We start from the raw sequence: 72,089 nt of genomic DNA, 5'->3' as shown, positions 1-72,089 counted from the left end.
AGATTAATTATTTTTATAAAACGCCTATATACGCTTATGGACTCAACATGGGCAAAGAACGATAGCCCTAGAGGTGAAGAGTAAGGCCATGATCCCTTTATTAATCGTGCTGGCATTTCTCAGTATGCTTGTGAATGGCACTGTTATCAATGTGGAGATATTATCACTGAATGAGTCTCAGTATACCCTCCAGTGCCTAACTGGTAAAGTAGATAATAACAACAACAGTATTGTTTTGTAAATCAGAATACAATCAGAGTTAGTGATAATTTCACCAGTGAGTTACAGGATATTATTAATAAAACTGAATATGTTATAATAAGTACTAAAATTAACAGTACAGTGATTTTCATTGCTCCATCAAATGGTAGTAGATGTGAAGAAGATTTAGATGGTATTTCCAAGGGACTGTTTACAATCTTGATGGTGATAAGTGTCATTACTAGTCTGGTAGCCATCGCAACCATTACTTTACACCTGGTGTTCAAGGAGTTGTTTACAATGATGGGCGCATTGATCATGATATGTGACCGGGCCTGCAAAAACAGGGCATGTGGGCACAAACTACACCCCGTCATGTTACAGACCATATCTCAGTATTCGAATAGAATATTTGTATTCTGTAACTTGCAATATAAAGCCAATTAAATACATATTAAGAGATGAAAACTGCATTGCCATAGCATAATGGTACAAAATGTTATGAGTGATGAAACTTTGAAAAAGTAGGCAAATATCATGTGCCCACATGCCCTATTTTCGCAGGCCCAGTCACATATTGTGTAGCACCATGGTTGTGCTTACAATAGTTTCAATCATATCCCTCACTTATGGCTTTATCAGTGATGGTAGAGAGAATCCCACAGCTTGTGTAGTGTTAACCAGTATGAGATACTATGTAACACTAGTGTATCAGACAGTCAAACTTGTTATTCTGTTTCAGTTTGCTTATCTCATGTATAAAAGTTATAAGTTACAGTCACAGGATACAATAGGTAAAAAAGACGCTTGATGATCAAGTTTGTCATTTTTGCTTTGACATTGCCCATGCTGTGTTTCCTGTCAGCAATAATTATTGACTTAATCTTCACTGGAAAAATTTACAGCAATAGAGATTCGCTTTGCATTGGTAGGCAGTTTGATCTTGATGATGTTTCTGTAGTTCGTGTTGTAACCATTGCAGAATTAGCTCTATTTGTTATAATACAGCTCCTGGAGTTTTTGATAAGACTTACTTTATATGTTTTGGTTAACAAATCGTGTTGCAAAACAATATCAACTAATTTTCGAATCGTTGTTGCTTTAGCAGCTACAGTTGGAGTAAGCTTCATCCTATTGACTATCCTTCGTGGAACAGAAGTCTCAACTAATGATTCTCTTCCAGCTATTAGTGGTGGAGCATTGATTGAACAATTATTCTTATTTTTATTGTTTGTATCATCCAGTAAAGTTCGTAATAGTCTGAAGAAGATGTTTGTATACAAAAAGAGAAGTTCTACATCTCCAATTCAATCTATAGAGGAACACTGTGTTGAAGAAGTTTATAAAGAATTACATATACCCTTGGTATCTGTGTCGTGATTACAAGAGTGTTTTAAATGATGCATAATAATATAATAATTAATGTTGGAATGCAAACACTGTTTGCCATGTGGCACAAGTGGTTCCCTTTGAGTTGTGCAGGGTTCCACGACTCCACGTTCTCCTATCTTTTTTATTATAAAAAAAAACAGGACCATTTATATATATATATATATGTGATGGGGCATAGGAAAAGGGACCTATAGCAGTTGGTCATGGAATTTGAGTTATGTTAATCAAAGAATTCCACAACTTGCCAACTATTCATATTTCAAGTCAATACTCAATTGTTTCATAAATTTATGAAGGATTTAAATACAAGTGTAATTTCCTAATGTATGTAATTTACCATATTCACCAAACAATAAACGGAAATTTACTGAGTTTTACTCAAAAGTTTAAAGTCTATATAGGTCTCTTTTCCTATGCCACCTCACATAATTATATATATATATATAACCACAAATTGTGGCTCCCCTGATTGCATGAGACTTGGAGGACAAATACCTGGGGGTTCCCAACTTTGAAGTCACAGAGATTTCTAATAGTGCCATCCTACCAATCATAATGAAACACTGTATTACTACACTTAAAACTGACCTTGAGGTGGAGGCTACTCACAGAATGAGAGAAATTGGAGCATGAGTGTAATTCATGAGACTCACATGCGGGTGCATATCCTCCCCTAATCTAACATGTATCTTTTCAATATTTATTTAGCCTATGAATTTTTCTTTTAATTACTCATTTAGCTATTATTATAATTGCACTGCTTTTGCAGTATATGCACTAATTTTGAATGTAGTCTCCAAGGGGGTGGGATTTGGGTGGGCCGGTGGGGACAAACTTTTTCCAACTTTCCAAATGCTTCCCTACCTCATCTGTGCACTCTTTTCTGATGCATGCATTGGAGAGTCATCCTGATTAATGCTCACCGCTTCCAGCCTACTTTGCATCATGGAACAGTCCTGGTCAGGAACCCATTTACCCTTTTTTGTGTCGACATGGTCATCAAATACTAACTGTCAGTAAGTAGCATTATTAATATTATTTTAAATAATTATCATTCGTATTGGGTGTGACATACAATTTAGCTACCCTAACGTATATATAGCAAACATTACAATACCCATATCAAGCAGTGCACATTGCTGGCTGTGCCTCGTTGAAGTATGTACACATCAAATAAGCCGGTTTCCTTGTGATGATAGCTAACCACAATGATATTCATAATAGTACTCCCTTCACCACAAACATATACAATAGTCCATTTAGTATGCAGTGCTTTTATATTATGGCTTCACTGGGGTACTTTAGAGTTAACCATAAATGCCTGTTTTCTATATTATATATAGGCTCCTTAGTTGTTAATCCCATAATATTGTTGTAGATAATATATGGGCTTTCAGAAGTTTTTTGAACTTGATCTTGTTGGATACACTCTATTATGCAGCAATATTGGAAACTTTGTGGTTAAAGTAAAGAATCCCAAACTTTATTGCATGCCTTGGCTGAAAATTCATAATGAGAATTGTCTATAATATACAAGTAAATTAGGAATTTTTAAAAGTTCGATTAGGGATGATGGAAGAAAGTAGAGAAACAAGGGAGGTCGCCTACATCTTGTGTAGCAACTCTTCTTCATAGTGACATGATAAGGTTGGATCAAGAGTTAATAATATAGAGAGGTTGGATGCATAGTCTATCTATGCTGTTATCCTAGAAAGGATCTGAAACTTCTCACCATCTACAGTAGGTTAGGAGCATAAGAATTTTTATGTGTCATTCGCTCCATGGGATTCTCTCAATAGTACTAGAGCCATTTGTAGTACTTCTGCTGCCACACTGGTCACCTATTGTCATTTAGAATGATGATAAATGATCATGATGGTCAAATAATTTGATAGTGGTAGCAGTTGTGATTGAATAAGTGTACATAGTATTTCTTCACCAGCATAGTAACCTAGTTTATACTTTTGTAAATAAAATAAGCTTTTGTGGCACCCCACAGACCAATCCATAAACTATTATTTGGCTGTAAATACCTATATATATAGCATATGAACCATATTGACATTTACCATATACACTGTAACAGTTGTTAATGTTTATATACAGTAGGTCAAATCAGCTGAACTGGGTGTGTAGCAACTGTATGATAAATAATACTAAGGATACACTGCATGGTGTGGTGCTGTGGCTTCTTGGGCCACCTGACACAAGACACAATGCTGTGCATCTTGATATGTAGCTGTATTACGTACATATGGCCAGAGCTCAGTGAAAGCATAGGATTTAGCAATAACATTACAGATTTCACTTGCTACTTAAAATTTATGCAACTGATAGAAAAGCAGTTTAGTGTAGTGGCCTCGATTTGTGGTTGGCAGTAACTTTTGGTCTTGAACTGAGTTTTTCAAAAATTGCTGTAGTGACAGTGGTTAGTTCTACATTAAAATGTTGTGGGTATTGGAAATGAGTTGAATCGAAGCAGTGGTGGTGCATAGGTGTTTCCAGTGTAACTAAAATAATGGTGTAAACCTTTGTGCATAACACTGTAATTGTTATGGTGTACTTCATTCTGCACTCTACATCAACATCTGCATTACAAACAGTGTAATTTGCAAAACAATAGCAAGGGATTTGACTGATATGTGCACATGATGCCCAAGGGCATAATAGTGAAGGTGTATACATATTAGGTAATATCCAACTTCTTTCTACTACATACAGCTTACAATATTAGCAGACAGCTACAGCCAATTTTGTTTCTAATGTGGGATGCAAAACATGTGTGACCATACATGGGAATAAGGTGAATTATCAGTATAGTAAACTGGTAGTTATGTAGTTGTAAAATTAGTCATGTTATAGTATGTTCACGTTGAGCTGAATTCTGAAAAACAGCTAAAAATTATGTAAAAGTGGATTTTTTCTCAACATTTCAGCCAATCAGATGATTATTGGTATCAGCAAAAGTGTCAACAACAGACTGGCTCCGTTACAAGTTCGGGAAAGGGCTGTATTGGATACTGCATTTATATGGCTTATTGGATACTGTACTTATATGGCTTCACATAAGAAATGTATTGTGAAAATTTTGATTGGTTGTAAATATTATGTCTAACATTTGAAAAAAAAGAATTTGAAATATTTTTAGCAGGTCATGCAGTACTACAAATGAGCCAAATCTCAAGATCGTGTGCAATTGCATCCATGAGTTATTAAATGTTTTTGAGGATTCAGCTCAACGTGAACATACTGTAATTGTGGTATATAAAGTAACTGAATTGTATAATACTTAATTGCAAAAGTGTGTCTCTTGTAACGGGGCATGAAATCTTTGGTGTGTTCTAGAGCCTGTGGCCTAGTTCAAGCAGACAGGTTTTTAAAATAATGGAACGTGTGGCACATAGCTAGAAACCAGATGATTCTAAACAGGAATTACTAAGTTAGAGGTTGCAGCACAGTTTGTTATCAGACCTTCTGTGCTGGACACTGTAAAACATCAATAGCAATAATAACAATAATATTATTAATGAAGCAGTAGTTGTTTTAGTTTCTACATTGGTTCTATGTTTACTTCACTAGTACATAGATGTAGTGGAATGACTGGATGTTGAAGTTTGTTTAGAGAGTACAGGGTATAATACTATATACACGGATTGTACAACAATATTGTAAAGGTAAATAGTGTGTTATATTAGTGCATATGTGTTATGTAGGTTTGCACAGTTTTTTAATTGCATGTACATGTACTACACCTGTATACAATTGCAGCTCTACCATATTTTATATAAAACATGTTTAAAATATAGTGATGCAACTAGGCCTGATTTACATAATATTATGCTCAAAATTTTCTCAAAATGCTTTCAGAAATTTTCCTAAATTTCACTTATTATGCTCTTTGGTATTCTTGCATTATACTCCTAGGTTAACAACATTTCATACAATGACCTTGTGACATATATTTCAATCAGTGAATGCTTTATTAGAGTATTTCACTTCAAAGTGACTCTTCTCAGAGAGTATCAATCTAAGCAACAATGTACAGTGCTCTGTTGCAGTTTGCATTTTCCAGTGACTGCTCTGTTAGGAAGTATCAATCTATTTACAAGGAATCAAGCTCCATATCCATGGACATCACCTAAAATGCTAGCATTATGCTGGCAAATTTGTAGGCCCGAGTAAAATATGCTCAATTTTTTCTCTAAATGTTTTCAGGAATTCCCCTAAATATTTACCTATTGTGCTCTTCAGTCTTCCCATTATGCTTGCATTGTGCTCCTAACATTTCTTACAATTATCTAGGAGCATTTAAATCAGTGAATGCTCTGTTAGAGTATTTCATTACAAAGTGACTGTCCTATTAGAGAGTGTATCGATCTAAGGAGCTATGTACAATGCATTTGAGTAGTTGGCAGGCTATTAAAGTTTTCAATGACTGCTATATTAGGGAGTATCAATGTATTTCCATGGAATTAAGCTCCATACATTGAAATATTCACTCACCATTATGCGGCATAGCACTCCAGCCTATTGTGCTTTTTATTACAGTGGCATATTTGACGCAGTCCTTAATATTTGATGCAGGCCTCAATGCAACATGTTAGGTAAATTTCAAATGGTTCTGGCATTTCTAGCTGCAGTTTGATGAAGTAGTAGCATGACAATAAATGCTCGTCATGGGAAATCGTATTCTAGTATGGTAGTAATAACATGGCTGGCAAGGAAATTGGTGAGTATACAAGTCATTGAGTAGTTTACAGAATTTACCTTTGATTTCTTTAAATTAAAAGTGCTACATAACACATTAGTATAATATTATTATAATTAAACAGTAAACAAAAGCACAACTACTGTATGCTTAATTCTACTAGCTAATCACACATATTGAAATGACAAATTCAAACTCACACACTCTAAAAATACACTAATGTTTCACTAGCTATTAAGATGCAAAAGAAGTCAAATTTACTTTTGACGTATTCAAAGAAACAGGACTGCCAACAAAATGATGATGAGTAACCCAAATGCTTTCTGCATGCTCTCATCACCCTGTAGTGATAAAAAAAACATTATGTTGTCAAAGGTTATATTCAATAATATTATTAACACAATCAATCCATGTGGTCTTGTTAAGAAAAATACGAAGTAGCCTATCTATTTACCTTACCTTGTGCTTAGTAAGGTGGTTTTAGTTACTGGCTGTTAAGTTTGTGCACCGTAAGTGAGTAAGGTTTACTTTGAGATAAGTACTGCAGTGTATGATAGCTTTGATAGGAAAATGAAAACGATAATAGGCTGATGTCTGATTGTGTGCAAAGTTTACGTAAAGTGTAACCCATAGCTACTGGAGCATTCAAAGTATAGCTAGCATACACTGCTGTATACCCATGTACACCGCTATACACCCATGTACACTACTGTACCCATGTACACTGCTGTACACCCATGTACACTGCTATACACCCATGTACACTGCTGTACACTCATGTACACTGCTGTACCCATGTACACTGCTGTACACTCATGTACACTGCTGTACCCATGTACACTGCTGTACACCCATGTACACTACTGTACCCATGTACACTGCTGTACACCCATGTACACTGCTGTACACCCATGTACACTCTATACACTCAAGTTAACATGCTGTAATCCTTTATGTGTACACCAGTACACTGCAACAATACCATAAAGTTTTGGCTCACATGCACAAATGTGTACTTATGTTAATGATTAGTGTTCGTTGCACTATAAACTACAATCCATGTACACCATGTACACTGGTGTACTATAAAGGTTACAAAGAATCATGGTCTTATAATAAGCCTCATATGTTTACATTGCAGCAAAAGAAATGGCACAACCAAGATACAGAAAATTGTTGATGATATGGCTAAAAGGTAGCCTGCCATACCTGCATAACCAGGTTTTACTGTATGTCATATTAAACTTGCAATGCTCAATATATTTAGCTAGGCATTCAAATCAAGGGACACACACACATGTACACACTCACTCACACATGTGTACATGTATACACATTCGCTGTTTACACTCACATAAACCACAAAACTTACTGAACAGGTTCCAGGATTTTCAATTTGGCACCTTTCAATAACCTCAGTAATTGTTGTGCCAGTTCCAAAATCCTCACTAAATATAAAATACTTCTATAACTATTCACATACATGCATACCATTCATATGAAATGAATACATCAATGTACAAAGGACAATAATACAGACACCACCTCAATCATTAAGTACTACAATTAATTTTGACCAATATATGTAATACATACTTTAACTATGTCAAAACATTTAAGGTTATATCCTTGCATGACCATTTCTTTAGTGTGTATAGAGTAAATAAAATTAAAAAATTGTTATAATTATTTTCAACCAGAAAATTATCTTAGAGTTTAGTAGTACTGTATAGTAGAGTTCCCACAAAATGATACAATCACCCCCAACAATCTGCCATTGTAGAAACATCTTATGCAACCTATACAGAAGAGTCTTAGTATTATAAATGTCAGATATAGGATTAAAAAGGATAAAATACTTATAGAAAAATGAATACTGAATAAAACAAGACATTTTTAGCCTACCTGCCTCCTTGCCAGTCTGACCACATTCAAAAATTTAGAGGTTAAACAATGCATCATATCACCACCACTTTATGCCACAATAACAAGCTCATCACAGTAGCAAAATTAATGCCTTTTGGGTTTTTGACCAGTGTCTACCCTCTGCAGCTTCAGTGCCTTTCCTTTTATCTTCAATCGTACCAGTTGTCTTCTTGAAATGAAACCACGCCAAGGTGCTAATTTTCTGTATCAACACTTTCATATTAAATTTTAGATTCAGCAAATGTAAAGAATTAACATTACCACAGGAAATATTACTAGCTAGTAAATACCACCATTGTAGCTGCAAACTTAGGATTCACTATGCCCCCTTTACACCAATAATGATTGAGCACTGCAACATACACAATGAAGAGAGGAGGCATGGAAAAATCATTCCTCTTGAAAAATATTGTTTAGGCTAGTTATCTGAGGCATACTCAAGATACTCTAATGATGCAGTCACTCTAACACAACAGCCATGTTCAATATTCTAATAGAACAGTCACATGTGTACATCACAGCTACTGTATAATATTATGCTATAGCAAAAAAACCAATGTATAAATAAATAATTTAAAAATGAAGTGGGAATGCAAGTGATATTAACTAGATTGACTTATAACAATGCCCTATGGGAAAATCCCAACTGTGGCATTAAGCAAAACAATTGTAACATAGTTGTGACATGCCAATGTAGGTATTTTTTCACAGGGTTGCTAATACCATGATTCATATATCTTGATTCACAAGTTTTTTTTTGTTTGGATTACTACTTCATTTTTAAATGCAAGTTTTTAAATACACTACTGATGGCATGTATATCACATGTGTAATAGTTATACCATGGTTGTGAGGGATTTTGCAAATATATACACCCGATAGCCCAGGGGCTGCAGGAGTTTCATTTCGGGCAAACCTACCTGATAGGTGAAAGAACTAACGAGCACTCACCCTCTTTGTTTTATACTATACATTAATATCTGGTGATCATTAATGATTTTAATAGCATGAGATAACAATCCTCAGGACGTTATTCATGCATTGTTATGCTTTTACAAACAACGCCAGAAAAATTGCAACTGTGTGATCTAATGTTTAGTTTCACTTGACAAAAAAGGAGTACATACGTGTGTTATGCTAGCATTATGCTAAATGCTAATGGCAGTCTTTTATGTCAAAAACTTTGATGGCATTCCTAACCAGAATCATAACAGCCCAGTAAAACTGTTCAGCATTATTACACTGAAAGTAATAATTATGGCATTCTTTGGATGCCAAAAACTGTGTCATAGGATTAAAGTTGGTATGCATGTGGTCAGCAATGAGTGGCACAAGGTGAAAAGATCTATATATTGCTTATAGTACTTTGCAATTAGGTTATACTAACAAAAAAACTTACAAAAAGTTTCTGCCAACATCATGAAGACAACATCCATTTGCTGTTAAAGCTGCCTCCAGAAGCTGATCATAGAATTACAATAGAGAAGAGTTAAATATAAAATTGATGTTAAACTTTGCACATTCATGACAAATATTGCAATTTTAACCAATTCCAAACACTATACAATTGTGAAACCAAACTGTAGCACTTTTGTCAAGCATGTAAAGTACTGCCCAGAGGTAACGATATGCCTGCGAGCAGTTGACACTCGTGTAGCCCATTGTCGACCGCGACTTTCTTTGGCATGTGTGTGATAGCTAACTCACCACATGTAGCTATGACACATGAGCTCCCTCAGGTGGCTGCTCCAGTAACCATGTGCCTTTACACATGACGTTTTCCAGTTATGTGTCATGTCAAGACGTGGCCTGGATTTGAGCACTCACGAGGGATTGTAATGTTACCTCTGGGTGGCACTGTATGTGGCTAATAATTTATATAAACTATGCCGTTATGGTGAGAATTGCTAGAGTTAGTTCTTTGTCTTCCTGGCCACGGTTATAGGCTAAATAAACATGCAAATTTTGTGAAAATAATAAACCTACTCATGAAGTTTACCTTTTCTCTGTACTCCATATGTCTTTACCCTTCATCTCAAATTTTTATTTTCAACTTTCATGCAAAGAAACCATACCAATGCAATATGTTATTCCTTTTGATGGCTTTTTACAACCCCTGAAATGCTTACATACATATTTGTAGTCCTTATAATGAGGTTTACCATTGACTTCAGTCATTTAGTGCACATAACTGTTAAGCACATTTTGCTTGTTAAGTGCATAACATGGTATACTTGCACTGGACACCTATATTATTGTTAAGTGCATATAGTTGAGATCACAGCAGCAGTGCTGCAAGCTCATACTGCATAGAGTAGTAGCAAAAGTCCATTAGAACAAACGAGAAATGTCACAGAACACTTGATGCCTTGGCAGGCATTACTACCTGTAATAATGATATAATCTCATTTATAGCCTGTAGTTTCTCAGGGATGGCATTTATTATAAGCATTTATTATAAACATTCCCTCCGAAAAGAGGCACTTACAAATTTCTTTTATTGATAAGCGACACAGTCTGGGCCTACCATTAACAATGATAGCTGCATTCAACTACTCAGCATTGCTGTTTCCTCATCCAAATCAAACTGTTTCATTAAATGCTGGTATCCAAATAACTTAAGAAAAAGTGGCAGGCATGAATAAGGCTTGCCTATATGCATAGCACCAGCAAAATTGTTGCAGTCAATTGTTAATACATGTGCTTTGCAAACATTGCAAATTACGCAAACTCATTCCTATAAATGTTGTAAGCGCATGTCCCTAAAAACCAGAGTATACAATACTGTACTGTAAATTGAATATCATACACATACACATATATCATACCAGACTACAATTAGAAGAACAAGTACCACCACTCAGCAAAGGTGTACACACTCCACTGAGCTAGAAGATTGATATTAACATGATAAAAGCTCAAGATATTTATACCTATACATTTAACTTCCATGAACATATGCACACAATAATAATACTACACATGTAGAAAATCAGCACACTATGTGGCCTGAGGGCTGAGGGTGTGTACATATATCAGCAAATCCCAAGCTACTGTAGTATAAGTGATGACAGGGAATGTGGGCACAAACTACACCACATCACTAAACAGATCTTATCTCAGTACTGCTATACAGTGCTTTATTTGCAATCATTATAAAACCAATTGAATGATAAATAAGGGTTTGAAAACTTTTCATGGTGGCAGCGTAATGTCATAGAAAGTTATGAACAGTGAAAGTTTGAAAAAGTAGGCAAATTTTGTGTACCGACATGCCCTGTTTTTGCAGGCCCAGTCACATATTACAACAAAAAAAAACACTCAGGGTGTGCTCATTCAACAGGTGGGGGGTGGGAGGGTCACATGCCCCTGTTCCCCCCTCTGGATTCGCCACTGAAACATACATAGAATTATGCTTAGAAAAAAAGAACACAGTCAAAGTGACACTTACAAAAGCTTCTCCCAGTTCCTGAATTGTTGGTTCCAGCAAGTTTATTGCATAGCAACTCAATCCACTCACATCACTACGTTGACAAGCAAGTGTACTGATGTCATCAGATAACTGATTGAAGTCAGGATCAGCTGCCTACAATGCATTAGTATTCTTATGTGAGAATGACCATGTATATTCATATTATATGCTGTATATACAATGCTATCGATGAATCCATGACACTGTAATTATGTATGTGATGCTCTTGGGAAAAAGTTCATACCTTACACGTGGGATACATCATATAAATCAAGATATGAAGTGGTTGATTCACTCACTGCAATTGGCAAGGAAGGTATACTTTTTTTACTGAAACAAGTGTAATATATACAAGCTAGTTGGAATAAAAAGGAAAATCATCACCTTTCTTTAATTTCTAGTTTATAATAACTTTCATTTCACACCAACGTTAATAGTGCTTGGTATAGCAGTATAATCATCGAAAAGATAATCATAAGTAGTACATACAGTACTATAGATCAAAAATTATAAACAAAAATACGTGGCATTCAGTACATTGAGGTTTGGAGAAGAATATATGTGCTAAACCAATTACATGTACTTGCATGTACTGCCAAAGACTGTAGCATTAGCACATTTAAACATTATTGGCTAGTCCAATTGTGGTTTTAAATCTTGCATGCCTATTTAGTCCTATTCCTACTTAAGTTTACAATCTTTCTCCATGAGTTCTATGCCAAGGATGTGGTTAGATTGTGTACTTCTAAAAGATCACATGGTAAACAAAGTGCTGACTGACTGCATGCGGTTCTCAGCCTGTATCTGCTAAAACTATTGACAATGATGTAACTGATGCCAACTGATGGCCACCAGCACTTTTATAACGTCACAAATTCTGTACCCAAATGTATACTTTTGAAGAATATTAACTCCACCATTGCAGTAGCTCTGTCACAGGAAATCTCTATGATGTATTTATGGATGCATCACCTTTACTTAATTATTACAAGAATCCGGCTGTATGTTCAAATGCATAATTACGTGTTTGTTTTGGCTTAGCTGTTCAAGTTTGTATGAAGAAAGCTTAATTGTAATTATTTTTAAAAAGTTTAAACTAGATCAGTATTAAAATCAACAACTCACAATTTCTGTCTCGCATGCAGAGAAGTAGTTAAACATGTTACCGCGACAGCTTCCTTCACAAAGTGTTTTGAGATAGTCATCAAGTTGAGTTAGCGTCAAATCATCATCATCATTAGCTGATATAACATTATTGAGAGCAGTTGAACAAGCAGTGTTTGATTGTATTCTGTTTTGTGCTCTAGTACATGGATCAACTTGAGTGCTTCTTGGAAAGTCCTGGTCAGAAAATAAAGTACATGAATATACACTGTAGCATAAAATTCAGCAGAGATTTCTACATTTTAGTTAGAATGTGCTAAGGTTTCTATGCTGCAAAGTTTTGAGACCATTTTCTTACACTTTATAATTACTTTTTTGTATTAATCATCACTGGTAAACCAACACCACATCAAAGGAAAGAATAGTACTAAATGCATTTTTAGAAATATGGTTCTACTGAATGCATCCAAAATATTCATTACTGAAAGCTGAAGTTGACACTCTAATTTGTTTTCAGCTATGTTCCATCCATTATACAGTATTAAAAATGAAGAACAATATGAGAAGTGAATCTTCGTCATACTGTACAGCAGTGAAGTCATGAAGTATTACCGCCAATCAAAACATACACAGGGTGCACGTGGAGAAAAAAATGTTACACAAAGGAGGACAAAGGTAAGTGTATGATGCATGCATGCATGCACTAGGCATGTCTCAGACAGAAGCGACATTGAACAAGCCTTAATCATAGTTGAGTTAAGTTTTGTTGAATTAGTCATTCAGCAGAAAATTCAGTTAAATTAATTTCATAAAGTAGAAACTTGATTTAGAGTGATTCTGAAAACATTTACAGCCTTGGTGATATCTACAAATACTGCATGCTGTCATGAAAGAAAGGTGCGGCTGGTTTGCGGGGGATATTTAAAATACACAAACCTCCTACTATACTGTACGATACATTTCAGTATACAATGCTTTTGTGAGTAAGTTACATGTTGAAATGGTGCAGCTATAGGGCAATAAAAAGTCCTGCACATAGGACAGGTACCAGTCCTGTGTCATGCCCTGTTTTTGATGTTTTTGCAGGTAATCAAACATCAATAATGACATTTTTATTATTAATTCATGCTTACGTACATTGCATCTCATCCCGTTCACTCCACACAATGACAAGAATGCTTCAAAGGAATCTTCACCACTATATGTGTGGACATAACAACACAGCATGTTACTCATAATTATACTCATATAATAATAATGCTAATATAATATCACAAAACGTGACATGTTGCATTAATCAGTAAAAATGTACAATTAAGGACTTGTGACAAGCTCTAATAATTAACAGCACTGTAACACAACAATTCATTGTTGGGGTTGGAAACTTAGCATTAAGATTTTGTTGCAAACAGAATAATGTCCTGGTGAGTTTATCCTAAGATATCTTGTAGGCAATGCATTTCTCTCTTTGTTCTAACCATCCCATTAGAGAAGGCCTTTTTTAAGAGTTCATTACATTAAATTTTATGAGAGAGAGTTGAACTGTCAATGTAAATACACTGTAATACACTGTATAATATTCACTTTTGACTGAATTGGGACTTTTACTGGTAACAAAGAACTGTTGACAGAGTAGGTGTTGAATATGCGGAAATCTTTGCACAATAATTAAATAGAACAAACCAAGGTTTTATATCCCTCCTTACTCAGCATGCTTGCTGAGTATACTACCAGTCTGATGCTCTTCCTTACTATGCATGTACTTTATCTTATGAACTTTTGCTATTACCTACCCTACTTATATATGTCTTGCAGATATAAAATGTGACCGGGCCTGCGAAAACAGGGCATGTGGGAACAAACTACACCCTGTCACTTTACAGGTCATATCTCAGTGCTGGAATAGAATATTTGCATTCTTTTAACTTGCATCCTAAAGCCTACTAAATGCTGACTACGAGCTGAATATTGCATTGCCATATGGCGCAAAAAGTTATGAGTGATGAAAGTTTGAAAAAGTAGGCAAAAATCATGTGCCCACATGCCCTATTTTCACAGGTCCAGTCACAAATGCACATTTTTCACACCACCATTTTATTTAGTATGGCTAAACACTCATGGTTTACACTAAGGAAAAGGAACCCAGATGCATTATTTTTCTACGATAATAACAACTGGAGCTCTATGCGGATAGTTGCATACACGCATATACCTTACACGATGACAGCAGTGCTTCTGAGCCAAGTTTATCAATACTCAAATAAACCTATTCTTATACAGGCTGCTGCCAAAGTTTAGATGAAGCACAAGGTGGTCATAGTTAATGTATAGTATTTTTCATATTCCGGACATAATATAACAATGTCCATGTGATGGCGTCCTTAGAATTACCAGTTACTTTAGTGATGAGAATATATACTATATGTATATATACACATCCAGAAACTTCCAATTTGGAATCTTTGCTTACAAAAATGAAACATGCACACTGAAGCACATTTAACAAGTAAGCATTTTTATTGATTGCATACTTGAATCTGGTAGTTTCAAAAGTTACACTTTTAGTACATTAGCATTTAAACAGACCCAGGCATGTATTCTAAACTTTGGGATGAAGTGTGTACTATTCAATTCTTCTGTTTCATAACTAGTGATGCAGCGATCATGCATACATCATTTTACATAATACGTAGGTATCATATAGCATGATAGTACTGTATAGTAGGGACCACAAAGGAGTAGGCATGACCCACGAAAGAATAACACCCAAAAAACAGCCTCGATTCTCCCTGACGATGATGAGGCAGTATTGGTTAGGTAAAACTAAGCCCAATCAAGCTTTCAGATCGACCCGAAACATTTACAACAAGTTGCTATGGAATTTAAAAAAAAAATTTATTTAACGGAATTTTCTACTGACTAACTAAGTGACTGACTGACTGACTGACTGACTGACTGACTGACTGACTGACTGACTGACTGACTGATGCCTTCAGACAAGCATAACTTGATAACGGCTAAGGCTACGGGCTTGACTGGTCAATGTTGCTTTGTCCCGACAGGTGCCTTTTGGCATACTGCAGTATAATACAATGCATTCTTCATGGACTTAACAGTGTCCTCCTTTGTGTCCCATTCATCTTTGCTGACAGCTAAAAGTGTTGATTTGGTGATAGCATGTGATGGCTTCCCTTCTCATAATGAAAAAATGTCTGTATTTTTCATAGTGGCTATTTTGATAGCAGACAAACAGTTCTTGATTCTTACTGTTGTGTAATGGGTTGAACATAGCCTACAATGAAGCGTAATGGATACTTCACTTTTCAGACAATAATTGATATACTGTAACTGGGGCGTGTGGCACCTTTTCTTCTGGAATGCGTCTCAGTGTGCAGAGGTGCTTTTCGAACAGTTCTTGATCCAAAAATGCTGCGTAACGGGTTGAAAATAGCTGACAACAAAGCATAATGGATACTTCTCTTTTCAGATGATAATTAGGGCACACAGCACCATTTCAGATGCAGTATGCGTGGGTTCACCAGTCATAATAATTATTTACAACAAAAAGTTAACAAACAAGTACACAGAAAAATTTGGAATTTTCAACTAGAGTAGGGATCATAGCACATCGATAAAAAGTACTGAAACAAGCTGTAGTAGTGCACGATATTAAATCACAGTAAATAAGAAGTGTTATATCCCTACTGTGCTCAAGATACCATATATACAATGGAAATGCACAGTAGGGATATAATAACACTTCTTATTGCTTACTGTGATTTAATATCGTGCACTACTAAAGCTTGTTACAGTACTATTTATCGATGTGCTAAGGTCCTTAGTCTAGTTGAAAATTTCAAATTTTTCAGTGTACTTGTAAGAATTGGGAGTTATGCTCGAATTTTGAAGCAATTATAAAGCTTTACTGGTAAGAAACCACACAGTCTTGCAATTTTGATACTCTAATAGAGCAGTTAGAAATTCTAATAAAACAGTCCCACTGTTACATAATACCTCTCAGATAGAGTGCTAATATAACTATCAGCTTAAAGATATAGAAGAACATTTGAGGCTGAAACATTAATGTATGCAGTTGGTCTAATATGACATTGTTGGTGGCATACGTAAGTTTGGAAATAATGGTATCATTTCTCATAAAATACTTTATAGGTAAACAACATAATGCTAAAAATTTATTAGTTCATGTCTACTAGATAATTATATAACAAAGAATTGTTGCAAGAGCAAAATTTAAATGTGCATATTCAGGCTATAAGTATAATAACCAAACAGTAGCATGGAAAGCTTTAATCGTTAGTGCTCTCAAAGACAAAACTGCAACTGATTCCTACTGGATGACTTGTAGCATTTAATTAGGCATGTGCCAATTATGCTGGCATAATCTCGAGCATAATAGTCTGGCAAAAGCATCAAGCATTATCCTAACATATTATGATGAATCCAAGCATTTTTATTAATGCACAATGTGTACACAAAAATACAGCAAAATTTGAATACGCTATACCTGAACACTGCATTTCATATCACAAAAATGTGCAATTTTATTATTTTATTGTTCCTTGGCTGATTATTCACATTTTGTGGGAGTAAGATCAATATACTCTAATAGAGCAGTCACTTTATCTAATACAGCAGTTGGGAAATACCGATATACTATAAGAAAACAGCCAACTCTATAACATAATCTTGATTTTGAAAGCATGATTTTGAACATAATAGTCTGGATTTTTGAACACTGCTCAAAAGCATAATAGGTTATTTTCAAAGCACAATTGGCTCAAGTCTATTTTCAATACTGTATTAGCACTTCACCATTGAGTGGTCATTGAAAGATGTGTGCTTTATCCAAGCACAGAATGATCAAAATACATTATAACAATGCTCAAATACAACCACCACTACAAGAAAAGAAAATCAATTTGTACAGTGACAATACAGACAATAATCCGCAGGCATTAATTTTAATTAAGTGAATATAACCTAAGAATGAAATTTTGTATGAGATGTAACCTCTACCATCACATTAATGACATACAGGCAAATTCATTGCTACAATAGTGAGTTCTGGCTTACAAACCCTTTCTACAACCAATGTGAAGGTAATAAATTTGTGACAAATATGAGATTGACCAAATTGTCAAAGGTATTGCAAACTAATGCTTATATTTTCCATCTCCATGGGAACACCGATGCAAAATAAATAATTATTTTCAAACTCCATTTGCTTTGTAGACTACACTGATACAAAAAGGTTTAAGTCAATAGCACACTTCCTTCATTAAGATATTTATTGATTCTGTTTTATAATTTGTAAGTATTCCACGTATTGTGTTTAAGATATACATAGTTAGGATTGCACGCATATATGATGTCACACACACACACACACACACACACACACACACACACACACACACACACACACACACACACACACACACACACACACACACACACACACACACACACACACACACACACACACACACACACACACACACACACACACACACACACACACACACACACACACACACACACACACACACACACACACACAACACACACACACACACACACACACACACACACACAACACACACACACACACACACACTAGGGATCTGCAATACATATCAATACAGCAATATATTGATGCAGCAAATAAGTATCACGATACGATACTGTACTTAGAAAATATTGAACCCGAGTAAGAATATTTTAGCCACAACAGCAGCACTCAGCTAGATATACACACATATTTGTGTGGCTTCTCATAGTGTTGCACAGGTAGGCTTTCTATTTGAGTATGTAGATCACTGTTACAGTAATGGAGCAATCACTGACTGTTCTACTAGAAACTGTGATACACTTCTAAAAACAGTAGTTATTACACTTTAAGTATAAAGAACTGCACCACTGAGCAGTAAACAATCTGCTGTCAGTTGTATATACTATATAGTCATCTTGACAACTAATCAAAATGCGAAGTAATCCGGACAAGCCTTTATGGGAGCATGTGTTAAAATGTTTGTGGTAGCTAATTGTCTGGGTGGTGTAACAGAGGCAGGTATCCAGGTGGAGATGTGATTTTTAACAGCAACTCTGTTTTCCATACTAAAAATCATATCAGAACACACTAGCTATTTGTCACATCAGTATAATAGCTACTGTAGTTTATCAGCATTTACTGAATAATTTGTATACACAGTGATTGTAAAATCAGTATCGGCTATTTGAGGTACAGATAATATGACAGTTATAACTAGCCATGACCAATTCTTTCTAGTATCATGATACAGTATCATATCGAATAGTTTATTGATGGTGATACGTACGTGATATATACACAAAATGTACGGTATCGCAGGACACTAACACACACTCACACACACACACACACACATCAAAATTTAATCTGCTCATCTAAGCTTTACTGATTTACGGTAACTTACAAAAGTCCAGCACTATACTCAAGTAAACAGCATCCTAATCCATTGTAAGCATTTTGCACTACCTGTGTATATAGATAAAACATGCAATTACATGACATCTTGATGATACACAATACACACACAAACACAAGCACACACATACAGTACCTGACGACATTCACTTGGACAGTGATTATCTCTCATTACTGAAAGACAAACTCCGGTAAAGTTTTCGTGATCAGTAAGTATCCTGTGGATAATAAAAAATATGTAAAGCTATTTCAAGAAGGCAATATCCTTGTATTTATTATCAGTTTCATAGCAAAATGCACTTTTCGTGATGACATGTCGTACCCCCTGCTTAATACCAATAAAGTGTACTGAAAAGCAGAATGCAGTTAGGGTACTAGTAGCTATTAGCTAGTCTACTGGCAATCCCTAACAAAGTGCAACTACATTTGCAATGATGGGCTTTCAGAATTTGCTGTTGTGATAGTCAACTTATTTCTAGATCTGTCAGATTAAGAAGACTAATCTATAGCTAGCTAAGAAATAATGCCAGCACTATAACCCACAGCATGGGGTCATATCAGAAGGCAGATCTTAAATTCATATTAATATGCAGTGTTGGGGGTAACGCGTTACATAAGTAGCGCATTACGTAATAATTATTACTTTTGTGGTAACGAAGTAACATAACGAAATATGCTGTAAAAACAGATAATATAACTCAAGTTATTTTACTTGCAAATGTAATGCATTACTTCAGTAACGATGTACTGTAACAAGTCTAATATTACATAATATTATTACTGTATGTAACAATGTTACTAATCTTGTTAGTAATTCACTGAGTAATGCCTAGCCACTATGAAGTAACGAAGCCTATTGAATGAAGCTTATTCGCCAGCTTCTTGCTTATAACCAAGATTTGCACATTGTCCAACAACGTATCATGTCATGTAGTTTCGCACGTGACATGCAGCTTAAGGCTGTGGACACAAAGTAATATAATATGTATGTAATATTATTATAGTTACTTCGTTATATGATTAATATGTGAGTGTAACTAAATAGTTCAGTTGTAAATAATATGTACTATGTAACGAGTTACATTTTAAAAGTAACCGTCCCAACATTGTTAATATTATATATTCTTATGAGACTATAAATTACCAAAACACTACAGTTTGCTAAAAGGCTTAGTTGGTAGCTCAGTACATAATATACTGAAGCTGACAACTATAACCAATTAAACCAACTAACACCTTTTGAATCATATAATTGATTTTAAAATATAAAACTACACTAATCAGTTAGCCATAGGGGAAAACACTGCTAATTATCTGAATAAAACAAAACCCACAGATAACACTTTTGTAACTGGAGATGCAACCCACAATCAAAACCTATTCTTGGAAGAACTCTTGAGGAAAAGGAAGCTATACTCCAGAGTTGAACAATAGGTATAGTTACATAGACATTATATGCTGGTAGTGATGCATAATTCCTGAAATAGTTCTGCTTTTGATACACATAGAAGATTTAGGGTTTTATTGGCTAAGTACTAACTTCAAAAAAAAAGGGGCCTCGTAGCCCCCCCCACTAAATCTGCCCCTGGTTAACCAAAGAGACGTGGCACATTTCTAAAAAGTAGCTGCTCGCATCTTTGACGTATCACATTTCTTTGGTTAACAAATTATCCAGATAGTGTCAAGATGAGTGTGGGATTCGAACTGGACCAGACCCTTTTCTCCCTACCCAGTAACAAAGAGAAAAAAGAGGTCTGGCCATGCAAGACTACATATGTAACACTACGGTTAGTAGTTTATTATTATTTGGGGAAGTTTTCACACAGAGGAAGAAGCTCCTCATGTAAGTCAAGTTTATGGACAATTAGTATGAGACTGAATCTCAATGGACCTTAGATAAAAATTGACAGCAGGAGGTCAAAGAAGGGAATAAGGGAATTGTGGCAAACTGAAAGTGTATTATTACAGGTGTATCAATTACATCAAAATGACAGGATTATACAAAAGGACATGCCTGTAAATGTACTTCCCACACATAGAGTAGTACATTAACATTAAATTACAAAACAACACAATAACTATACAAAACAGCGCAAAAAAATCCTACAATATCAGAAAAGAAATTAAAATGGCAAAGGGCTGAGTAGAATAGACCATAAGAATGGCATATGGTATATATAGGGTTCCAAAGGAACAAGCTGAGCCGTGTATCAAGTTGGAAGGGAAAGCAATACGAATTAGATGTATATGCAGGGCCGGAGGAGGGAAAATTGAGTTGGTCAGGCCATTGACTATAATGTTGAAATTGCTACTATATACATGCCAATGAGAGAGGAGCTGTTGCACAGTGTGTGAAGCACACTCTGCGAAGTGCAAAGCATGAGCATTCTAGGGGGGTCTGGGGGCATACCCCCACAGGAAATTTTTAAAAATTAGACACTCATATATGCAATTTTAGTGACATTTCACTGCTAGCTAGCTATATAAATATGCTCAAGCCTATCTGTTGTTCTTCAGACTTTCTATACTATATGTAGACCTGACATACAGGGGACACAGCATGAAACTTGCTGTATGGTTCATTTAGTTATTACTAGCAATTAGAAGTTCAAGGGGGGCCTGGGGGTGCAACCCCCAGGAACTGCAGAATTTTTGCAATTTAAAGGTTTGAAATGCCTTAAAATTTAAAATTGATGCTAAATTTTAAAGTAAAACTAGCTAGCAACTTGCAACTTCCCCCCCCAAATTTCACAGGGAACCCATGCAGCATGTCCCCCTTTAGCTAGGATATAATTACTATACAGTGAATTCACACAGCTACAATAAAAAGCTACACCGCTACAAAAATACAGTATACTACTATACCGGTTTGTATGAAGTGAACGGATCATCACGTAAATATACTGGTGGACAGTCACGAGACTAATCAGTTTTCAAAAATGGCACGATGTGGGTGAGGAGAGTTTGCTCGGTATCTCGACAGGACGAGCGGGTAGTTGAAGAGGAGTGATTTCTACTCAACATCTCATCCAGATGGCCACCATGTAATGTATGGGTGTACAGCTTCTTGCCGCAGAATGAGTCGTCTGGTTTGTCACTGCCAGCCCTTTGCCCAGTAAAAGAAGCCAAGAGAGACAAGCCAAGGAATGCTAATGATTATTTTATGAAGATTGAATTGTGATATAAATGTGCTGGTTTAGAATCAAAGAAGGCACCTGCCTTACACGTGATAAATGCCAACTGTCAGCACACGTGATACTGTACGTATAGAACCCACAATCATTTCTGTACGAAACGATACGAATGCTACGCTGTACTGTAAGGTAATTTGAGATACTACTGATACGCGTAGTTCTGTGCTTTAGTTAGGGACCCGCCGATTATGCTGGCATAATAATGAGCATAATAGATGTCTGAAAGCATTGAGCTTAATGCTAGCATAATAGGAAGAAAACTTGTGCAATGCTATAAATTCTTGCTTATCAAAAATCATATCTGACAAGACGATCGATATACTCTAATAGAACAGTCAGTAACTCTAATAAAATTATCAGATAGCTGACTGTTCTATTAGAGTATATCGATCTTTTCTGTGACATGCATTTTGACAAGCAAGGATTTACACTCTGTGCTTCAACCACTTACTGCTTTTCCATAAAGTACAAAGTTATTAGAAAACATGGGAACTGAGGTAAAAATTTAGGTAAATATTGAGCATTAATTTAAGCATAATAGGGAAATTTTTGAGCAGTGCAGCATAGCGTAATAGGTAAAATAATGAGCATAATCGGCGGGTCCCTAGCTTTAGTTAGGCTGAGCAACTAGGTAACTACTCGTGTCATGCATTTTCAATAACAGCTGTAAAATGTACATAGCTACATGTAAATGTGATCGTCCAAAGATTGCATGAGAGTAATGTAGTTCGAGCTGGTCAGCTAGTTGGTTCAACTACAGATTATTGGTCCGGCTCAGGCCTGACCAACCGGACCGTCTCCTCCGGCCTTGATATGGCTGTATGGATAGAGGATGAGAACTAGGCTAGACTCAACTAGCTGATAAAGTTCATGAAACGGTTCATTATCATGTACATGGCAAAGGAAATATTTGTGGTGTTGCTTGATGGTAGGTCAATTAACTGTCTATGCTATGTTTGAAATTGAGATGGAACTCTGACTTATAAAAGTGAGAAATTACTTACATTGGAGTAAAAAGAACAATTCAATGTGTAAGCTAGGTCTATATATGCACAACTAACAACCAAAAGAATTAATTTGCTAGGTGACTATATGCCCTGCTGCAATATGTCATACCTGCTATTCTCATTATGCTGAAGTGTACTTGTACAATGAGTGTGATTGTTAATATAAAAGCATTGTATATAGTTGCATGCCAATTAGCTACTAAACACTGCATGTATATAAAAGAAAATACTACAAAAATAGATTGAGTGTATAACAGTACTAATAAATGGTGGGTGATTTGGCGAGAACCTTTGTTTTACTAGTTCATTCACCTTTCGAGAATGTGGTGTGCCACGTGACCTAAACCTGTTAAACCAGGTTGCAGATTATGTAATGCTTGAAACCATTAACATTACTGAGGTTGCTCTTAGGTTGTAGCGTACCCTTAGGTCATAGCATGTACTTAGGTCACAGCAATTATATTCCAACAACTGCAGCATATATACACGTTAAGTGGTAGTTTTAAACACCAGGTCTTACTGGTGATATAAAGTAGGATCTTCCATTTTGAGAACTGAAAACTGTCATTATAAAATATAACTTTTCATCTTAATAATACATGTAAAGGACTTTTCTTTTTTAAAATTTAAAGTTTTAGTAGTAATCAAAGTGATTTTGTCCCTTTCAAGCACCTAATTATACAGAAAATTCTTAAAGAATAATTCGTTAATTCGTTCGTTAATTTGAAGAATATTCGAATACCTAAAATTTAATATTCGTTTCACCCCTAGTATATACTATATAGTCATCTTGACAACTAATCAAAATGCAAAGTAATCCGGACAAGCCTTTGGGGGAGCATGTGTTAAAATGTTTGTGGTAGCTAATTGTCTGTGTGGTGTAATAGAGGCAGGTATCCAGGTGGAGATGTGATTTGTAACAGCAACTCTGTTTTCTATACTAAATATATATCATATCAGAACAAACTAACTATTTGTCACATCAGTATAATAGCTACTGTAGTTTATCAACATTCATTGAATAATTTGTATACACAGTGAATTTAAAATCAGTGTCGGCTATTTGAGGTACAGATAATATGACAGTCATAACTAGCCATGACCACTTCTTTCTAGTATCGTGATACAGTATCGTATTGAATAGTTTATTGATGGTGATACGTACGTGATATATACACAAAATGTATGGTATCGCAGAACACTAACACACACTCACACACACACACATCAAAATTTAATCTGCTCATCTAAGCTTTACTGACTTACGGTAACTTACAAAAGTCCAGCACTATACTCAAGTAAACAGCATCCTAATCCATTGTAAGCATTTTGCACTACCTGTGTATATAGATAAAGCATGCAATTACATGACATCTTGATTATACACAATACACACACAAACACAAGCACACACATACAGTACCTGACGACATTCACTTGGACAGTGATTATCTCTCATTACTGAAAGACAAACTCCGGTAAAGTTTTCGTGATCAGTAAGTATCCTGTGGATAATAAAAAATATGTAAAGCTATTTCAAGAAGGCAATATCCTTGTATTTATTATCAGTTTCATAGCAAAATGCACTTTTCGTGATGACATGTCGTACCCCCTGCTTAATACCAATAAAGTGTACTGAAAAGCAGAATGCAGTTAGGGTACTAGTAGCTATTAGCTAGTCTACTGGCAATCCCTAACAAAGTGCAACTACATTTGCAATGATGGGCTTTCAGAATTTGCTGTTGTGATAGTAAACTTATTTCTAGATCTGTCAGATTAAGAAGACTGATCTATAGCTAGCTAAGAAATAATGCCAGCACTATAACTCACAGCATGGGGTCATATCAGAAGGCAGATTTTAAATTCATATTAATATGCAGTGTTGGGGGTAACGCGTTACATAAGTAGCGCATTGCATAATAATTATTAATTTTGTGGAAAAGAAGTAATATAACGAAATATGCTGTAAAAACAGGTAATATAACTCAAGTTACTTTACTTGCAAATGTAATGCGATACTTCAGTAACGATGTTACTATAACGAGTCTAATATTATGTAATATTATTACTGTATGTAACAATGCTACTAATCTTGTTAGTAATTCACTGAGTAATGCCTAGCCACTATGAAGTAACGAAGCCTATTGAATGAAGCTTATTCGCCAGCTTCTTGCTTATAACTAAGATTTGCACATTGTCCAACAACGTATCATGTCATGTAGTTTCACACGTGACATGCAGCTTAAGGCTGTGGACACAAAGTAATATAATATGTATGTAATATTATTATAGTTACTTCGTTATATGATTAATTTGTAAGTGTAACTAAATATTTCAGTTGTAAATAATATGTAACGACTTACATTTAAAAAGTAACCGTCCCAACACTGATAATATATATTCTTATGAGACTATAAATTACCAAAACACTACAGTTTGCTAAAAGGCTTAGTTGGTAGCTCAGTACATAATATACTGAAGCTGATAACTATAACCAATTAAACCAACTAACACCTTTTGAATCATATAATTGATTTAAAATATAAAACTACACTAATCAGTTAGCCATAGGGGAAAACACTGCTAATTATCTGAATAAAACAAAACCCACAGATAAAACTTTTGTAACTGGAGATGCAACCCACAATCAAAACCTATTCTTGGAAGAACTCTTGAGGAAAAGGAAGCTATACTCTACTGGAACAAAATTTAACAATAGGTATAGTTACATAGACATTATATGCTGGTAGTGATGCATAGTTCCTGAAATAGTTCTGCTTTTGATACACATAGAAGATTAAGGGTTTTATTGGCTAAGCACTAACTTAAAAAGAAAAGGGGCCCCTTAGTCCACCCCCCACTAAATCTTCCCCTGCTTAACCAAAGAAACATGGCACATTTCTAAAAAGTAGCTGCTCGCATCTTTGACGTATCACATTTCTTTGGTTAACAAATTATACGGATAGTGTCAAGATGAGTGTGGGATTCAAACTGGACCAGACTCTTTTCTCCCTACCCAGTAACAAAGAGAAAAAAGAGGTCTGGCCATGCAAGACTACATATGTAACACTACGGTTAGTAGTTTATTATTATTGGGGAAGTTTTCACACAGAGGAAGAAGCTCCTCATGTAAGTCAAGTTTATGGACAATTAGTATGAGACTGAATCTCAATGGACCTTAGATAAAAATTGACAGCAGGAGGTCAAAGAAGGGAATAAGGGAATTGCGGCAAACTGAAAGTGTATTATTACAGGTGTATCAATTACATCAAAATGACAGGATTATACAAAAGGACATGCCTGTAAATGTACTTCCCACACATAGAGTAGTACATTAACATTAAATTACAAAACAACACAATAACTATACAAAACAGCGCAAAAAAATCCTACAATATCAGAAAAGAAATTAAAATGGCAAAGGGCTGAGTAGAATAGACCATAAGAATGGCATATGGTATATATAGGGTTCCAAAGGAACAAGCTGAGCCGTGTATCAAGTTGGAAGGAAAAGCAATATATACGAATTAGATGTATATGGCTGTATGGATAGAGGATGAGAACTAGGCTAGGCTCAACTAGCTGATAAAGTTCATGAAACGGTTCATTATCATGTACATGGCAAAGGAAATATTTGTGGTGTTGCTTGATGGTAGGTCAATTAACTGTCTATGCTATGTTTGAAACTGAGATGGAACTCTGACTTATAAAAGTGAGAAATTACTTACATTGGAGTAAAAAGAACAATTCAATGTGTAAGCTAGGTCTATATATGCACAACTAACAACCAAAAGAATTAATTTGCTAGGTGACTATATGCCCTGCTGCAATATGTCATACCTGCTATTCTCATTATGCTGAAGTGTACTTGTACAATGAGTGTGATTGTTAATATAAAAGCATTGTATATAGTTGCATGCCAATTAGCTACTAAACACTGCATGTATATAAAAAAATACTACAAAAATAGATTGAGTGTATAACAGTACTAATAAATGGTAGGTGATTTGGCGGGAACTTTTGTTTGACTAGTTCATTCACCTTTCGAGAATGTGGTGTGCCACGTGACATAAACCTGTTAAACCAGGTTGCAGATTATGTAATGCTTGAAACCATTAACATTACTACGTTCGCTCTTAGGTTGTAGCGTACCCTTAGGTCATAGCATGCACTTAGGTCACAGCAATTATATTCCTACAACTGCAGCATATATACATGTTAAGTGGTAGTTTTAAACACCAGGTCTTACTGGTGATATAAAGTAGGATCTCCCATTAATATTAATACAGGTCCAGCTAAAAGACAAAATTAATGTTTATAGTTTTTATTATTGGATTGCAGTCACATGAAGGCACAGCTAAGATTAATTCATTCCAGTACTGGAATGGTATTATTGCAACAGCTCAGATGTGGTTCAGTGATTGTGATTTTGATATAGTGTCAGAATCTGTGGTATTCACCAGAAGCACTTCTGCTTTCATGTAGTTGTCACTCTTTCTGACTTATGATTTGTCAGCATTCAACCAAGTGCACTGTTTGCAAGGTTTCTACCACATCAATGGGGATACACTGCCTTATGAAGTTCTTTATTAAAGTGTGTACAATATTTTTAGCAGCCATGAATCACCTAAAGTTCACATCTACTTTAGTTAATTACATTTCAGTTAAGAATCTAACTGAATGCATTATCTAATTTTCTATTAACAAAAGGCTTTAAAGCACAAGTGCTGAAGGCCTGGTCCCACAGTCTGTTTATGCACTCCTTTTAGTATTAATGTAAAAGATGCAGCATATTAGTAAACATTTCCAGTATAGCTACAGGGTAATAACTTCATGCATAATACATTCATAAGTATAGCCTACATAATAATATCCTCTCCATTACTATTTTACTCTTGTCTATAACTTGTTATAAATTTAACCATGGATTGCTTGTTAGACCACGGAATGAAATGAATTGTACTGTAGTGACTAATCCATATAATAATTTTTTTGTAATTGTACTGGATTGGATGACTTAAAAGGAGAAGTGTAGTTGCTTAACAACTTATATAGCAACTCTCCGTTTTACAATAATTATTATGTCATTTGCAGCAAATCATCATTAAATCCTTTCAATGTAGATAATCTATCACATCAAAGCTACAATGTAATTTTGTTTCTTCTTTTCGATGAATGAATTAGCTAGCTAGTTGAAGACACACTGTTTTTTATGGATGACAAAATGTTCGAGTATGTAAATACTGCATATACCGACTATCAGACTGAGAAGAGCAAAATGTATACAATAGGCAGTGACCATTTTAAATGAAATGTATGTCATTGCTATTAAATGGTGTTCATATACTTAAGAAATACACTCAGCAGTTTTGTTGGAACAAAAAGCAAACACGAGAGGCAATGTGACCTTTCACTTTTGACCTGCAAATGCCTCCCATGTAGGAGAGTATAAAGTCAAGTGTTAGGTAGTTATTGCACTGAAGTTATCTTTTTGGTAATTATTACATAGGTTGTACATCTGCCTTGGTTTTGTAATTGATTTATCTACAGGAATTCTGGTTTGCTAAAAGTGTTCCTCTTTGTTTAGTAGTACTTCATTGGCTTCAGTTTTGTTTGTGTTGTTTGTATAAAGTGAACACAGCTAAGCAGAAAGTAACAGTAGTTTTAACACGATGTTGAAAGTCGCTGTGCTGGTAGCAGCTTTAACAGCTATTAACAGTAGCGTAGCTGCAACGTTGCCGTGTGATTCCCATCTGAGGTTTGTACTACCGGATTTATTTAAGCATTGTGGAAACTGCAACTATAGTCCATGGAGCCATTGGAGATTTGTGGATAGAACAGCATCATCAAAGTGTTTCACAAAAATAGCATTTACAGAAACAAGAACTCGATATGACTACAACAAAGTCTGTGAGAACAAAACAGAAACTCGACACACTTGTAAGTTCCTATTATGCCTCAGTGTATAGTGTTATACGTAGTTATTGTAGTAAGGATAAAGGATAGGAATTTTTAAAATGTTTAAAAACTATTCATCTAGCTATATAGCCCAAACATTAAATTTGCCTTTCATGGAAAGGCTACTTTTAGCACTGTAGTTGTCAACTGTTATAATTTTTTTTTTTGTCTTAACAGGTGAACCAACCACACAACAGAAGGTAGAAATGTTTGTTACTACATTGAACATGGGACTATCTCACCTGACACAACCTCATCAAGAACAACCAAACCACCGGAACAAACAAGGAGATGGAACATCACATGTAAATCAAACAATTGGAAAAAGAACAACAAATAATTGTCCATCTGGAATGAAAATCTGCACTTATACACATAGTAAGTCTGTTGTCTAATATCAGTAGGATGTATAACTGATATAAATCACCACAAACATTTGTCCTATAGCTAGGATAATATTTAGAAGTAGTGCTAATTGATGAAATCCTAGAAGACACTTTGAAGTATGGATAGACTACAGAATGTGTAATTGTATAGGAAATTCATAAGACAAGTATATGTAAAGAGTTTTACAGTGAGAAAGTAGCTATAATAGCATATAGGTATGTAGTTGGAGTTTGCATACATGGCCCTTACATAAACAAGAAGACATTAGACTGCTATATGTACGGTCTGCTATAATTTACAGCATAGATTTATTATAACAGATGTCTATGTAGCATTGCAACTACTTCTTACTTGTACTTTTATAATGATTCACAGGGGGACGAAAAGACATCTCAGTATTACTTGAAAGATCTGCCACTAACAGCAAACTACATCCCTTAGATGAAGTCATAACTCCTAATCAATTTGATCTAGAAGATAAGCTGAATGCCTTGTGGCAGCATCAAATAAGAAGAAGATCTGCATGCAATGACCGATACCTGTTGTTTATTCTTGATACTTCTGGAAGTATAGGATCCACCACATTTACTAATATGGTCAACAAGCTTTCCACCCTTGTTCCACTATTCTGTGACAACACAAAAGTAGCAGCCATCACTTTTGGATCAAGTATATATCATGAATTTTGCTTTAACTGTTATGAAGGAAAACAGCTCAATACTGCACTATCCTCCATACCTTATCGTGGTGGATCAACTCACACAGGAAGAGCAGTAAAATGTGCTTGCGAAGAAATTCTTACTATCCCTTGTGGTCTGCCTAGCACAAATGAATACCAAAACTGTCCAGCTCCAATTGATGTGATCATTATTACTGATGGAAAATCTAATGGTCCATTAGATGTATGTAAAGAAGCCAAGTGCCTTCACCAACAATCTCTCTATGATGTCAACACATTTACCATTGGAGTAGGGAACTATAATCGTAAAGAACTAGACTGCATAGCTGACCAAGACAATCTGAATGTCAACCATATCTTCTACATGAAGGACTTTGATGAGCTAGAGAAATTTCTTCAAAAAGTAATCGTATATTTGCAAACACCAATTGACCCTCAGAGGCCAAATGACCCAAACAACTATCACAAGTGCTACAATAGAAGATACAAAAATCACAGAAAGTAGTACAGCAACACAGCAGCATTGATGCAGAATTTTTAGCAAGCAGTAGAATTAGGTAATGTAGCCAGCTAGCTAGGTTATTATGCATGCACACTGATGATTGTATGGTGAACACTAATACACATTATACATAATGAACATCCAAAACAATTTCATTGATACCAGGTCGGATCTAGGATTGTTTGAAAGGGGGGACTAAGCTGGACAGGGACATAGGTTACTAACCAGACATTAGAAGATACCAAGCCTTTTCACAAGGCCCCACAGTGGTGAGATTCGTGTAGTATTCATGGTCAAATTAGGTATTTGGAATAATGACTACAGTATTGCGTACACTAGCATGTGAAGCATGCCAATGTAGGAGGGGTCTGGGGGTATGCCCCCTAGGAAATTTTTGAAAATTCTGCTCTTTAAAGATGAATCTTAGGGTTTTTTAAGCAGTTTTTCACTAGAAAATAATAGAATTTCGGTTTATATCAATAAATTTTACTTTTCTTTTCTATCAAAACTGATTGCAATATACATTGAATAGCTAGCTATCATGCATGCACGATAATCTTTTTATTTGTTGCTACCAAGCATTAAGATATAGATAGCTATGTACCATAATACATCAGCTCCTCTTAGCCATGCTCTAATCAGTTAAATCTGTGAGGCAGAAACGTGTATAGCTAAGTAGTAGTAGTAGCAGTGTTGCACGTAAATTAGTAGGATGCATGCTATTTAGCCTAGTGATGCTGTGTCAGCTTTAACAACAAATAAAGTGTACTGAAAATTAGAAGAATGCAGTGATGCACAAAGCAGGGTACTAGTAGCCATTAGCTAATCCTTAGCAAAGTGCAACTACATTTGCATTTATGGGTTTCCTGAATTTGCTGTTGTGATACTCAACTTATTTCTAGATCTGCTGGGCTAAGAAGACTGATCTATAGCTAGCTACTGTAGCACCATAACCTACAGCATGGGGTCATATCAGAAGCAGAGATCTTTTACTATAGCTGCCTTATGAGACAGTAGATTACCAAAAGACTACAGTTTGCTAAATGGCTGAGTTGGTAGCTACGTACATATTATATTAAAACTGATACCTCTAACCAACTAACACTTTTTGAATCATATAATTCATTATAAAATATTGAAATCACACTAATCACCTCTTATGGCCATAGTGAAAAACACTGCTAATTATCTGAATAAACAAAACCCACAATTAAAACTTTTGTAACTGGATATTCAGCCCACAATTGAAACCTGTTTTTTGAAAGAACATTAATTTTTAAGAAAAGGAAGCTATACTCTCCTGGAACAGAGTTAAATAATAGGTATAATTACATAGACATTATTTGTGTTGGTAGTGATACATACTGTAGTTCCTAAATAAGTCTGCTTTTGATACACATAGAAGATTTAGGGTTTTATTGGCCAAGTACTAACTTAAAAAGGAAAGGGGGAGCTACAGCCCCTTTAGCCCTTTCCCCCTAAATCTGCCTCTGGTATATCTGATACCCCCTCCCATTCCAGACTAATTTTACCTAGCAGTGCACAGCTATCCACCAGCATGCCTGGTGATGTCATACCCCGCATGACCTGCTGTATCAATCCTTGGGTGTCTTCCCTAGTAAGTGGGGCAGTGGTATCATCACTCCTGAATTTGTAGTATGGAATCCTCTTGCTGGCTATGTGTGGCTTGTGCAATGACCTCTCGGCGGTTCTCTACTGTTACACTGGTGTCCTCTCAATGAGTTTGGGTGGCGTACTCCTGTAGTTCTGCGTCATGTAATTCTCTTCCTAAGTATGGATAATGGCCTCCTGGTGGCTCTGTATCGATGTGGTGTCGTTGCTGCTCCTCCTTGTCTGCTTAACTGTTGTTGACTGGCCCCTATAACTCACTCTGAAAGCTGTTTTCTTTCCTCTTGGCATGATCATCAGAATCTTATTGCAAGGATTCATATGATAAATAGATACATTTGCTACCTTCACAAATAACACTTGCAAGTGTTGTACTGCACATGGGTTAATCCTAAACAGCACACTCCTATTCCTATACTAATATTTCTGCCGTATGGGCGCCCGTGTACTCCATTAACTTGGTTTAATATTATACAACTTCATCTAGTTGGACTAACCGACTATGCAGTTGAATTCATTTCTACGTAAAATCCAAAGTTGAGAGCCTTTGGCAACACTCGTTGTGGCAAAAATATACCATAAATGTTCATCATCTATCAATATAACTAAGCATCATAGTATGGAATAGTATACATAGACTGCCAAAATCTAATCAAAATCATCCTCAGATTATCTTCATAGCAACTTGGCAGTACTAGATGGATACAATTAAACACGAACATATCTGAAAACACAAAGCCAAAAATATTTCCAATGAGTTAACACAAAACTTTGTTCTTCCTATGCAACAGGATTTTCTATACAGCTTGACTCACTCATTGACCAATAAACTAACCAATTACTTTAGACAGAGATAACTTTATATGCTTGATTTTCAAAGTTACATATAATACAGGAGATGCAGGTTTGTCCAGACACACGTCTCTTAGTAGCAGCCAGGAGGTATTATGGATTTGGTCCTTCTATGTCTCCCATTTAGGGACCAGTCTATTTTGCTTTTTTCCCACCTATTTTTCTTTCCAGCAATTCTTTTATTTTACACCTATTATGCTCCATATTTTGCTCAAGAATTATAAATTTTGCTCAGCATTGCTCTTTGTTAATTGAACGTTTCCAAGTGCAAAGCTACAGTTTCGCCTTAAAGTGACTGTTCTATTAGAGTATCTCGATCAGCACTTACTCTTAACATGTAAAGCAAGAAGCTAGCTAATATTGCTTAACATGTGTGACTGTTTTATTATGGTATCTCGATTGTCACTTGTTGCTCCTGTAACAATTAGCTATGCATTGTCGATATTTTAGCGCGTCTGACTGTTCTATTAGGGTATCTCGATCTTTTGTGCAATTTTATGTCCACTTCACAAAAATTGCACCTATTATGCCAGAATTTTGTTCATTGCTTTTACCCACCCATTATTCCAAAATTTTGCCCGCAAAATCGACGAATCCCTACTCCCATTTCTTCACCACAAAGGCATTGAATAATGAGTAATTCATCAAATGCTTCACAAGTGACCAGGATTAGGCTTTGGTCAATTTGCTATACGCATTTTGAACATAGGCTACTATGCTTCTCAAAATCAAGCTTTCTAACTAACTAACTGTTTATTCCAGTATAATTATCAGCACAACATTACCCTTGCATTATAGTAAACAACTGCTCTATTAGAGTGCCTTGATCTTTATTATTACTATCGGTAAAGTGTGAAGAAACAATCAATATAATAGTTTGATTACGATGATGGACATGTACAAGGGAGGCTTCCTGCACATGAAGACATGCTAGTAGACATTATATCTTCAGTCAAGGGAATCTGATTAAATGTTCACAAGTATATAATTATTTAGGTGTAGGCAACCTTTGTTTCTTTAATTGAAGTTAAACTTCTCTTTTGAAACATAATTATGATTGGTGAACACGTGCACACTGCATCAAAAGAAAGAATGTATTGTTTACATATGAATGTGTGTTACACAGAATTGCAAACGAAGAACAGTATGGGAAGTGTCGTCCAGTCATTATGGAAAATATGGACAACTTTTGTTACAAACGTACGGAAGTTGGATCATAAGTTCCCATAAATTGACAACTTGAGCTGTAAGCAACGAGAAAATATGGGACACTAAGGGGACAAAGAAAGTCTATGATACATGCATTGTATTTACTGTAGTACACCAAAAGCACCTGCATGTCAGGCTGAAGCAACATCAAACAATGAAAAAATCAAGTTCCTAGCTCTGCTGTTCTCAAATTACAGTAAGTCAGTCAGTCATTCAGTCAGTCAGGCAATAGGAAATTCCTATAAAAAAATGAAATTTGCAGCAAAATTTCCAAACATACTGCAGGCACTTTTGGGCTTTGTTAGCTATACCTAACCAAGGCACCATGAAGGCATTGTGTGGATGGTTTCCGGAAATTTTTGTGGGAAGTGCAAATTTTCATGATCCATAAACTACTATACTGTATGATACAATTTTTGATATAAATTTGTATAAATGTGTAGTGTGTTGATAGGTTCATGTATGCTTTTGGATGTGCATCACACACTCTAATTAAAAATCTTCCTATTGTATATGCTAGCATAGTGCTTGATGCTTTTACTAGCATATCAAGACACACGGTAGTGTGTTGTGCGGCCCAAGAAGCCGGCGTGCCACACCGTGAGAATATTGACAGGAAGAACGAAAACGTCATTTTCACACCTTTGTATCTCGGTGATCACATATCTGATTGGAACCAAATTTGCTACACAGTTGCCCGCCAGCCAAGGGAGTCTACATTCCAAATTGGAAGGAAATCGCTCCAGCCATTTCCGAGATACGAGCTGCCAAAGTTTCGTTTTTTTTCTTCGTTTTTTTTTCTTCTTCGTCTTTTCGCACACTTGCAAAAATTGCTGTAACAAGCAAACGCGTACTCCGATCGCCTTGAAATTTGGCACACAGAAGGGAGTCCAAAGGCGAATCCTAGCATCAAATTTGGTACAAATCCGATGAATGGTTCAGGAGTTATGACCGATTATTCGCATAAAACAAGATCGATTTGTTGTCACGCCTACAGGGTAAACCGCTTCATGGAATGAGTTGAAAATTGCTATGTAGATGGAGTAACCATCGTAGGAGTGCCTTTTGGTGGTTTGAAAGGAATCGAGATAAAGACCACGGAGATATGACACAAAACCCAACCTGTGTCACAATTACGCGATCGATTTTTATGAGATTTTTATGAATAAAAAAGTATTAGTTTTCACGCCTACTAGGCAAACCGCTTAGAGCAATGAGCTGAAAATCGGTGTATAGCTGGAATAATCTTCATTGAAAGTCCTTGCAGTAGTACAGAAGAATCGGATTACAAACCACTGAGTTATGATTCGAAAGCCAACTCCGTGTAGCAAATGCGAGATCGAGATACTCTAATAGAACAGTCACCCTAATAGAGCATTCGGCTAATTTATTTACTCCATTATAGAATTTTATTACATCACAAGTTATTCTGTAGGGAGTTCAGCTGCAAACAGTTAATCTTATAGACAGTTCAGCAAGAAGACAGTCACCATGTGGAGAGTTAAGCAAATATATCACTATAGAGATTCAGAACATTACAAGTCATACTGAAGAAAGTTCAGCTATAAACAAGTCATGCACTGTGTAGAGAATTCAGCTACAATTAAGTCACTCTCTAGAGAATTCAGTTACACAGAATTCAGCTACACACAAGTCACTGTGGAGAGAGTTCAGCTACAAACAAATTACCCTTTAGAGTGATCAGCTACAAACAAATTACCCTTTAGAGTGATCAGCTACAAACAAAACACTTTGCAGGGTGTTCAGCTGCAACAAATCAACCTTTAGAGCGATCAGCAATGAACAAATCAACACAAATCTACCTGTAGAGAGATAAGCTAGAAACAAATCACCCTGTAGAGAGTTCAGCTACAAAAAATCACCCTGTAGAGACATCAGCTAGAAACTAGACACAATGTAAGGAGTTCAGCTACAAGCAATCACCCTGTAGAGAGTTCAGCTAAAACAAATCAACCTGCAGTGAAATCAGCTACAGACAAATCACCTTATAGAGAGTTCCGCTACAAACAGATTACATGTAGAGAGATCGGCTACAAACAAATCAACCTGCAGAGAGATCAGCTACACACAAATCAACTTGTAGAGAGATCAGCTACAAACAAATCACCCTGTAGGGAGATCAGCTAGAAACTACACACAATGTAAGGAGTTCAGCTAAAAACAAATCACCCTGAAGAGAGGTCAGCTACAAAAAATCACCCTGTAGAGATATCAGCTAGAAAGAAATCACCCTGAAGAGAGGTCAGCTATAAAATAAAACCTTGTAGAGAAATCAACTACAAAAAAAACATTTTGCAGAGAGTTCAGCTACAAACAAATCAACCTTTAGAGCGATCAGCAACAAACAAATCAACCTGTAGAGAGATAAGCTAGAAACAAATCACCCTGTAGAGGGTTCAGCTAAAACAAATCAATCTGCAGAGAGATCAGCTACAAACAAATCACCTTTTAGACAGTTCAGCTACAAACAAATTACCCTATAGAGAGATCAGCTACAGACAAATCACCTTATAGAGAGTTCCGCTACAAACAGATTACATGTAGAGAGATCAGCTACACACAAATCAACTTGTAGAGAGTTCAGCTACAAACAAATTACCCTGTAGAGAGATCGGCTACAAACAAATCAGCCTGTAGAGAGTTCAGCTAAAACAAATCAACCTGCAGAAAGATCAACTACAAACAAATCACCTTATAGAGAGTTCAGCTACAAACAAATCACCCTGTAGAGAGATCAGCTAGAAACTACACACAATGTAAGGAGTTCAGCTACAAATAAATCACCCTGTAGAGAGTTCAGCTAAAACAAATCAACCTGCAGAGAGATTAGCTACAAACAAATCACCTTTTAGACAGTTCAGCTACAAACAAATTACCCTGTAGAGAGATCAGCCACAAACAAATCAACCTGCAGAGAGATCAGCTACACACAATTCAACTTGTAGAGAGATCAGCTACAAACAAATCACCCTGTAGAGAGATCAGCTAGAAACTAGACACAATGTAAGGAGTTCAGCTACAAGCAAATCACCCTGTAGAGAGTTCAGCTACAAACAAACCAACCTGTAGAGTGATCAGCTAGAAACAAATCACCCTGAAGAGAGGTCAGCTACAAAAAATCACCCTGTAGAGATATCAGCTAGAAACAAATCACCCTGAAGAGAGGTCAGCTACAAAAAAATCACCTTGTAGAGAGATCAACTACAAACAAACATTTTGCAGAGAGTTCAGCTACAAACAAATCAACCTTTAGAGCGATCAGCAACAAACAAATCAACCTGTAGAGAAACAAATCAACCTGCAGAGTTATCAGCTACAAACAAATCAGCTTGTAGAGAGATCAGTTACACACAAATCAACCTGTATAGAGATAAGCTAAAAACAAATCAGAGTTCAGCTAAAACAAATCAATCTGCAGAGAGATTAGCTACATACAAATCATCTTATAGATAGTTCAGCTACAAACAAATTACCTTGTAGAGAGATCGGCTACAAACAAATCACCCTGCAGAGAGATCAGCTACACACAAATCAACTTGTATAGAGATCAGCTACAAACAAATCACCCTGTAGAGAGATCAGCTAGAAACTACACACAATGTAAGGAGTTCAGCTACAAACAAATCACCCTGTAGAGAGATCAGCTACAAACTAGACACAAAGTAAGGAGTTCAGCTACAAGCAAGTTATCCTGTAGAGAGTTCATCTACAAGCAAATCAACCTACAGAGCAATCAGCTAGAAACAAATCACCCTGAAGAGAGGTCAGCTACAAAACATCACCCTGTAGAGAGATCAGCTAGAAACAAATCACCCTGAAGAGAGGTCAGCTACAAAAAAATCACCCTGTAGAGAGATCAGCTAGAAACAAATCACCCTGAAGAGAGGTCAGCTACAAACAAATCATCCTGTAGAGAGATCAGCTAGAAACTAGACACAATGTAAGGAGTTCAGCTACAAGCAAATCACCCTGTAGAGAGTTCAGCTACAAACAAACCAACCTGTAGAGTGATCAGCTAGAAACAAATCACCCTGAAGAGAGGTCAGCTACAAAAAATCACCCTGTAGAGATATCAGCTAGAAACAAATCACCCTGAAGAGAGGTCAGCTACAAAAAAATCACCTTGTAGAGAGATCAACTACAAACAAACATTTTGCAGAGAGTTCAGCTACAAACAAATCAACCTTTAGAGCGATCAGCAACAAACAAATCAACCTGTAGAGAAACAAATCAACCTGCAGAGTTATCAGCTACAAACAAATCAGCTTGTAGAGAGATCAGTTACACACAAATCAACCTGTATAGAGATAAGCTAAAAACAAATCAGAGTTCAGCTAAAACAAATCAATCTGCAGAGAGATTAGCTACATACAAATCATCTTATAGATAGTTCAGCTACAAACAAATTACCTTGTAGAGAGATCGGCTACAAACAAATCACCCTGCAGAGAGATCAGCTACACACAAATCAACTTGTATAGAGATCAGCTACAAACAAATCACCCTGTAGAGAGATCAGCTAGAAACTACACACAATGTAAGGAGTTCAGCTACAAACAAATCACCCTGTAGAGAGATCAGCTACAAACTAGACACAAAGTAAGGAGTTCAGCTACAAGCAAGTTATCCTGTAGAGAGTTCATCTACAAGCAAATCAACCTACAGAGCAATCAGCTAGAAACAAATCACCCTGAAGAGAGGTCAGCTACAAAACATCACCCTGTAGAGAGATCAGCTAGAAACAAATCACCCTGAAGAGAGGTCAGCTACAAAAAAATCACCCTGTAGAGAGATCAGCTAGAAACAAATCACCCTGAAGAGAGGTCAGCTACAAACAAAACACTTTGCAGAGAATTCAGCTACAAACAAATCAGCTTGTAGAGAGATCAGTTACACACAAATCAACCTGTAGAGAGATAAACTAGAAACAAATCACCCTGTAGAGAGTTCAGCTACAAGCAAAACACCCTGTAGAGAGTTCAGCAACAAAGAAACCACCTTGTAGAGAGTTCAGCTGCAAACAAATCACCTTATAGAGAGTTCAGCTACAAACAAATCACCCTGTAGAGAGATCAGCTAGAAACTAGACACAATGTAAGGAATTCAGCTACAAGCAAATTACCCTTTAGTGAGTTCAGCTACAAACAAATCAACCTGCAGTGAGATCACCTACAAAAAAGCACCTTGTACAGAGTTCAGCTACAAACAAATTACCCTGTAGAGAGATCGGCTACAAACAAATCAACCTGTAGAATGATCAACTACACACAAATCAACTTGTAGAGAGATCAGCTACAAACAAATCACCCTGTAGAGAGATCAGCTAGAAACTACACACAATGTAAGGAGTTCAGCTACAAAGAAACCATCATGTAGACAGTTCAGCTGCAAACAAATCACCCTGCTGAGAGTTCAGCTACAAAAAAATCACCCTGTAGAGAGTTCAGCTAGACGAAGTCACCTTATAGAGAGTTCAGCTACAAAGAAACCATCATGTAGAGAGTTCGGCTACAAAGACACCACCATGTAGAGAGTTTAGCTGCAAACAAATCACCTGTAGAGAGTTCAGCTAGAAACAAAATACCCTGTAGAGAGACCAGCTAGAAGAGGTTACCTTGTAGAGAGTTCAGCTACAAAGAAACCATCCTGTATACAGTTCAGCTACATTTCAAGTCACTCAGTAGAGAGATCAGCTGCAAAAAAATATCCTGTGGGCATAATGGGCATGTAATAAATATATGTATATAATTTGTATAATTACTAATAAAATCAAAAATAATTGAAATACTAAAATTCTTCTTTAAGTTCTTTTCTTCTTCCTGTAGTAAAGAAAGAAACACATGGGTTAAAAAAGCCCCAAAGCCAGCCTATGGCAGTATACAAATACAAAAAGAAGTGATATCTAATCAAAAACAGCCAAGCTGTAAAAAAAGGTGCGGCCTTCAAAAAGGCCATGGTGAAAAAAGATGTGAAATCCAAGGTGGCGGCCAAGAAATGGCTGTGATGGTAGGTTAATGGTTACATTTTAATAACGACAATTCAGGTGAATTTTGTGCCGCTTGGTCTTGGCAACAAATTCACCTGAATTGTTGTTATTAAAATGTAACCATTAACCTACCATCACAGCCATTTCTTGGCCGCCACCTTGGATTTCACATCTTTTTTCACCATGGCCTTTTTGGAGGCCGCACCTTTTTTTACAGCTTGGCTGTTTTTGATTAGATATATATATGTTGGCATGATTGGTGCAAGATTCTCGAATTATTATGAACACCATTGGTTAGACCTGGTTTTATCCTAGGTCTGATTTGGTTTATCTCCTTCACTGCTAAATTCCTGGGAGATTTCAATCTATATGCTTTAAGCCACAAACCATACAACATAGTCCCATAAAACTATGTATATATAATATTAATCACCATTAAACAGCATATCCTACTGTGGTAATTATGGTTTACTTAACTTATATGACCACAAAGTTAAACGATCAGCCAACAATGCTTAGCCTGCAAAATTAACACTCATAAACAGACTTACAGTGTTTATAACAGTAACAGTGAAAATCACCATTCCATGTATATCTGAAGTGATTCACTGGAAATCTGGTTTTCAGGCATTTGAACTACTACGTATGTCCATAAACTCATGAGGCTATTAATCCATGGAGTGAAAACTGTCCAGTAGAGCGTTAAAACGTGTCTAATCTATCTCCATACCATTTCCTTTCTTTTATAAGACCAGAATCACTTCGGAGTATCCAAAAGAATGGCAATTACACACTACAACAAATCCATCGATTATGTAACATTACATGCATTAGAGCACGAGGGATCCATTTATCCCTGTTCCCTTTTTGTAGGGGAATGGCCATCATAGAATAAGCACACTAACTGCTAGAAGACATGATGAAAGCCACAGAGTGCCTAAATACGTGCATTAACACTGGGAGCGTTTATAGAGCAAATGTGCTATATAGTGTCTACAGCGATAAATGGGGTATATATTATACAAGTACACGAAAAAATTTGTAATTTTCAACTAGAGTAGGGACCATAGCACATCAATAAAAAGTACTGAAACAAGTTGGAGTAGTCCATGATATTAAATCACAGTAAAACAATAAGAAATGTTATATCCTACCGTGATCAAGATACCATGATGGAAATGCACAGTAGGGATATAACACTTCCTTTTGTTTTACTGTGATTTAATATCATGGACTACTCAACTTGTTTCAGTACTTTTTATCGATGTGCTATGGTCCCTACTCTAGTTGCAAAATTTTTCATGTACTTGTTTGTTAACTTTTTTTGTAAATAAATTATGACTGGTGAACCCACACATATCGCAGCTGAAATGGCGCTGCACCCCCCAGCTATATCATCCAAAAAGTGAAGTATCCATTACGCTTCGCTGTCGGCTATGTTCAACCCGTTACACAGCAGTACGAATCAAGAACTGTTTGAAAAGCACCTCTGCAATCAAAATAGCCACTATGAAAAATACAGATGATTTCAGCGTCGGAGGGAAGTAATCACGTGCTCGCGCCATATCGACACCTTTCCCTGTCAGCAGATGAATAGTACACAAAAAAGGACACTGGTAAGTCAATGAAGAATGCATTGTACATACTGCAAAAGGCACCTGTCGGGCCGAAGCGACGTCGAACAGTAAAACAAATCAAGCCTGTAGCCTTAGCTGTTATCGAGTTACGCTTGTCTGAAGGCAGCAGTCAGTCAGTCAGCTACTTACCTACTCAGTCAGTTAGTAAAAATTCCATCAATTATTTTGTGGGCCACGCCTATTCCTTTGTGGTCCCTACTATACAGTTACTATCATACTATATGATAGTGGCATGTACTAAAACTTGCATCTCAGGCTGTTTGCATTATAACAAAGAGTGCTTGTAAGAACCAAAGATAATTTTTTAATTCTTGCTATACATTAATGTAACAGCATTTCTCTAAGAGAAATCATTTAAAACAAGTAAGGATTGAATGATTACCTGCTCCAGGTGTGCACTGAACAATCAAAGTGCTCTAATTGAACTAAATGAACAATCACAATGCTCAATTCAAAGCTGGGACAACAATAATCCATGATTTACTCTTACATCATTACTATCAAGCAAGTCAATATAATCAAAGCATGCAATTCATTTCAAACTCTGGTTAAGTAGTTTGTATAACCCTGGTTCTAAATAATTATGATCTGGAAGACTTATTATAATAATTGCGGACCCTCCGATTTTCCCCCAAGCTATGCTGTAACACCTCTTGTTTCACTACTTTTATTGCTTGGACCCCTACTTCACTTATAATTAATGATGTTTAATATACTAGTTTGGTTTTGTGTTGTACATAGCATATAGCTATATACGTTTGACTGTTCTATTAGGGTGACTACTGTATTAGAGTATCTCGAGTCAGTCTTTCATCTACTGCTCGGTATGTCACTATTTAATTTTTTCATTGTACTAGCATTATAAATTTAGCTAGACTTATAATAAGGGGTGTGGTCATCATGATCGCATAAGCTTTACTGCCTGAATAACAAAGAAGGAAGGCAGGGCAGGCAAATGAAAATTTGTGTTTCATTTTAAAGTATATATCCGGCTGCCTGTAAGTATTTTCTTGTTTTTAATGTTGTATTTGATATTAGATAGACTAATATTATTCTGTAAAGGTCATTTTCATCATGTGAATTTTCTCTAGGATTATTTTATAGGTGGAATTTTAGGTGGCGTGCATCAGTTTTGTGGGGGATTCCTTCCTAACAGTACTACGTATACTGTACTACTTGGTAGGAGATCCCTTGCTTATAACTATTACTGTATATATTATATTATACGTATATATATGCATATATGAAGTTTTCCAGTGACTTACAAATATTGCAGAAAGTTGTGAAACATATGAAGTAGTTAAGAGATTTGTTACACAACTGCCTTGACTATTCCCTTTACATGTAGTGTTGTACAAGATGGCTAACTGCCTTAAATCATCTTCAAAATTCTGTGGAAGATAAAGAATTATTCACATAACATTATTATGTAAATACATAGTTACAACAAACTGTTATACACACTTGTATGTTAGCCAATTGCTCCAGCTGTTTGAAATGCAAACTATGTTGAAAGGTTTAACATCCTATGTTTTGCATGTACCACCGCTACGTGGCATGAATTAGAGCAATGCATATTTGTGACCAGGCCTGCAAAAACAGGGCATGTGGGCACAAACTACACTCCGCACACTACAGGTCATATCTCAGTACTGAAACAAACTATTTACTTTCTGTAACTTGCATCATAAAGCCACACAAATGCTTACTCAGGGAAAAAATTTCATTGCCATAGCATAATGGTATGAAAAGTTCATAATGACATGAAAAGTTATAAGTCAAGGAAGTTTGAAAAAGTTGGCAAAAATCATGACCTGTTTTCGCAGGCTTGGTCACATTTTTAAAAGAATAAACGATGTTACTGTAGGTGCTAAATGCACCTACATTTGTCCCAGAGAGGAAGTTAGCTGCTAAAATTTCTATTGCTATAGCCAATCTTAAATCATATCAAGAAGCGGCCAGACTATGCCATGCCCCGGGTTCCCATAATGTGAAATAATGTATTTATACCAACTGTACTAAAACGCATGATTGCATTGGTTAAGTGGGGATGGATGCCAGTGATTAGTCAAGGGTGGGTGGGTGGGTGACTAAATTTGGCATTTTGTGGCAACTTCAATCTTTATGACTGAATTTAGTATGAGCAATTCCAAATAGCACTCCTTTGGCCATGAGTAGAGATCGCATGATCACCATTTGCACATGCAATGGTGTTCAGTATTAACAACTGTTGGTTCCCAGTTCTATTAATTGGGATTCAATACCAACTATACCCCAGGCTTCCTTGTTTGTTAACCTGATTAGGCCTGTGCCAATTATGCCAGCATAATTTGGAGCATAATAGGTAGCCAAAAGCATTGAGCATAATGGCCAACATAATAGGCACAATTTTTGTGCATTGGTCATCGGAGAAGCTAAAACTCTGTCTATTATGCATGATGCAGAATGGGATAGTGCACAAACTAGTTAAAAATCAGATTTACAGCTGCGTTAAGATTAGTTAAAGATCGATATACTCTAATAGAACAGTCACCACATATTGAAATATCCTAATAGAACATTCACAAATCCATTACATACTCTAATAAAAGCAGTCAAGTCACAATTTTATATGAGCATATTTGGAACATAATGTGACAAAACTGGGCATAATTGAAGCATAATAGGGAAAATTTTGTAGCATTGCTCAAAAGCATAATAGGCAATTTCAAAAGCATAATAGACTATTTACAATGGTATGTTGTGTAATTAACTATTTTTAGCTAAGAAATATATAGCATTCACACATGAAGTGGATATAAACTTGGTTGTTAAGGATGATCTCACTTAAGCACTAAACTAACTAAATAAACAACACATAAACACACTAACATAGACAATCACATTATCCACTTATACATACATGGTCACATGTCCACAAATAACCAGTGAAGTCACTGAGTTGGCCTTTGCATAATTCATTTGAACAAATTGACTCAGAAATTTCTGAATATTCTTGATACGTTGATGCATCATATAGCTCACGATAATTCTCTAAGCATATTTCATCAGCACTAGAAAAGAAGGAGTTACCAGCTTCTAAGCATTGTCTTGTATCTTCAGAGATTGAAACATTGTCCTGAAATGGAAATATGACACATGTATAAAAAGATGCAACAGACTTTGATCTTGTAATAGGTTAATAAAAAATGCAGTTTTATATTATTGTAGCTAGTACCATAACTTTTATACAGTGGAAGGTAAAATGTATTCTACCTATGTGTACAAAGATATAAAAACCTACAATGCTTTCGTTAAAAACTATCTAAATAGTGACATCCAAGAAGGCTACTGACAGCCTGTGTGTATATACTGTAGTAGGAAATCAGAAACTTGACTTCAGAACAGCTGAATATAGAAATATATTGCAGGTACTTGAATCTCTATCCTGCTGTTATGTACTGTTAAGGAATGACAACTTGTCGTCATAGTAATATTCCTTCAAAATGTATAGTTTGTATATTATGGCTTGTAATGCAATTTCTCTATACAAAATTCACAGTTTGCTCTTTGTGGTCAAACCCCTAGATGAGCAGATAACATAACAGAAACATCTCTGTCAACTGTGAAGAAATATTCTATTCCTGTTAGCGTAGTAGGCCAGCTTTATATATAGTTTTCTGGCCATTGAATATGTACCTGTAGGCATTCACTTCAGACGCTCATTTCACCAGTGTTAAAACCAATATTTACTGCCTATAACAATATTTACTTGCCCTCAGTTAGTCATTTATGCTTAAAAGTATATTTTATAGTTATAACACGGTTACGAGGGATATGACAAAAATATATGCACGAGCGCCCGCAGGGCGCGAGTGCATATATTTTTGTCATATCCCGAGTATCCGGGTTATAACTGTTATGTACTACTTTCATTGTCATGTCTACTGCTCCCGGTAGTAATACAGTCGTAAGTAAAACATTGATTGTTAAAGACAACGTTGGATTGTTACCTGAAGATGAACTAGCAAGCCATTATTGTTTACAAGTGCCTGGCTGGTGTCCCTGTGTTAACTGCCGCGACTTTTCACCACCAAGCGTTTCTCTGCTGGCTAAAGACAATGCTAAAGACGATTTGTGCGACATGAATCGTGAGTCATACCGCCTGATGTTGAAGCGAAAGGCAAGTGCTACAACTAGTGCTGTGAACACTGTTGGAGAATGTACAAAGGCTGCTAAGCAGCAAGCCCAGGAAGTCCAAGCGCGTGATACACCCCGATACGCACTCGCTGCCTTGGATCACCCCAAGGATCAACCAGGCAAGAGGTTTCAATTTGACTGCCACAGCGATGATTTACAGATGACCAGTCATTTAGTGAAAATGGCAGTGGCACAGAATTGGTGGCATATGGTTCTTCTACAACAGCTGTAAGTCATAGAAGTTCATTGATTAGCCAAGATCAGTTTGTTACAAAGCAACACTTGCCACCCCCTGCTCCAACATTTATCTTTAACAGTTGCAACTTTTTAAGCTGTCCAATATCTTTTTCTGGTTCATATCAAGACAGTACAGATGACATTGATGAGCTTTTAAAAGACATATCAGTTGATCAGCTGTTTGACCCATAAAGGACATTATAGAGACAGTGAGAGACTCTCTATATGATTATATCTATGTGATTATATACAAAGTTTAAATGTACAATTATTGCTTAATAATCAATCAAAATATTTCAAAGTCTAATACAACCATAATTGCCATAGAAACAGGCCTCTTATAAGTATCACCTCCTGGGTTGAACAAGTTGCATAATGTTGTTTACTGGACTTTATGGAATGTAAATGTTGAGAGTTTGTTGACTGTTGAGACCTGCACATGGAATGCTGTGGAACACCACAAAGTGTGGTATATCAGTTATATACCTCAGTTTGCTGTGGTATATCATTTATATACAACAGTCTGAGCCTTTGATCTGAGGTGTGAAAGTGGTACATATATATATGTACCACTCTGCGTGGGCAGTTCAAAGGCACCGCCAGTGCCATAATTTGTATATTGCACTGCTGCAGACTGCAGCGAGTGCATTATAACTTATAACGCACTGGTTGCGGTTTTTTAGACCACAACGAGTGCATTATACATTATAATGCACCGACCACAGTGCAATATACAGATATTGCACTGGCTGCGGTTTTGTGCAGCATAGCACAAGTGCCGGTGGCGAAGACCACTACGACACCTCACCTAATAGGTGGAAAGACACTTCACAGATCACTCGAATTCTTTTATAGCCTGACATGTAAAGGTCGATTGTGGGCCATAACATCACCAATATGTATAATGTTTACAAGCAGCCAATGGCGATCGAAAAATCCAACACGGGTGGCCACAGCTCTAGTCTACATATATATAAACGTACTTATACACCTTACTAGTCTGGTGCCATCTTAGCCCAAATTAAACTGTAGCCCACTTCGACAATGACTCGATAAAACAAATATATTCTAAATAATACTAACCTTTACGTTCGATTGTGGTAACCAGTTTTGTCATGCCACCTGATTCGAGTTTAGCCAGTGTGAATAGTAAGAATTAGACTAGCATCGTTTAGTAGTTAGGTTTTGTTTACTTAAAACGTCTATTTAGCTACTTTTTTTTGCTCGAGAGAATCACTATGGCGATTAGTCTGGCGCTTAGTCTATATGGCGATTGAGTGATCACGCTGGCATGCTGAGCACTACATGATGAGAGTCGAACAGCGAATGTAGGTTAGTGATACAAGCGTACTAGCTTTCAATATCTCAGGTGGCTGCAGTACTGCAGGGGGAACGTCATCGCAACGTCCTGCTTGGTTACCCACATTCGATGTTAGAAACCTGGCCTTTATAAGTGTTACAGCTGTCTTGTGAGACTCTCCCCACCTATTAGGTGAGTGGTACATAACAGTTATACAACGTGCACTCGTGCTCTGCCTGTATAAACGCACTTGCCTTCAGGCCTAATGGCCCTCAGGCTCGTGCGTTTATATCAGGCAGAGCACTCGTGGCCGTTGTATAACTATATAATATACCACACCTGTGGTTGAGATCATAAGCGCCGCACTGTGGTATATAACTGATATACCATGGCAAACTGTGGTATATAACTGATATACCACGCTTTGTGGCTACGCTTACCATATATGGTGTAACTTCACACATTCCACGAAATCCTTATCTAAACGGTAACCAAGTCTCTAATAACAAGCTCCTAAATCAACCAACATTTATTCACCTCAGGAATTGGAACAAGTTTCGATGAACTCTTGTCTCCTTCGCGGATAACTCACTAATCGCGACTATGTGGGCATGGCACCGTTAAAAGTGTAAAACGTCTGATCCATCAAGAACTTCTATTGATTTCCATTTCCAGGAGGTGCTGTTTCACTATTACTGACTATCTATAATCGTTTTCATCTACTAGGGTGTAGAATATAACAGTTATAACACGATTACTCAGGATATGACTAAATATACGCACTCTCACTCGAGCGGTGTATGCTCTTGTGAATCGTGCGTATATTTTAGTCATATCCCTCGTAAGCGTGTTAGAACTATAAAATATACATCTTCGTCGAGATACAATGGCACTGTTACACATGTACATACATATAAAGTACCATACTCACTTCTCTACAATATCCAGGAAAGTCACGATTACATAAGTCATATATCGTCTCCTCTAATGCATATGTGAAGAGATGCCTCTGTTTTTCACTATGAAATTGATATGCTATGTTACAATGTTACATTACACTATATTTCTTTTAGTATATTGGCTATAAAGTAGATACATTTTATGTAGGCGACAGTCTTTAGGTAAACACTTTTTATTGTAGTGATTGTACGTACTAACTTGTAAGATTTTTATTAACCTTCCATAGCCCCACATCTAAAGATTAGACATACTAAAACTTATGCCCTATATAACTTATATGCTTTGCTTGCATAGTGTATAAATATGTGCTGCTTGTTACAAAGCTCTACACATGAAGAACAAACATGAAACTCATCTAGAAGAATAAATCTGCTACTTCAACTGTTGGAGACAAGGTAATACAATGGACGTTTTAACTCTACTTTAACAATTGTAGACACACAAAGTCATTACTGCACTAACATAAACTGACACCCTATGCTGCAAGCAAAACAAACTGGGACATACACAGTTAAGTCTATGATGAAAGCACCAATCTGGCCAAGTGACGAAGTGATGCGTTCATCATGGACTTAACTTTTGTCTTGGTGTGTGATGGCTGGTGAAAATGTAAAACTCTTGGCCAAGTGACATTGGATCCACAGAATATGCAAGAATAATTACTGGAAAAATTCAGAAATAACTTTAAAATCTCATAAATTACCTGTATTAAAATAACAACCCCCCTTAGAGACACTTATCAAACAATGCTAGCATATAATCAAAAAAGATTGTGGTACTCTAAAGGAGCATTCACCTACCTTAATAAAGCAGTCATCTGAATGTAAAGTGACTGTTCTATAAGACAGAGGCGAATCCAGACATTTGGAAAGGGTGTCAAAATGAAAAGACACTACAGGGAAGGCACATGTTAGTATATAAAGCACACCAACATGCGAAGTATGCTGACCTTGGGGGTCTGCATGTCCCCCAGGAAATTTTTGAAATTAGACACTCTTTAGATGAAATCTGAGAGCAATTTCAGCATGAGTTCATCACAATTTTTATTCAACTATTGTATTAGAGGTGACTGCTCTATTAGGATGCCTCAATCCTGATAACTTGATTTTAATGTTTATTAGTGTACAATAATATTGTTGATGGGTCAGAGTTTCCAGCCACTCTAGATCTCCTGCTGAACTATTTTATAATAACCTGTACAGCTATAAACCTATGTGTATTCAAATACAAAGGTGTAGTTGCTATACATGATCTTAGAATGCACTCAATGCAGCTCCCTGAAAACGTTGACAAACTCTGAATATTGAAAGGTTTATATATACCTTCAACAGAGTTTGGTGTGTATAGCTGCATAGCTATTTAGAAGGAAGTCACTGTTTGTGTAGAAGAAATTTTGTTTGATTTTACAATGCCACTCATATAAGCACAGCTGGGACTTTATACATTTATTTGTAGGCTTTAATTAGAGTGTAAGCTGGCTGTTGGGAGTCTTGGGAGTACGGAATTTATATGATGGAGACTGGTGGTAGCTATTTGCAGCTAAAAGTCACAAATAGAATGCTACAGATTACATTTTCATGATAATACAGTGCACCAATTGACTTATATACTAAACATTTTTGGGACAAGAGCACCCCTTGACCCACCCCTACATCCGCCACTACTATTAGAACATTTTGATCTTTTAAGCTCCAATTTATGCTTACTAGTAATAGCCTATATGATTGCAGAGTAAAACAGATGTATTTACAGTGTATAACTGTATTTCAGCAATCACTTCAGGAAATTTTAGGGAATAATTTTGACTATGCTCAACATTAATTTTTGGTCTATATGAGCACGTGATATCACTCAGCTGTTTTTGAGATCTCACCTAGAAGACACAGAATGAACTGAATTCCAGTCCCCACACTCAGCAGTATGAATTACGAAGTAACACAGTAGTTAGGTACTACAGTACTTCCTCAACTTGGTTAGAAAGACATGTGACGAATGAGAGCTCCATCGTTCATAATAGCTATACTGCATGCCAGAAAGTTGTGTATGCAGTGAGCTAGATCTACAATAGCATAGGATAGAAAAAAACTGTACAAACAGCAGTGTAGGTTTCCAGCTACCTAGTCATGTACTAGATATGCTGTTAAAGTTTTTCCAAGGGCACTTTTGTGTATGTATGCTACAGCTCTAGGCCAGGATGTGCTGAGTTGCATATGTGAACTTTAGTGGGGTTAACTACCACCCAGCTCAGAGATCCCCTCTTGTAAAATTATGGATCTGCCTTTGTGAGTGCCCCATCAGTCCATCAACTATCAATTACTAGAAAGCACTGTGGCCATTCTACTTCATTTTCAACCTTGTATCCAATACAATGAAAATCGGCATGAAAGTTTCTCTACAATCAATCCAGCCACTACAGAAATTGTTAATAAGTGCACTCACACCCTGACTATCGATTTACAGAGAAATGAAGTGGCCATTGTGCTAGGTTTTCTAGTAAATGCTGCCTGTCATACAGCATTACAAATGAAGAACATTACAAGAAGTGCCCCTGCAACCCATCCAGTCAAGGATGACTCTCATGATAGCCAGTTCCACTACGTATTACCACAAATCAACACCTATGCAGTAGTGAAGAAAGGCATGGCACACAAAGGAGGGAAAAGGTAAGCTAACGATGCATTTAATGTAGATGCTGCAACTGGTTAAAAGGCATGTATTGGGCTGAAGCAGCATCACGCAGTGAAGAAAACTAGGTCCATAGTCTTAACAAAAGTCGATTGGCCAGTCAGTTAGTTAGTCAGTCAGCAGAAAGTGAAACTTGATGGAAGAGTTTTGGATCAGTCTGCATGCATTTAGGGCTTGGTTACAAATAACCAATACTGTCAAGCTGTCATGAAGGGAAACACTAAGGCTGACCCAGTGTAATATATTTTTGGCCCCACTATACATGATAAGGTCAACCCAAGTACACTACACTGAGCATCTTACCTTTTGCCATAAAAAGTTCTGGAGTAATCAGCAAGGCAACATCCATATCTAGTTATACTTGCATCAAGTCTCTATGAAATATGAAGGAATTACACATGTTGTTATACCAAAATGAAAAAAAGCATATCACACAGTACAGTATGATTATATGGACCTAATGCAACAGCCACGTACAATAAAAATAGAATAGTTAAACATGTATAGGAAGGGATAGAATATTTTGCTAACTCTGCTCACATCAATTCTCTCTACTGAAAAAAATGGGTTGGGTATTAACAGGGACGGATCCAGGGGGGAGGGGCAGGGGCACTGGGCCAGTTCCCCTTCAGAATTTTTGTACAGTGTTGCTCATTGAACATAGCTAGGCACTTTAGACATAATTCAAACATTTTTATGCAGTTTACGACTATGTGTAATATAATAAATCTGTCTCTAGCAAATTATTACCCATACTGACATAGCACAAGGAGAACCAGGTGGGATAGAGCACCCACTACATTTAGAAATTGAGATACTCTAATAGAACAGTAATTTACTCTAATAAAACAGTCAAGAGTAACTTATAAACCACTGTTTATCATTTTGAACAACTAAAAACCTGTTCTAAATTGAGTTAATGACTATCCACACTCTAGTGACTATATTTAGAAGTTCTCTGGAGATGCAGCTGCACACCAAATGCCAAGATTATTATTCAATGAAAATATCATAGTACTCATTATCATGGCAATATGCTTGTTAATTCAATCTAATAATTCTACAGTATGATAGTACAGCATAATTATTAGGAATCATGAAGGTTTGGACTTCTCGCCCAAAAAAATCCCATAAAAATAACATCTTAGCTGTATTGGTTGGGAATAGCCAAGTCCAAAAATGCCTTCAGAGCGCAACAGTATTCACTGCAGCACATGTATCACTCTTTTGTGTCCCAAAACTTAGACTTGAATATAAATGCCTCAGCCATCTACAGGTTAGCAATGTTTATTTTGTTATTATGGACTGTTATGTTACATACACCATGATGTGACAATATTATATACATGGCTTTTACAATTTGAAGTAATATGATGTTTCTGGCATGTGGAAACCCTCTCAAAACTGAATTTCAATTCTATAGCATTCAAAATAATATGTACATGTAACACTATTTTTTAAACTGAGCATTTAAACTTTTAAAATAACATCAGCACAAGATATCTACACTGCCAGACTAACACTCTACATATGTATTGATTCTGTTCACAATCAGCTCACATGCAGGAGCAATTACACTATAATTATATCTTTTGTGCATGTACATAAGTTAGAGAAATTTGTAAACATGCAGTAGACTAAGCTATGATTATGGTATTAAGGCTATTAGTAAATTACAACTGCACATATAATCATGTATTGTGAATAAATCTTGAAAAAGTAGAGAAATTTTATGTGCCCACACATATTTGGAAGCTCATACGCATTTTATTTTTTAAGAATTGAATATACCTGTCTACATCGATCACCACATCGTCTGAGAAAGCCATCCTTGATACAAGAGTGCTACAAGTATACAAGAGTAACACACCTATACCTACATACATGTGTGTGCGTGTCTGTGTGTGTGTGTGTGCATGTGTGTGTGCGTGTGTGTGTGTGTGTGTGTGTGTGTGTGTGTGTGTGTGTGTGTGTGTGTGTGTGTGTGTGTGTGTGTGTGTGTGTTAGGGATCTGCAATACATATCGATACAGCAATACAGCAACATATTGATACAGCAAATAAGTATCACGATATGATAAACTGTATATACTTAGAAATATCAATATAAGTTTTCTTGTAGAACTGTCAGCGATTGCTCTATTACTGTAACAGTGATCAAGATACTCAAATAGAAAGACTTTCTATTACCTGTGCGATAAAGTGCAGCGTTATGAGAAGTCATATATATATATATGCTTGTTTATGTGCTGCTGTTATGGCAAAAAAATTCTTACCCGGGTATTCTGAAAACAGTAGCTGTTACACTTTAAGCATAAAGAACTGCAATTCTAACTAGTAAATAATCTCCTGTATATTCCAACCATCTTGACAACTCATCAAAATGCAGAGAAATTTGGACAAGCCTTTGTGGGAGCATGCATTAAAATGGCTGTGGTAGCTACAGTAATTGTCTAGGTAGTGTTTAGAGGCCATGCCACCATAGGTATCTAGGTAGAGATGTGCTTTGTAACAGTACTGGTCTCTGTTTTTTTCCATACTAAAAATGAGTCTTATCAGAACACACTAACTAAATGTCACATCTGTTCAGTATAATACATCTGTAATTTATCCACATTCTCTAAATATAGAAATTTGTATACACAATGAATACAGAATCGGCGTTGGAATATCTTGTTACAACTATGCTAACTAGTGCCAGTCATAACTACAGCCATGACCACTTCATTATAGTATCGTGACATAGTATAATGTCGAACAATTTATTTGTGATACACAAAATACACTGTGTCGCAGAACACTAGTGTGTGTGTGTGTTTTTGTATGTGTGTGTGTGCGTGCATGTGTATATGCACCTAGGAGCATGTAGAATAAGTTGGAATGTATTGTACGTTTGCATCAGTAATACATATACAAACTAATACTTACAGTTTCATCATTGAACATACTGTTGGCCACTAATTCAGAAACAAATGGTCTACACTGTTCTACTTGACCCAGATCACTAATAATATTTCCAACTGCTAGAAACTAACAGAAAACAGAAGACAACAAAATAGTTATCTTATCATATATACTACGTATTGTAAGTTTCCAATTTTTAAAGTAAGAATTTCTGGGAAAGCTGGCTTAGCATTTCTAGTAGTTAAAGCAGTAATATATTATAATAATTTTTACCTACTCGTCCATTAAAAAGGCTATGCATTGGTATGATTTTGTTGTTGTGATTATGCTCAGGCTTACCAACCAGTACTTCAGTGGTGTTGTAACATTTTTAAGGAGGGCAAGTGCTAATGCATATGATCCTTGCTCCATTATCAAGACACACGGTAGTGTCGTGCGGCCCAAGATGCCAGTGCGCCACACCGTGAGTATATTGATAGGAAGAAAGAAAACGTGGTTTTCACACCTTTGTAGCTCATCCGATTGGAACCAGTTTGGCTGCAGAGGTTCGCACCAGTTAGGCCACCCCATATACCAATTTTGAAGGAAATTGCCCATGCCATTTCCGAGATATTAGCAGCTAAAAGTTCATTTTTATTTCTTCATTTCATTTTCTTCTTATTCTTCTGCTTTGTCTTTTTGCATACTTTAAAAAAATTGCTACAAAACATGAACATGTCAACCGATTGCCTTGAAACATGTCACACTCAAGTGAGTCTAAGGGCGAATCTTAATAGCATGAAGAAAATACCATAATACCATTGTACCATTATAAAAATTTGTACAATATAAAAAATGCATTTTTAAAAATTAATCATTTGCATCTGATTTCTACTTCTTGTAGTAAAGAAAAAGACAGGCAAAAAGAGGCCTCAAAGCTAGCCTATGGCCTAGCTGCTTTGGAGAATACAAATACAAAAATAAGTGATATCTAATCTAAAACAGCTAAGCTGTAAAAAGGGTGCGGCCCTCAAAAGCCATGGTGAAAAAATATGTGAAATCCAAGTTAGTGGCCAAGAAATGATTGTGATGGTAAGTAAATGGCAAAATTATTTTGATAAGGACAATTCAGATGAATTTGTTGCCAACTCCTAATGAAACTTGGAGAAGTCAGTACAAATTCACCTGAATTGTCATTATTAAACTTTTTGCCATTTGCCTACCATCACAGCCATTTCTTGGCTGCATGCCAACTTGGATTTCACATTTTTTTCATCATAGATTTTTGGGGACTGCACCCTTTTTTTACAACTTGGCTGTTTCTGATTAGATAGTATCTACATACTGATTCCAGCTTTTCTTGTGATAATACATGACATGATCTTGTAAATCTACCATACAGTTCTGGACATCCATCAATAGCAAATATTTCAGTATAGCCATCCATATACTGTGATTCCTGGAGTAGTTCTACTGCTGCTCCACAAGTAGTACGATTGGTGACAAACAGTTCTGTGAAGTCATCATCGCAAGCAGTTGGTTCAGGTAAAGGATGATCCTGTATAACAAAAGTATGCTAGCATTACAATATAATAGCTTTGGAACGCTATACTGGCATAGCACAAAAGTGGAATTCTAATATAATGCAGTTTGATTTGTTAAAAATAAAACAATACTGTCTAACAGAACAGCCAGTGAAACCACAATTATATAACCCTTTGAGAGTCAATTGGGGTATAGAGCAAGCTGATGTTGCTCTACTTCTAAAACCAAGGCATTCAAGAATTAAGCAACTATGCATAAAATTAAGACAAACAAGGCTACTAATTATTTAGTAGAGCTGAGTGATATCGTAAGATTGCTACCTTCTGTAAAAAATATATATCACAGTATTACTAAATATTACAGACTTATTTGTATACATGGTTAACTGACTGCATTGGCACCTACCTACGAACATTGTCACATGTCTAGTTATGGATGAAAAATGCCCACAGGGAGGCCATACTGCCCAGACGATATGGCGGTATTTAAAAAAGGCGGTATCATAATAGGGATGTGTCAATTTTGCCAGCAAAGGTTTTGGCATAATAGGTAGGTAAAAGCAATGAGAAAACTGCTGGAATAATAGTTACAATTTTTGTGATGTGGACAAAGAATTGCTTCAAAGATCGAGATACTCTAATAGAACAGTCATATAATATTAGCTAGCTTCTTGTTATACAATAGCTAGTTTCTTGTTATACAATGTCACATGATAAAAACAAGTGCAGGTTGTGATACTCTAATAGGATCACTTTAAGGTGAAATTGTAGCTTGCACTCAGTATTGGTCAATTAACAAAGATTAATGCTAATCAAAATAATTTTATGGAGTATAATTGGTGAAAATAAAAGAATTGCTGGAAAGAAAAATAGGCCAAATAAAAAAGAAAATAGACTCATCTCTATATTATCATAATAAAATTATGTGACTGAATTTGATAAAACCAGGCTTTGATGCACAAAGCTTCGTTAGGAGATATGGCGATTTTAAGTAATCATTGTGTAATAACTTCCCAGTGCCTACAGCTGTGCAAACACAATTTGCACCAATCATTCATCTATTTACTAGCTATCACTGAGTGGGGTGTATAAATTCCTGATACCCAAAATTTGCCCTGTTTTGGGCAACTTTTTTCAAGCAGGTAATAATATCACAGGTGGTAGTAATAGGGGCGGAGGGTGGTGGGTGAGCTTAATATTGGGGTATAAAATGAAGTAAGAATACGAATGGAATCCAGATGCCAAGTTTGGGCTCTCCATGGCCCTCCATGGCCCTCCATGGTCCTCAAATCACTTCAAATTGACTGAGAACACTATTGGCGAGCTCTCTGTGAAGTCCCAGCTCACTACACACCATTATCACAAAGCTATGGCCATTTAATGGTGCCAATCTCCCACTCGTGGCTTTGACAGGGTCGGAAGAAAGCTGCTACAGAAACCAGACTTGCCAGTCCTGAAGGAAGTACAGTGTGGAATACGATAGTGTATTAGACCAGCAATCCATTTCTGGTAAAAACCAAAGTTTGATTTTGTGTGTGTGGAAGCCTGGTTATATGAAATCCGGTCACATATGACTTAAATATCACAGTCTAACAATACCAGTATATCACCCATGCAGCTCTACTCTTTAGGTTTCTCAAATTTTCCATAATACACCAATTATATTGCTATTCATTGCTACTAACATTAAACCACATAGACATTTATAGTTTGTTTATTGGGTTTTCTCATGCTCAGTCATTATACAATGCCCAAAGATTGTGTACTATTGTCTGTGTAAAAGGTCAGTGCTGGTCACTGTAAAGTGTTAATAATCATACAGTATAATAGTAACTGTATAGTAGGGACCACAAAGGAGTAGGCATGGCCCACGAAATAATATTACCCAAAAACCAGCCTCAATTTTCCCTGACGACAATGAGGCAGTATTGGTTAGGTAAAAAACTAAGCCCAAACAAACTTTCAGATTGACTCGAAACGCTTTCAACAAGTTGCTACAGAATTTTAAATATATAATTATATATATTCGACGGAATTTTCTACTGACTGAGTAAGTAACTGACTGACTGATGTCTTCAGACAAGCGTAACTCGATAACGGCTAAGGTTATGGGCTTGATTTTTTTCACCGTTCGATGTCGCTTCAGCCTGACAGGTGCCTTTTGGCATACCGTAGTATGTACAATGCATTCTTCATGGACTTACTAGTGTCCTCCTTTGTGTCACATTCATCTTTGCTGACAGTGAAAGGTGTCGATTTGGCGGTAGCACGTGATAGCTTCCATTCACAATGGAAATCGTCTGTATTTTTCATAGTGGCTATTAGGCTTGCACCTAATATTCTGGCATTATTTTGAGAATAATAGGTCACCAATTTCGTGAGAATAATTCCAGAATAATAGGATGGTTACAGGCATAATTTTAGAATTATTGGACGTCCACGGGAATAATCTGTGGGATTAAGGGCGTGCCGCTTCTTGATTAGCTAGAAGAAAGAATTATTCTACTAAGAATGATCATTAGCTGGTATTATTATACAAGTCCTGGCTGAAAAGGGCCGAAAAGCCTCTAAAAGATCGATATACTCTAATAAAATGCTCAAATACTCTAATAGAGCAGTCAGAACATTTCATGTTAACAATCTGCAGACAGCATTAGGGATTTGACTGCATGGTTATCTGCAATACTAAACTTGTACAACTTATACCAGTGTATCTTCTTTAAATCTTTCAACAAATATATTGATATCATGCACTATCCACTAAACTTAGCATGTAGTTATAGCTGCAGATTGAATACACTGATAATCGAAAACTCTTCAATTATTACTCCCGATAGCTATTTTAAGTATGTTGTAATGGTTATAACCATTATATGTAAGGTGGAATGCTTCATTTATGGCTAGTTATTAATTAATTAATTCTAGCAAAACTACTTATATCAGCATCTTTAGAATTAAGTAACTATAGCTACAGAAACTAAGTAAGCATTATTATGGAATAATAGGATAAATACAAGAATAAAAAAAGAATAATAGGAGAAAATTTTGGGAAATTCTGGAAAGAATAATAGGTAAAATTTTTAGCATATCAGGCTCAGGCCTAGTGGCTATTTTGATTGCAGAGGTGCTTTTCGACCAGTTCTTGATTCGTACTGCTGTGTAAAGGGTTCAACATAGCCGACAGCAAAGCATAATAGATACTTCACTCTTCAGACGATAATTAATATAATTGGGGTGCATGGCACTATTTCTTTTTTTTGAATTGTAGAGGTGCTTTACGAGCAGTTATTGATTCGAAATGCTATGTAACGGGTTGAACATAACTGACAACGAAGCGTAATGGATACTTCACTTTTCAGACGATAATTGATATAGATAGGGCGCGCAGTGCCATTTCAGATGTGGTGTGTGTGGGTTTCACCAGTCATAATATAATTGTTTACAAAAAGTTAGTACACGAAAAAATTTGGAATTTTCAACTAGAGTAGGGACCATAGCACATTGATAAAAAGTACTGAAACAAGTTGGAGTAGTCCATATTAAATCACCGTAAAACAATAAGAAGTGTTATATCCCTATTGTGCATTTCCGTTATGGTATCTTGAGCACAGCAGAGATATAACGCTTCTTATTGTTTTACGGTGATTTAATATCATGGACTACTCCAACTTGTTTCAGTATCTTTTATCGATGTGCTATGGTCCCTACTCTAGTTGAAAATTCCAATTTTTTGTGTACTTTAATAATATAACACATGCCTCCTCTCAACTCTAAATGATCTGGCAGCTTACAAGGCCTGCTATGATGGTATAGAACAAAGGTTAAGCACTATTATGGTTTCAGGTGACGGGCCACATTTGCGTCAAGTAACCATAACAAAAACAGTTTATCAGAAAGCTAACCTTCAATACAATACTTTGAATGAAGGTTTATTTTCTGTAGCCTGGATTTTATTTGTTCACATGTGTGTGTGGACATATGCACATCTAAAGTGCCTAAACATGTTTTTTCCTAAAACAAATTTCAGGAATCAGGCATGCACCCTTATAAGGCAGAGATTTAGGCCTTTGTTACACTGTAATCGGTTATTCTTATGCAGAAAATGAGAGGTTGATAATGTAAACAGCTTTATACAACCACATACATTCGGTATATACAAACAACAAAATAGAAGTCATGTGGCACATCAATGATATGGATAGCCAATTAATCATCATGTGGTGTGTGCATAGGTAGCCTATAGCATGTGAGAATTATAGTGATACTTGCTTTCATGCAATACAAGTAAGACATGCGTGTACTTTTACAAAGTAGTAGCACACATCATCAAATTTTTATGCTGCACAGTGTGATGATAAGCAAACAGCATTGATATTCTTGATACCATTCTATCATGAGAGTCATGGTGGGATAGTAGTGAAGTGTTATTGGTTATTGGGGGTTATATAAAATATCAGCTCTATGGTGTCAAAAGTGTATCTGTGATGTGGAACTTAAAGGTTATGTGTACCACTGATCTGACAAAATTGATAATTTACTATAGTAAGAAATATCATACAGTACGATAGTACTGTATAGTAGGGGTTGGTAAGAAATCATATGGTTTTGTGGATTTTCGCACCTAAAAAATGGCCTTGCAATACGTTTTACCCGAAAAAACTACCTGGAATGAATTAGTACTGTTATAATGATGCTGTACCTTGGAATGTTTCGATGTACAGTGAGTTTTAAAGGTTTCGAAATTCACCTACATTTTGTCTGCCAGCCTGCCTGCTGTAAGACCCGGTAGTGCTAGGTGTACAGCTCCAGACGTTTCATACAGTCAAGGTAATGATGGTGGATTCATGAATCTGTTGTTCCGATTACATTCTGTCCACTGCACCATGCTGTTTGCTTTCATCATTCATCTGCTTCTTTGTTCTTCTCAAAGGATAATTAATAGTTGCGGCGCGGCACACGCCACAACCCAGACACGTGATTTTAACAAAGTGTGAATACGTGTTCGTAAGATGAGGGTGAACAGGTGTAGTACCCAAGGAGTTGTCTCTAGCATTTATTACACTGGGTAGTTGTTTTATAATAGTCTTAATTACCAGTTTAGTGAGGTAGCAAGCTAATAATGCTTTTGAGGGCAGATCCACCTCGGAATCCAGACTTCTAAAAGTGAGGGTTCCACTCTTATAATTGTGGACTCTCCAGCGATGTTTTACTGTAAAATCATCAACATTTAGGCCATTAGAAATGCAGCTGATTAGCCTCAAACAGTTGCTGTAATAAAGGTGCTTATTGCATACGAAGGTAAAAGATAGCTTATTCAAGTGATATTTATACTATGTGGAAACAAAAAGAGTATAATATAGCTAGCTAGCTATACAAAAAAAGTAAACAAACTAGCTATTTAAAAATTAAAAATTTCAAAAGGAAGTAGGGGTTGATGTAATATACATGCTACAAAAAGTAAGGAAACAAGCTCAAAAATGTTACAGCTGAAATGAGAAATGGTCCAGCAGTAAAACGTAAGGAAACAAGATTAGGCAACTACTTGCTAAACTCAAACATAGTTTAATCCCTACTTTTGGCTAATTTGATGGTCTCATTTCAAGATGCTAGCTAAAAAGTAGGCATTAAAATGTGTCTCAGTTTAGAAAGTAGTTGTCTAATCTTGTTTCCTTACTTTTACCGTTGGATCATTTCTCATTTCAGCTGTAACATTTTTGAGCTTGTTTCCTTACTTTTAATATTACATCAACCCCTACTTCCTTTTGAAATTTTTATAGCTAGTTGTATATAAACATAATGTGTAAAAGAAGTACTCCTTTATCCAGACCTCTATTATTCAGGCACTAATTCTGTTGTCTGGACATCCCAAATTAGTCATGTGGTTTGTAGTCTATTGACAATAATGGAGTCTGGGTTAGATGAAAGCACAAGGTGGGAGCCTAAAGGTTGCTGTTTACCAGTTAGGTGGCTTGTTTATTCTACTAATAATAACTACCACTTGGTTGTAGGTGATAAAACATTTTTACAGCCCGGGGGAGTGACCATGAATGCTCTGTAATGACTTCCCCTAAACTGTATAGTACAAACTGATAGCAATAAATACATTCTTTATGGGAAAAAATAGCATGAGGGTGTGGTTGAGAGACAAATATAGCAGAGGCAAAGCTCAGTGCTATATTTGGCTCTCAAGACCACATTTTCGTGCTATATTTCCATAGTGCAAGAGCAAAAGCGGTGCTTTAACTGGTTTAATGTATGAATCTGGAGTTGTTATTAAGAAAAAATAACCATTAACATGACCTGGAATGCCACGAGGCAGTGAGAAACTAGTGTTTAGCAGAAGAGCCATTAATGCTGAGTTTTCTCAAGATTTGTGATTAGTCAGATCCAGAATTCACTTAGTAGTGGGACAGGAGGATGAGGCGAAAAACTACGGAAGGCTGCAGTAGCTATAGTGCACATGAGTAATGGACAGTTTGTACAGTTAACTAATCATTGTTCATGATTGTGGCAAAGTTAAAATCAATATCAAGCGGCCACTCAAAAAGTTGCTGTACTTACAGTGATGGACAGTTTAGTGAACAATTTAAGACTGAATGGCATAATTATTGTAGTGGAATTACAAACGTTTGTGTGTGTGGCAATTACTCTGTTGTTAATTGCTATGGTAACACTGTTGACAGCTTTGTTAGTATGGTAATTGTGGTCATTCCAGTATCTCTGTTGGTCGTGTTTATGGTCATGTCATAGTGTACTTTATTGCCATACAAAGGAAAATATACTTTGATAGAAAAATAAAGCACAGCGTGGAATTTAAATCACACTTTTCCCATTTGAACTTAGATGGTATCATGCATTTAATAGCAGAAAAACAACATATTAGCATGCATGTTTTTCTTAGTTACAAACATTGAGATACGGAGAGTAGTATGCACAAGACTACTACTCGGATAATTGAGGTTCCACTGTAAACAAATTGCAATAATTATCATATAATTATAATAATTATATGATTGCATATAATTATAATTTATAATAATTATCATATAATTATTCACATTATCACATATGTACGGTATCTACACAATATGCTTACATTGCAAAATGTTATGTTAAGTCCACAGAGACTTGGTAATGAACTTATGATCCAAGTGATTTGAGAGGATTCTAATCTCAATGCACTGTAATTAATAATCATTAAGTACATACAACAGTTATGCACTCAACATGGAAAGCATGTGTATAACTTCAACATGTTCTGCCACAGAAATAGGGATGCAGGAATTATACCTGAATAATTTTTGCCAGTATAAGATACAGCATTTTGCTGGATTAAGGGCATAATTGGTAAATATAAATCACAATTGAGATACTCCAATAGAGCAGTCACTTACTCAAATAAAACAATCAGTGCAGAATGGTTTATTATTTATTAAAGTATCTTACTAGCAAAAACAGCATTTCTGACAAATAGATACAGCTGGATTTAGCAGTTTTTACTGTTTCAAAGTCTTGCTGTGCAATTTAGTTACAAAAGTGAAGAAGAGATATAAAATTAATTGTGAGTAATTTGAGAATAATTAGTAAAATTTGTGAATAATAAAAGCGTAATGATAACTATTTGGGAGAAATTCGGAATAGTGTAATTATGAAAAGTTTGAGCATATTTAATTATCACAAGGCCTACACAGAAATTTCTTGCTACTGATTAACTTCATTTTGACACTTATATATTTTAGAGTTCAACTACTGCTTGCAAGAACAAAGTTGTCATAAACTTATGATACATTATTACATTATATATATATATATAAGTACGACAATTTCAACCACTTACTTATCATAAGTATGAAGGATAGACACAAATTCAGGCCAGCAACATTGCATTTCTTGAGTAGCATTTATCAACAACTGCAAGAATGCACAAATAGGTCAGTGTATAATGATGGCATTGATGTATAATTATTGATAACTAGAGCACATAATTAACAGCGCACAGAAGGAAGTAAAGCAAATCAAAACAAAGCCTATGGCAGCCGTACAAAACACAGCTATTGTTTCCCAGCAAACCAGCACTGGGATGCCTGTGCACCACTCCGATGCTTGAGCCTAAAGTCCTCCTGGGGCAGGGCTAGTAACCTGCAGGAGGACTGTCCAGGTCTCACGGAGAGAGGTTGCTGAACCTGACAACCCCAACACTGCTAAATGGGACAAGGATAGTTGGGTATTTGCTTCCCAAGGCACTCACTGATGTTACAGCTAGGTGGGCTGCTTCCCCAGATGACACCAAGCCACCAGGTCCCCAACATACAGGTGGGTAGGCTGGAGCAATGTGAGCAAAGTTTCTTGCTCAAAGAAACAACAACACCACATTGGCATGACCAAGCATCAAATGTGTAACCTTAGCTTTCGATAACCACGCTGATGCTCTGGCCACTTGGCTATGGCAGAAGTACAGGAATATACATACACACAAAACAGCTTTGCAAATTCCATTCAATGCATGATTTAACATAAAATATACAAATAGTTTCTACCATATTGAGCATACAGAAAAATGGTCCACTGAATACATGGGTGCAAATGGTATAAAGCAGTTACTGATATGATATACCATGTGTGCTTAAAGCTGTTATTCACTGTGATCTTCATTTATGTACAGGAATTTTGATGTTATAATGAGTTGACAATCAACAACTGTTAAAAAGCAGCACAATATCAAGCTGTATGTCACAGCTGAGGAAATGACATTAATTCTGTTAGTACTCTGAAAAGTTTGCGGACTCTAAATTATCATGGGATTTCAAGTACAGACTGTACTGTATTACACAGCCAGTTAGCTACATGTCTGTATTCTGACACATAAAAAGGTTGACTTTTTGTAAAATTAATGATAAAAGGGACCACTAACTAAAGCCAGAGGTGTAGCTAAGGTGGGTACTGGTAGGGCACAGGCCCAACGAATCAGTTCCAGTGCCCTACCAACTCAGATACTCACCGTACGTAGCTAGCTATAGCTAAATTGTGTGATACGAGGTGCAATATGAAGCCTCCTACAGCTACGTAACTAACAATAATTATTATGCAAACAAAACGTTCATACAGCTAGTGTCCTACTAGAGATGACAAATTTTAGCTGCAAAATGTCACCAAATTGAATCTCAGCCATGTAATATTCAAATATTTTCCTGGGGGATTGCTAGCTGCAGCTTGTACACATACAATGGTGTCCTTCTGGGCTAGCTACGCCACTGACTAAAGCAGAGCAAAGAGGACAACACAACAATGCGGCCAGAGCAGAACAAACTGATATAATAGACAGTATTGTTTCAGTATTTCTGTACTCTCATACACAAAACTAGTAACACATATACTTTTAATTGATTACCGATACCAACGTACGTACATTTTCACATGAAGGAACACAAGTTCCATTAGTCAAATAACTTTCAAGACATTGATCATACACCTATCATTAAAAAGAACACACGTACAGTACATTATATTGACATATACCCAGTACATTTTATGCCCATATTATACTTGATACTTCTTCTTCAAAAATAACTCAGTAAAACCTGTCATACAGTTTACCTTTAAAAAAGTACAATGCATATAGGTACAGTAATTGAAGTCAATTGCTTTTGCAAATAACCAATCAGAAAATGTTGCATCATTTCCAATACATACATAACACAACACTATCTATTCACATACCCCTTCAACATAAGTGTTGTAAACATAGTCAAATCCTAATGTGTTGCTCAGTAGGTCATAGCATGGACTGATCAGAGCACATGTTTGGGAGGGAATACCAGCATCAAAACTGTCCTATAATACAATAAGTCATATTCTATGGGAAATAATACATGATCCCATACTATACTGACAACATGCTGTAGTGCTATTTAGTACATCCCCCCTCAAATATATACATCGCCGGAATGCTACTAAATCACCACAGAATTATGAGAAAAAATCCAAATTGTCTCTGGAATTTTGAACGCTATAGCATTCAAATGATAAGTGCAGTATACTGAAACTTTTATCACAGAAAGAAATTAACTTTAATCGCTTAAAAAGTGTAAAGAAAATAAGGCATGTGGGCACAAAGTACACATCATCGCTCAATAATATCTCAGTACTGGAATAGAATTATTGTCTTGTATTGTGAAGCCAATCAAATGTTTAATAAGTGTTCCTAATTACATTGCCATAGCATTATGGCATAAAAAGTTATTAGTCATGAAAATTTGAAACCAGTCTGCATATTTTACGTGCACACATGCCCTATTTTCACAGGTCATATATCCCACTTTTTTCACAGTGTAAAGAAATAGCAACGATAAACTTTATTCTACCATGTTGACAATAAGCACCCATAATTCATGTGCCTTCTGTTGTATGAAAAATTTCACGAGCAGGAAAATCTGATTGTGTATAGTTAGATTTAATTGATTTTGAGTTTTGTTTCAGTGTGTAACAAAGTGAGTAAAACATGTATTATAGCAAGTGTATTTTTACCCAGTTTATTTCAATATGTTTTAATTGCAAAATAGATTTTCTTTTTGCGAAAATGAGCAGTTTTCACTCAGTGCATCATACCACTAGCAGTGCATCATGCCACTAGCAGTGCATGAGCAAAGCTCACCATGGTGTATTCTAATAATTGGTGGTAGAGGCACCTTTGAAGAGGGTGACATAGGTTATGTTAATATTCTTAAAGAGTTCATGTAACTGTAATTAATCAAGCTTCACTACTATAAGCAATTGTCTGTGTGTATTCTCTAAATTACTATAAGAGCTATAATGCATACAGCTAGCTGCTTATAATATGTGAATGGGCAGGACATGTGGCCACAAACTATGCTTTGTCACATAACAGATCATATCTCAGCATTGGAATAACATATTTGCATTCAGTAACTTGCATTATTAAGCTGAGTAAATGTTCAAGCGGGGCTAAAAATTTTATGGCCATAGCATGATGGAATAAAACATTATGAGTGGTGAAAGCTTGAAAAAGCAAGCAAATTTTCTGTGCCCACGTGACCCGTTTTCATATGTAGCTCAATATGAAGTATATTTTGTCTTACTTTTGCTTTTATTCCTCCCTGTAACCAGTTACAAAAGTTACCACAAGGTTACAGACATCTTAAACCCTCATCCATTCTTCATAGTCAATCTTACTACTGCTTGTTGTCAATCTCACTGCTGTACACCGTCATGATTACACATGTTTTCTCTTGTAGACACCGATTTATGAATTAGCAGTAGTACATAGGTTTTACTATACCCGTACAGTACAACAGGTTCATTGTGATGATTACAACAGGTTACAACAGATTACGGTAGGTTACAATGGGTTACGGTAGGTTATGGTAGGTTACAATGGGTTACAGTAGGTTAAAATGGGTTACGGTAGGTTACGGTAGGTTACAATGGGTTACGGTAGGTTACGGTAGGTTACAATGGGTTACGGTAGGTTACAACAGGTTACGGTAGGTTACAATGGGTTACAAATGGGTTACAGTAGTTTACAACAGGTTACGGTAGGTTACAATGGGTTACGGTAGGTTACAATGGGTTACAACAGGTTACAATGGGTTACGGTAGGTTACAATCGGTTACAGTAGGTTATAATGGGTTACAACAGGTTACAATGGGTTACAGTAGTTTACAACAGGTTACGGTAGGTTACAATGGGATACGGTAGGTTACAATGGGTTACAGCAGGTTACAATGGATTACAGTAGTTTACAACAAGTTACGGTAAGGTACAATGGGTTACAACAGGTTAAAATGGGTTACGTTAGGTTACAGCAGGTTACGGTAGGTTACAATGGGTTACAACAGGTTACAGTGGGTTATGGTGGATTACAACAGGTTACAGTAAGTTACGATGGGTTACAACAGGTTACGGTGGGTTATAATGGGTTACAGTAGGTTATGGAAGGTTACAATGGGTTACAACAGGTGACAATGAGTTACAACAGGTTACAGTAGGTTACAACAGGTTACACCATTTCATATTGATATCTGTGGTTGTGCAAAACAAACAAGTCAGGTGTTACTGATACAGTATAACCTGACTCTAATCATGCAAGTCACAATAGAAGACCACTTGTCTAAATTGGCCATTGAAAAAATCTATAAGTGTGTGATTTGTACACAAAATGACCAACCTAATGCTTATAAGGTCAGGACATGTTGGCCCAAAGGTATATAACTATAATAGACAGGTTTCAAAATTAATCATGATTCTGTACTACCATGAGTTCATACTTGTGAACTCTTGGTACTACATATTATACACTTCTTAGGTAGACAATTTGTGTATTGTGTTGGAATGGTGAAAGTTTGAGATGCATATTGCATGGATCTGCAATTCATTCAGTAGAATACTTTGTACCAATACAGGAAAATTAAGATGGCTAAAGTGTCATCAACCTCCTGTCTTCAAAGTGTCATTTGATGGACACTGCTTTCGTATAATAATTGTGTGAATTCAGACCTTTGGACAAATACATGGGCATAAGTATATTATATTGTAGTATTTAAATACAACTTGTTCAGTACTTCCCTAAAGTATATACATAACGTTAAAGATCAATTGGCACCTTCAGTCATTGAGTATAACTATTATAATATTATATACATAGCTTAAAATCAATACCTTTCTTTGAGTTCATAAATTCAAAAACTTACGTAAATATCATAGCTAGCTAAAAATGCTTACTTTCAAAAGGATTTGCACAAATTTTGGAAAGCAAACCATTTTCCCTGTTGGCCAGAAATTTACTGCAAATTGGTGTGTACCTGCATCCTCTAGTTCTTTAGAAGTGGGCATTTCAACCTGACATTGCCGTTTAATTAGCCAAGTAGTGTGTCAATCAATAGTGAGTGGTTTAAATTCAATAACAGCAACATGCTTTATGAAAAGGGACTAAGAGCCCTCCCATGCATCCCCGTCTTTTTCAGCGACCTCACTAAATCTGCTCCTGCTAATAATTTAAAATAATTATGCAAAGCGCCTAGTGAATCTCTTTAACAAGCAAAAGTTACGACAGCATGATGAGTAACCATGCACCGCATAGCTATACAACTATACGTACAGTACTACGGTACTTACCGGTAAACAAGCACGCATCCTGTCATACCAAAGATAATAACATTGTTGTCCACCACTAGTGCACGCCATTTCGAACTGTTCTGGAGTGTGAGTTCTCGCAGTCACGTTTATAGCAGCTTTATAACAGCTCCTCCAATTCATGAACGCCGTGTTGGTCGTTTCACAAACGTCACAATCTTCCTCGCACTCCGGTTGTGCTTGAGAGATAGTGCCAAACAGACCTACAGCTAGGAGCAACGCCTGGCCCAGCATCATCAAACCTGCACTCCAATTTAGCACTGAGACGTCACAGTGGTGACATGTGACGTAATTGACAGCTGATGGGATGCATACTGTAGCTACGTATTCAGGGGTACCGATGTAACAAAATTACACTTGTAGAGTAGATTCTGCCGCTATGAGAGCATGGCATGGTCAATGACCCAACTATGGGATCTTTGATGGGATATGGGACAGTCATGATCATACTTAATAATCATTTGTAAACTGAGCAAAACACCCAAAACATTGAAAGTTGAGATGTAGTTTACACTCACTACTGCTCTATCTGATGGTGGTATAATTTTTTTTTAAATCATCATTTTTATTGTAGCAAGTAATGTAGAAAAGTTAAGACACACTCAATCAGCCAATTATGGACATACACTAACTGCAGTTTACTTCATCAAATGAGGAAGAAATTGATTCATTATAATAATTATTTTCAGCTCACTGGTGATATTTAAAATTGTAAAACACCTTAGCTATGCCGTGTAATCTTTGCTGCCAAAATAGGTTTGTGAGCTTAATTGCAACTAGTCAAGTTTAATTAACTACTGGCTTTTCTTGCATTTGCAGGTTACCATCATGTTCACACAATCAAAACACTTAGCTAATGTGTACTTATAGTAGTGTATATGTGCAGCTTTAAATTTGTTCTATTTTTCAGCTGGGTCCACATTTTGCTACACATTTTGTGTACTGCAGTACTGGATAATGTATTATTGCCCATATTGTCACAAAAAGTTCATTAAACATTGTCAAGTGTTAATGACGAGAAAATCATGACGATACAGCAATGTGTCACATATTACCTGTTGACTCATAATACCAGCACCTAATCTATATAGCTATCATATCCTATAGATACCTGTAAGTGGAATTCCTTAGAATGGCACCTCATAATTTGGAGAATCTGATAATCAGGACCATAATATTAATTTCCATTAACTAGCATACATGATCACTAGACTCTCAAAATCTGATCCTGCAGCTGTCTTAAAAGGTCACTTATTAATGTTCCCAAGGTGTATCCACTCAACCTTTCAGTTATAATGTTCATGACTGTTATTAATTATTGTCTGTTACCTTGATATAGCTAAAAATACTGTTGACACAAAGATAGCTAAATTTCCAGCACCATGCATGGCCAACTGTACATGTGCAATAGAGATCAGGAAATGAAAAATAATAATAAAAAACAACTGTACATGTATATTTGACCTGTCATAATTTTCAGTGTTTTTCTTACCAATAGCTAGATACTAGCCTAAGGGTATATACCAATATAAGGTTACTAGGATTTTTGAAATTCGTATAGCTAATTCCTCATACAACTCAAGTAGCTATGTGGAATATTTTCCACTTATTGTATTTCAAGTTTGGAATTCTCACAATCATAACTACCGTACTTCCTTATACAATAGTTCTCTTCATGGAGGCACTGTGTGATTTCATGCAATTCATTTTGGCTGCATCGACTAATGTGCTAATCTGCTCACTTGCAAAACTACTAAGTAAAAGATGAGAAACAGAAAATATAGATATTTAGTGTAGATGTAATGCCTATATTGTAAAGTGATGAAGTTGCCATTTTTGCTGTTATGCAGTCATCCAATATAAAAGCTGAAGAGTGCTACGTACATAAAGTCTACAGTACCACCACTATAATGCATGTAACTATACATGATACGTATTGTATAGGTTGAGTAAACTCTAGTGAATGTATATAGCTGTACTGTAGCCACGCCCACTAAGCTCCATGGTAGTGTAGCTAGTAAACTACACAGTTACAACTACAGCCTATATTGCATACTTATATAATTATGCTATTGTGACACAATGAAAGGAATTTCTGCGTATACCTACACAATGGTCATAACATTGGTGTTATGACCATTAAGTTGGTATGTATAGTTTACCCAGGATGGTATAGATGATCAAAACAAGATTATAGGTCACATTAATAATTTAATGAAGCTAACCAAATCTATAATCTCCTACACATCACAACATATAACTCAGGAATGTGTAACATACACAATGCATTATAGAATTATTATAATGTAATGCAGCCGTGTTCACTGTCACAAAAACAGGTGAAGCTAAACAGTCACAATTACTGTATCTCTAATAAAATATAATACTACTTTGTTAAACAGATGGCATTTTTGAGATCATCTCACTTATTGGCATCTTTTTACCTACATACGTAGTACAGATTTGCTTTAGATATTACGTATATTCAGGTACTATACGATTTAGCTTGTATACTTGTACTGTACTACTATTACAGTGTCTCAACTGTCACAGTGTCACTATTGTCATATGCATAGTGTATCAGCTGTCACAGTGTTTTGTGTGTGTGTGATTTTTAGATAAATGTAATGTGAACTGCTCAACTACAGTATCACATGCTCAGTATATGTGATCGTAAAGAAAGTGTGAAGAATGCATATGTATTATAAATTATTACACAAGTGTGCTGACTGCCTCCTGTTAGACTCGTCTGACTCTAGACTGCTTTTCCCTGTCACTGGTGATGAAGTACGTAGTTCAGA

The 72,089-nt window shown here is 36.2% G+C and overlaps 1 protein-coding gene across 1 annotated transcript; it reads right to left on the bottom strand.

The window, feature by feature from the left end:
* Positions 1-24,770: 24,770 nt before the first annotated feature.
* On the bottom strand, positions 24,771-69,528 carry LOC136244281 (uncharacterized). Its single transcript, XM_066035830.1, has 14 exons — positions 69,271-69,528; positions 65,856-65,969; positions 65,545-65,607; positions 63,976-64,049; positions 63,235-63,319; positions 55,940-56,152; positions 54,640-54,741; positions 53,504-53,557; positions 52,016-52,086; positions 48,999-49,086; positions 45,254-45,469; positions 43,617-43,742; positions 24,915-24,996; positions 24,771-24,829 (listed from the first exon to the last, which is right to left on the bottom strand). Exons 1-13 carry the CDS (start codon positions 69,523-69,525, stop codon positions 24,985-24,987), a joined length of 1,473 nt encoding a protein of 490 aa, XP_065891902.1. The 5' UTR covers positions 69,526-69,528; the 3' UTR covers positions 24,771-24,829; positions 24,915-24,984.
* Between the last annotated feature and the right edge of the window lie 2,561 nt (positions 69,529-72,089).

The sequence above is a fragment of the Dysidea avara genome, chromosome 2 (genome assembly GCF_963678975.1).
Source record: "Dysidea avara chromosome 2, odDysAvar1.4, whole genome shotgun sequence".
Taxonomy (NCBI): domain Eukaryota; kingdom Metazoa; phylum Porifera; class Demospongiae; order Dictyoceratida; family Dysideidae; genus Dysidea; species Dysidea avara.
This window is presented reverse-complemented; position numbering and strand designations above follow the sequence as displayed.

Excerpts from the sequence above, each read along its gene's own strand:
- LOC136244281 (XM_066035830.1), bottom strand. The coding sequence starts at position 69,525 with ATGATGCTGGGCCAGGCGTTGCTCCTAGCTGTAGGTCTGTTTGGCACT. Across the intron at positions 64,050-65,544 it reads GTGTTCCTTCATGTGAAAAT|TTGTTGATAAATGCTACTCA; the intron begins GTACGTACGTTG and ends GCATTCTTGCAG. Across the intron at positions 54,742-55,939 it reads CACAAGAAAAGCTGGAATCA|TTTCTAGCAGTTGGAAATAT; the intron begins GTATGTAGATAC and ends GTTTTCTGTTAG.